Source organism: Malus sylvestris, chromosome 5 (genome assembly GCF_916048215.2).
Source record: "Malus sylvestris chromosome 5, drMalSylv7.2, whole genome shotgun sequence".
In the NCBI taxonomy this organism is placed as follows: domain Eukaryota; kingdom Viridiplantae; phylum Streptophyta; class Magnoliopsida; order Rosales; family Rosaceae; genus Malus; species Malus sylvestris.
This window is the reverse complement of record NC_062264.1, coordinates 16,066,644-16,138,732: the sequence shown is the minus strand read 5'-3', so window position 1 is coordinate 16,138,732 and position 72,089 is coordinate 16,066,644. Positions and strand designations below refer to the sequence as shown.

Genomic DNA, 72,089 nt, shown 5'->3' with positions numbered 1-72,089 from the left:
TCAATTGTTGAAGTTCTTTTTTAGTGCAAATAGCTCTAATCATGACTTAATTGTCGAACCACAGGGACTGAGAAACAACTTAGTAAAACCTTTGACTCTTACAAATAAGCATTAGTTAAAGACTCCTATGACTTAAAATGGGGGGTTTGAGTAATTTTGGAAAAGAAATAAAGACAGAAAGAAAAGGGAAAATTTTGAACTATCTAAAAACAAACCTAAGACATGGAATAGGTTAGAAACGTTTATAGGACAAAAATTTGACTTCAAATAAACAAATGCCTTCCCCTAAACATTCCTGAATCAGTGATATGATCTTTTAACTTATCCCTTTCAAATCCACAACTAAGATGTTCACATATCTAGCATGGCATATAACTAGATTGTATGAATCCTCTCTTACTTTGCATGTTAGATGCATGTCATATACATAAAACTTATATTTGTAGGTTCAACCTAGCATGGCATATACTTAGATTTCACACCTAGAAACTCATTAAGAACGAAGAGGATTATGAACATCACATGAACCCTAGAACATGGCATTTATCCTAGATTTTCATGGAATCAATTTACATGATTAGTTCTGAACCTAACCACATGTTGCTAATGAGTGAAAGAATATATGGTAGTCATCCTTATCATTCTCAATAGAAAGAAAACGTAAACAAGGTACCTAAGCTTGAAAATATGTGCTTGAAATGATTGAAATAGAAAACTAATTCTAGCTTGTCGTTGCCCGAGGCTGCTCATGATGGCTCTGAGCTCGAAAGACCGGTTGCCCCAGGTTGCTCATGATGGCTATAAGCTCGAAAGACAATATCTTGATGTTGCCATTGACGCCGATGAAGCTTGAAGACTTGGTCGAGCTCAGCAATTTGGACGCATGAGTGGAAGAAGGGGGATCGCGAATCGGTTGCTGCGGTGGAATGGTGTTTGGGATCGAGGAATTAGTTTTAGGCTGAAGAAGAAGAAGAATTAGGTTTTTCCAGTTTGGGATCGAGGAAGCCTTGTGAAGAGCCTTCTTCTTCAAAGAGAGGGGGCTAAGGTTTGTGCAGAGGTAAAGGTTTTGGGCGAGAGACTATCGGAGAAAGGTGCAAATGCTGACTGGGAAATAACCCATTTATATACACAGGCAATTAGGTCATTTGAAGGTGTAGAAAAAATCCTATTTTTGTCATATTAGTCCGAAAAATCCTATTTTAGTCCAAAGATTAAGAAAATGAGTCATCTTTGTCTATTTTCCAATTTACGTACAACACATATGTCATGGTGTAATATAATATATATTTTTTTGTTTTTACAAGGATGCAAAATATTTATGTTTGACGAACAACAAAATGCACCTAACATATATACTAATACATAAATAATAATTTAGCTACCAGAAGAGAAAGTATGAAGTAATGGCTTGAAATCAATGATGAAATGTCTGGTTGAGAAACGTACAAAGTAATGGCTTAGGTTAAGGATGGTTTTTTGAGAAACGGCTGATAAAATATGAGTGGCATGGGTGTATGATGTACTAGTAGGTCAACAATGTTTCAATGTGGCTACACAATTTAAATTTGGGCTTTTGTTGAACAATTAAATATACATACATTTTTATCTATGAATAATGAGTTGTAAGGGCCAATATTTCATGCACCCAAAAAAAACTATAATACGCAAAAGAGAGAAGTTGGAGAGAACCATGAGAGAGAGAGAGAGAAAGAGAAAAAGTTGGTTTTTTTTATTTTTTATTTTTCAAATTACAGATGCAATGATGGCATGTAGTTGAGGTTTCAGAAAAACAATAAAATTTTGTTAATTACACTACTGCCCATATTTTATTTTGTAATAGAAGACGAAATTGTCTTTTTACCATTTTTTGGTTGACAAATAGAATTTTTGTTAATATGTAGTTTAGATATTTAACAAATAACTTTTGATACAACAATATATCTACACTAAGGGGTAGGAGGGGCAATAAATTGGTTACAAACATGCCATTTAAGATATTCGAATGTTTTTTTATTTATTTATTTTTTTAAGCAAAGGTATGATATTCATTAAGTAAGTAAGAAGTCATACGGACTAAGGACACTGAGCATAATGGGCCTCGATAAAAACCTTGTCGGGGATTTCAACCAGGTCGAAGGAAAAGAGTGTCCTGGACAATAAGAGAACTATCCTCAAATGAACAATGGAAAAGAATTACAATCTCTCCTCTAGAAGTATATCTTGGATCAAATTTGGGGGTTCCTTGAACCACACTACCTCCTGGGCACTATTAATTCCTATTCGAGCAAGTCGATGGGCTGCCAAGTTCCTTTCCCGCTGAATGTGACTAATCATTGACTCCGACCACTCTAAGAGAAGATATTGTAGATCATTGATTATAAGACCAAAGGTAGAGCTATCATCCCCACTCCCTTGCATGGCAACCAACACCAACGCCAAGTCTTATTTGAACTGAACATTCCTCTCCACCGTACAAATAAAGCCCACTAATATTGCAGCTCTTCAAGGTGCAAAGAATTCAGCATGCACAGTAGAGTATGCCCTCTCAATGGGACCAATAGCAACAGTAAGGCACTCCCCCAAATGATTTTGAATCACCACCCCAAAACCTCCATGGTTACTTATTTGATTCTAAGCTCCATCAAAGTTGTACTTAACCCACCTCTCCACAGGTCTCCCTCACTTCTAATGCACTCGGCTTGCCTTCTTTGCCATTGGCTTATGCCACTTATGAAATTCTTGCATCCAACCCTCAGTACGAAGCACAATTTCAAGCGACGGTAACACCTTGCCATTCCATAGAATCTCATTCTTATGCTTCTACAAATACCAAATCAACATTAAACATAAATCAAACCCTGAAGTAGGAACCTTGAGTTGTAAATTGGCTAACCAATTCATGAAGCACTCGCCCTACCACCATTCACCCGTAAGCCCAAACCTCGAAACCACACCACTTTAGCCATATGATAATCCTGAATACATGTTCTGTTGATTCCACCTGACTTTCACATGCTACACATACCTCATCGATCATCACTTTTCGTTTACAGAGATTCAACCTCATGGGAAAAACGTCTAAACATGCACGCCACACATAAATCTTGACCTTCCGAGGAACATAAGCACTCCACAGTTTCTTCCAAAATTTCTCTCCAACAGTACTAGAAGAAGAAGATGAGCTAGCTGCCACTTCGCGATTAGCTACACTTATCCCCCGTGCAACATGATATGCACTTCAGACAGTAAATTTCCCATGCCGTTCATAATGCTAAACCCTACGGCCAGCATTATCTCGTAGACTTAGGGGAATTCCACAAATTGGATCCACTTCTTCCTGGGAAAATAGCTCATTCAGTAACTGAACGTTCCATTGTTTCCACTCCAACCAAAATAAACCCTCTACCGTGGCCTCCTTATCCCGATGGACCGGTGTCGAAGTCTAAATCCAGAGACAAGAGTCCCTCGGCACCCAATTATCCTTCAATATTCTGACCTTCCTCCCATTACCCATCTGCCAGCGAATCCTCTTTTAGAGTATCGGTCGTGAGGCTGCAATAATTCTCCAAACATATGAGCTATTAGAAGTCACCCGAGCATCAAGAAACTATGTCGCAGGAAAATAACAAGCCTTGACTACCCAATACACAAAAGTCTCAGGATCATGTAGAAAATGCCCATCTTGTTTAGCGAGTAGAGCCTGGTTAAATGCATAAAGGTCTCGAAAACCAAGACCCCTCTCATGTTTTGGCTTACACAAAGTCCTTCAGTTGAGCTAATGTATTTTCCTCTTACCCGGATTTCCATTCCACCAAAACTTAGCTATCATCATATTCAATTACTCACAAAACGTTTTAGGGAGCATAAAGCACTGCATGGAATACATAGGTAGTGCCTGAGCTACTGTCTTCACTAATAGTTCGCGACCCGCACTACTCAAAAGCCCCCCTCGCCAACTCAGCAACTTTTTTCCACACCCTATCTTTCACATACGCAAACGTTTCTTTCTTCGACTTTCGAACTAACACCGAGAGCCCAAATATTTATCATGAAAATCCACTCTCTGCGTACCGAAACAATCCGATAACAACTACTTATCATAAATACTGAGATTGGAACTGAAAGAAACACAACTCTTCTCAAAGTTAATCGCTTGTCCAGACGCCAATTCATACATACTTAACACCTACTTAATATTCTGACACTTACCAATTATGCCTCTGGTGAATAGAAAGCTATTATTAGCAAAAAATAAATGGTGAATGCTAGGTGCAACATGATAAACCTTGATCCACTGCAAATCTCCATCGAGCTCAGCCCTAATCAATAGTGCCGAGAGTCTTTTTGCACACATAACAAACAAATAGGGGGATAGAGGATTACCTTGCCTTATTCCTCTTTTCAGATGCACATAACCTACAGGATCACCATTCAACTTAAAAGAGTAAGATACTGTTGTAACACATAACATGACCATACTAATCCACCGATCAAAAAATCTCAACCGGTGCATCACAGCCTCGAGAAATTTCCACTCCACATGATCATACGCTTTACTAATATCCAATTTCACCGCCATTAAGCCTAATGACCCCGAAGCCCATTTGTGCATATAGTGAGCAACTTTAGCAGCTACCAAATAATTATCAGAAATCGACCTTCCCAGAACAAAAGTACTTTATGTAGGAGAAATAACATGTGGAAGAATAGTCTTCAACCTGTTCGTTAATACTTTCGCCACTATTTTGTACAACACATTGCACAAACTAATAGGGCGAAGTTGTGTCATCAATGTAGCATCCTTGACTTTGGGAATTAACGTAACATGGGTGTAGTTGATTTTCTAGAGAATTTGACCAGGAAGAAGCATAGACCGAACTCCATTACAAACATCTGCACCTACCACTTCCCAATGCTTTTGGTAGAAACCCGGAGACATACCGTCAGGTCCTAGAACTTTCGTAGGATGCATTTGTGGCACAAGATATTCATGAATAGGCTCTCCAGGGAGTTATTCATATCCTCAGTCACCTTCGGTATGATGTGGCACAAGATATCATCAAAATTCTCCACACCATTTGAACTAAAGAGCTTCATGAAGTAGGACACCACAATGTCCTCCATCCCCCTATGCTCTTCGTGCCAGTTCCCATTATCGTCCATCAACCCATATAAATAATTATGCTTTTGCCTCCTATTCGCCTTATGATGAAAATATTTGCTATTTCGATCACCAAGTTTAACCCAATTTTCTTTTGATCTTTGTCTCCAAAACTGTTGTTTATGTTCAAGCAGTCTATTTAATTTCCTAATAAGCTCATTTTTCTGCTTAATAGACTAATTAGTGAATGGTTGACCCAACAAACACGTAAGTTTATCCTCCACCTCCTTGATTTTGCGTGGACCTGACCTTGAATTATTACGAACCCAGTTGTTGAATTTCATCCGTGTTCTCTTAATTTTCTTAGTAACCTGGAACATTAGCGAGCCCTTCACATTGTGGTTCCACCCATCTCGTACCACTTCAGCATAACCTTCCTGCATATGACAATTTTCCTCATAACGAAACTGCTTTTTACCTCGAATTGGATTGCGTCTCGACTAATTAAAGTAGTATCGACACATAGTCTGATGACGTCTTATTTAAATGGTGCACTTTAGAACGAGGGAACAACTCCCTCCATCTGCCTCTCCTATCTCACATTGCCCACTTCCTGCTCATTGGCTTGGAGAATTTCATTAAAATCACTAATGCATAACCAAGGTTTAGACTCATTGCCTGCAAGAGTCTTCAACAACCTCCATGACTTATGTCTATCACAAATGGTTGGATAGCCATAAAAAGCAATAAGTTTCTAATATAATGTATCTCTTGGATCACCCACATCAAAATCAATATGGTTCTGAGAATAAGATCGTAAACATAACTTTATTTCATCCTTCCGAAGAACACCTAGGCCCCCCTGAACAACCTCTACTGTTAACAGTAAAACAATGATCAAAATTCAACTTGAAACGCAACTAATCCATGTAACGAGAATTATTCTTTGTCTCGTAAAAGAAGACTACAGTGGGATTTTGACTAGATATTTGACGTTGGAGTGCATGAACTGCCAAGGTTCCTAAGCCCTCAGCAGTTCCAACTGAAACAACTCATTGTTGACGGTAGGATTGACCTTTGTCAACCTCCGCCGATGAACTAGATACCACCGAGTTAGGTAGCAACCTTCTTCAACCTGCACATTGAGCTTCCATTTCCTTATCTTCTTGCACCACTCGTTTCCCAAGTGCAAGTAACATTGGGTCTTCATGTTCCTGAGCATTAATCTGCATAGTGGTCGACAAAAGGCTTTTACCTCTTCTTCTTTTCCTTATTTTCCTCTTCTTAACTATCTGATATTGTTCAATAATCGGCATAAGTTCAAACGAATCTGAGCCAAGTCCCAAATCCACACCTACTATTGCAACTTAATCCTTTCCTTATTGTTCAGTCAGCCTAACCTGCCCCACAAAGCCCACCTGTTGTCTCAATACAATTTCACTTCCATGTCTGGGCCCAACAGCAGGCCCACCCACTTATACAACTTGGTCCCCTCCTTGTTACCCATCCAGCTCCATCTGCCATACCATTCCCAACTGCTGACTCACTGCATACTCACCTCCATATCTGGGCCCAATATAACTGACCCCCACTGAAACAGCTTAATCCCATTCTTGTTGCCCAATAAACCCAAGCTACCCAACAAAGCCCATTTACTGACTTGCCGTTATCCCATCTCCATTCCTAGGCCCAATAAAATTCACCTCAAGCCTAGTGATGACATCTCCTAACCCCTATCAACTGCAATCAATGGAAACTGACTCTTCTCCCCTTTTACTGCAGGCGATACGTTCAAATCAAAATCAAACAAAGTCAACCCCACTTCTTCCCCACTTCTTCCCCACCTAACAGGAATTGTTAAGCTGGCTTGATTGTAACCGACTTCCCTTATTCCCTCCGGGTCAACCTTCGCATTCAAATCTGGGAAATTAAAACCATCATTAATGATTGCCTCATCCAGCATCGTCCTATGATTTTCGCTGAAAAGTTATCCCATCGCTGCCACCATCGGAATTACCTCCAATGTTCCCTGATGCTCTATTACCGCACTGTTCATACTATCCCTGTCCTCCATTTGCAGTGGAACTTCATGGACCATCCCTGCAATCCTTAGAATCCAAACCTTCTTTCTTGTGTCCTCCTATAATTATCTCCTAACACGTCATTCTGGAACCACCGTTCATATGGTTTCAAACGATCATCGTCATTTGTACCTTTGAACTGCGCACACTGCTCCTCTATAAGTCCAATGATCCCACAGATAAAGCAAGTAATTAGGAGCTTTTCATATCATAAATTGATTCCAACCTCCATACCTTGAATTGAAAGTAGTAGACTACGCCGAACAGCTTCGTAACATCTAACTCAACCCGAATGGGTAATATGCTTCCAAATATATCCCCCTTATGGCTCTGATCAGTCAGGGCATGCACCCCAATCTGGTTGCCAATGAATTGCCCCATATGACGAGTCATATACGCAAGTGGTAATTGTTTCACTTGAACCCAAAACTCCTGCACCCGCAATGGAATACTAACAGGATGTGCCAGACTATCCACTTTCGCCAATACTAGGAGAACACCATCATACAACCATGGCCATCCCTTCTGGACCGAAGATCTCTCGAGCACTTTCAAAGTCGAATGAGAATGGCCCCTCATCCATCTTTACTATTGTAACCCTAGCCTTAGGGCACCATAGACTCATCATATGTCGTTTAAACCTCTCCTTGTCAAACACCTTACGTGAGAGCACCATCCCAATAAAAAAAAACCCTATATGCTCGGAGAAAAGTGCTCTCCTTAGCATCGATCACAACTACCTTTTGCTCCTCCTCGGTGAGTGCTAATCTATTAGCAAACTTCGTCATCAGATCTTCCATCATACAGTGAACGACTTGCAAACCTAGTCGATACAAGCCACTGAACTTGTCCCCCAATTTTGGTGCTAATCTCAAGAACATCCACGCAAACCCGATTGTCTTCTAGCGACACAATCACCATAGGCCTTCATGCACCGAACCTCTTCAAAGCTAGACGGTCGGCGCCGTAATTCTAGACCCCCCGCTCTTCTAGAGAAACCTAACACTATGTTTGGATGAGGGAAATAAACTTGGAATTTGGTAAAAGTCAGAATTTATAAATTGACATGCACCAATTTCTTTGTTTTGATTCATAAACATAGAAATTTAGAATTTCCACATGGAAAAAAAACTTGGAATTTGGGAACTCTAATTCCCAAGTTTAAATTCCATGTAAATAGGTGTCATTTTCCAATTTCTATGATTGAGAGTTTAAAAATAAAAAATTCCGTATTCAATTCCATTGTTTTTTAGGTTAACCAAACAAGAAAATTCACAAATTCTAAAAATAAAATCCCGTCATTTCAATTTCCATCATTTTAAAATTCATTAGTAATTTTAAATTTCTTCATCCAAACACAGTGTAAGAGAAACCCTAGAGAAATGCTAGAGAGGAATAACTATGAAAAACAGATGATGAACAAGTGATGAACAATACCCCTAGACTGTAGTACTAAGTGACAATCTAACCACAAACTTTAAATTCTCTATATATTCTAGTCAATGAAATCAACACTTGATTATATCCATCAATGTGATCAATAGCTCTATGTATGAGCGGAGTTTGAGTTGATATTAAAATTATGGCTGAAGCTTCTAGCTAGATGCATAATATAACCTTGAAATTAATCAAAGCTACTAAAAATGTTATGGCTAAAGTTCGGAGATGATATGAAAGGAATTTTTTTTTTTGGACAACAATACGAAAGGATCTTTCATGGCTAAAGTATGCAATATTTTTTTTCTGCAAACTGTGTGGAGCAAAAAATAATCAAGAAAAATATGGAAGCGACACGTGGACACTGGGACTCCCACGTGCATGCAGCAGACAATAACGGCTTAATCGAGGTCAAAGGTGACCAAAATGGTATTCTTTCAAACCCTCTCATCACTCTTCATCAAATCCACACCCACAAGGTAGCTTCCAGTTATTCTTTTCAAATTGGGATTAATTACCAAAATTAATTGATTGATTTCCTAATTGATTGCAAGATATTATTTGGCATAATATCTTGCAATTAGAGCCAATTTCCACCATAAGTGGCCGGTTTCTATTTCTCCAAATAAGGCCAGCCACACCACTATATAAGCCCCTCATTTTTCCAAAAACCTAAGTCCAATTCTCTTCTAAAATTCTCTAAACACTTTCTCTCTCAAATTCTAACTTTGGCATCAGAGATTCTTCGACCAAAGCCCCCCATTCATCGTGGGCGCATGAGGTTCTTGGCCTTAATCTTATGTGTTAATTGCTTTGCAGGGGCATTTCATCCAAGAAGGAGAGGGCAGAAATTTGCATCCACAAATTGGTGCTTTCATTGAGAGTTTTGATTTACACGCTCGTAGAAGACTCTCGCATTCAAGGTTTCTAATTTTTTTGTTCATTCATCGTACGTTTTTATTTCTATAATTTTTTATACAAAAATTCTTTGAATAAACGTAAAAGAAAAGTACGATGACAAGATATTTTGGTAACCACAACAAACGAAAATTTCAACGTTCAAGAATTAAGACCACGGCAATCCACAAACCTCAATGCAACGACAAGTGGAGCAGTGGCACCCCCATGAGGCACTACTGTGGTAGCCACCATGGCAACCATCACGGCAGCCACCACTGTGGCAACCTTTGGCAAGCCCATAGCCTACAATGAGCAGTAAGCCAGGTGTCAAGAGCAGCCTAAGTTGTTGCCCCAGCAACGGGAGCCCAAGCTCAGTGCACAGCCAAGACATGCAGGCCCAAGTCGTACCAAAGGCAGCCCAGTACCTCGCGCCACATCAAACCACAAGGGCCCAAGCCCAATAAGCGCTGGCCCGAGCCACGACCCGACACGAACCCAGCGTGCACCCGAGCCAAGTCCAAGCCTCGCATTCACGTGCGCCGCATGCAATCCAGCCCACTCCCGTGGCCCAACCCATTCCCATGGTGTCCCAAGTAGCCCAAATAGGTCCAAGACTGGTTCAACCGTCTCGGCTCTAAATTTTTGGCTGACAATTGAATCGGGGGCATTTTCACCACATTTATCTGCCAATTGGACATTTACCAACTCAAATCTCGCGAGTCTACCCCACTTCCACTACTCAAAGAGATGCATTCCGTCCGAGCTCTTCCAACCCAAATGGTGAACAACACTTGTCTTGACAAGTCATAAAGTTGATGAGTGCCCTCTCACAGCAGACGACCTTGGTGAATTAACTCTTGTAGTACACCGACATGCAACATGACCTGGATGACGTATCCCAAAGTAGGACAAGAGCCCAAGAAGCACCTCTCTAGTAGTGTCTTGGTAAGCAGCCACTCGACCAGCAACGAGGCGAGTGTTCCGGTAGTGTACACTCCTAATTGGGCCCTCGAGATAACGTATACTCTCATCTTAGCGTGCAAATGAGTGCATTCTCGGTTAAGCCCACCAACGAGCATACACTCAAATTGGGACCATATTCCGATAATCGAAATGAGCAACCTTTTAGATGAAGTGTTCATTCATGACTAGGCCCGTAAGGAGCATCCTCCATCTCACATCGGATTAGGCATCACGACGAACGAAGAGAAGCAGTCACTTAAACCGGCTGAAGTTCAACCGTCAGCCTGCAAGAAATCTACTTGCCTGCTAAGGATGTGCAACAAGCACCGCAACGGGGGCATAGACGAGTTGAACACATAAAAGAGCAGCCTAGACTAGTAGGTCAAGACCAGGGGTTGCCGAGAGTTCCGTTACCTCAACAAAGGTAAATTCAGGAAGAAGTAGAAAGGCTCTTAACCGAGCAATTGTGTGGTTTCCAACACAACGAGGTCACCGATGGGACATGACCAACATGAGTAGGTCACCCTTCACAAATGAGATTGAGCAGGCAGAGCCTCCATGCAAGTTTAGCATGCCACATTTCACATTTTCAAATGAGATGGAGATCTGGAGAGACACTTAAAGAACTACCAAATCACGATGGTCCTTTATCGGAACAACAATGCCCTTATGTGCCAGATATTCACCACCACTTTGCAAGGTGAAGCGCAAGATTGGTTCCACACCCTACCGCCATGATCAATCCGAAGTTTTGATGAGCTTTCCCTGGTTTTCACCAAAGAATACTCAGCTTATCGCTGGATCAAAAAGAAGTCTGACCATTTGTCCAATGTGAAAAAGAATCCAAATGAGTCGCTCCGCCATTACGTAAAGAGGTTCAAAGCAAAGAAGGCGAAGATAGTCGGATGCGACGACTTGATAGCAGGTGCAGCCTTCCAAAAATGACTCTTGATAGACCAATCGCTGTTTGAAAAATTAATCATGAAAGAAGATCTAACTCTAGCAAACTTTTTCCCTCTGGCAGAGAAACATGCACTTTAAGATGAGGCTTGGCGAGCACACAAGGCACCCAAGCAACCTCGAAAAGGGTAAGTAGTAGCTCAAAAGAAGGAGGACGAAAAATAATACAATAACAAAAGCAGGCAGGAAACCAAGCGTTAGGATCGATCCCCGACTAAAGAAGGCCCGACGCCCAAGAACTACTCAAAGTTCTCAATTCCAATCCACCAAATCCTTCGCGACATAAAAAACAAACCATGGTTCAAGCTACCGAAACAATCGAATGGAGATACTTCCAAGATAAACAGCACAGAGTATTGCGCATTCCACCGAGGTCCCGGTCATATAACCGACGATCGATATACTTGGAAGAATTGCTTAGAAAAACTCGTGAAGGAAGGCAAGGTCGACATATACTTGGACAAGCTAACTGTGTAGCTTAGAAGGATCGTAGATGTTGATGAAAAGCTTCCTAACAAGACAGACAATTCAGATAAATGGCATCTTCGCCGAATTTGAGCACTTGGGGGCCACTAACAATTTTAAAAAGAGGAAGATTCAACAGGCTCTACTAGTCTCGCAAGTCTAGGCACTCAACACCTAACCTGGACCTATCGTTGGTTTCACAGAGCAAGATGTTGAAGGAGTCGATTTCCCACACGACGACGCATTAGTGGTATCTGTCCAATTAGCCCATGCCATAGTCGACAAAATAATGGTTGACAACGGAAGATGGACCTGGAAAGCACAATAGTACACTGAGCAGAGGTACTCACTGGATTCAACGAACATACTTCGACTGTCATCGATCGCATTGTACTTGACGTAAAAACATCGCCTGTTATCTCAAAGCAAATGTTTATGATAGGAAGCGACCCGTCTCCCTACAATGAGATTCTAGGGTGACCTTGGTTGATAAAGTTTGACGCTGTCACTTCCATCAAGTATAAAAAAAATCGATTCATATCCCGAAGGAAGAGTCGGAGAAATCAAATCTGACCAAGCCACATCTTGACGATGCACTGTGCAAGTTCTGAAAGAATAAAAAAAGAAAACCTTTACCCCCATAGAGGCTACCGAGGTCCAAATGGACGATGAAGCTACCAAATAGCAATTACAGCAAACAGATCAAGAATATGGTGTCATAACTAATGTGTCAGCAGATGAGATGGGATGGAAACCCGAAGATGGTGTCTTGATCCCCAACAGCCGGAGACGACTGCTAAAATTGGCTCACACTTAACCTCGAAAGATATGAAGGAAACTCACTACCTTCTTAGGAAAAATCGTGACATCTTCGCATGGTCACCTTTCGACATGCCAATTATCGTCCCCAAGATAGCTTGCCACAAGCTGCACATCGACTCTACTACCAAACTGGTAATAAAAAAAAAAGACATTCAAGCAAGTAAGGATCATCGAAACGGAACTTGACAAGCTATTGGAGGCTGGATTCATATAAGATGTAGCACACTCTGCATGGTTTGCCAATGTTGTGCTACCAAAAAAGAAAGAGAAGGGCAAATGAAGGGTTTGCAGAAACTACACCGACCTCAACAAAGCATGCCCAAAGGATCCTTATCCATTTCCCCAAATCGATCTATTAGTATACTTAACTTCTGGGAACCAGCTGATCAGTTTCTTGGACGCATGCTCCGGCTACAACCAAATAGCTATGTACAAACCCGACAAGGAGAAAATGGTGTTCGTGATCGAGCGAGGCACCTGTTGCTACAAGGTCATGCCTTTTGGCCTTAAGAACGTGGGAGCAACTTACCAAAGATTAGTAAATATGATGTTCAAGAAGCAAATTGGAGTAACCATGAAGGTCTACGTCGACGACATCATGGTAAAAGATATGAAGCGGTTAGACCACATCAGCAACTTGGCTAAAACCTTCAACATCCTTAGAAAGTACAAGATGAAACTCAATCCTGCCAAATGCATATTTGGAGTATCTTCAGGCAGATTCTTAGGGTACCTAGTAACCCAATAAGGAATCGAAGCACATCCCAAGCAAATCCGAGCAATCCTATGGATGAAATCTCCAACTACCTTGAAGGAGATCCAAAGCTTGACCGAACGAGTAGCCGCCCTCAACCACTTTCTCTTGCGGTCTACCGATCGATGCAAGCCTTTTTTCAAGGCTACTAAGAAGGCACAACGAGATAAATGGGATGATGAGTGTGAAAGAGCTTTCCAATACCTGAAGAGATATCTTACATCACCTTCCTTACTATCCAAGTCGAAAGCAACGGAGGACTTATACATTTACTTGGCAGTCTCATTACTAGCTGGGGTCCTAACTGCCGATATTCTACACTTCTAAAGCTCTTCTCGATGTGGAAACTAGATATCCGAAGATCGAGAAATTAATGTTGGCACTAGTTGTTGCGACTCGGAAGCTTAGACCATATTTTCAAGCTCATACAGTTGTCGTCATGACTCAATATCTTCTATGATCAATCCTACATAGTCCAGATACTTCTTAACGAGTAATGAAATGGGCGTTGGAACTTGGCCAATACAGCTTAGTTTTCCGACCCTGCAAGGCGATAAAGGTCTAAGCTTTGGTAGACTTTATAGTACATTTCATGCCTAGCCTAGGCGACGCAACAGAGTGACCCAACGACGCCCCGAAGGCAGTCAAGCACGCCCTAACCACGCCTCCTTCACCCGAAGGTGATTTCTAGAATTTGCATGTCAACGGCGAATCCAACTACAAAGGCTCGAGAGCAGGCATAGTCCTTGTTACCCCAGACAATTTGATGCTCAAGCAAGCAATCACTCTGAGTTTCAAAGCATCCAATAACGAAGTGGAGTATGAAACTATACTAGCATGCCTCCGATGGCAAAAGACTTGGTGATGAAAAAGCACCGAGGAGTACACGGCAAAGCATCCGAGGATGGCACAATACCTAGAGAAGGTATGAAAGCAACTAAAAGCATTTTAGACTTACACCCTCACTTAGGTTTCGCAGGCAGACAACGCCCACTCAAACGCGCTAGCTAGCCTAGGTTCTGCCCTTAACCACCAACTTAAACGTTCTATACCGATGGAGTATCTAGACAAGGCAAACATAAAAGCGAAGCCAGCAGCCGAAGTGTCACAGGTTAGTACGACTCCAAACTGGCGATATCCCACTATAGACTACCTGGTCAATGGCATATTCCCCATAGAAATGTTGGAGTCTAGAAAACTCCAAATAAAGGTTACACATTACTACATATAGGATGACATTCTCGTCCGAAGATCCTACATTGGACCACATCTCCGCATCTTAGTGCCTCTCGACGACCTAGAGGTTTTGAGCTCATCCACAAAGGTGTTTGTGGAAATCACTCCAGAGGCCAATCCATAACACAGAAGGCTCTTAACATAAGCTACTATTGGCCTACTATGCATTAAGATGCTAATGAGTTAGTACAAAAGTGCGACCGCTGCCAATGTTACAAACTGGTACCAGCACTGCTTGCCAACAAGTTACACCCGCTGATAGGATTAAAAGCACATCACAAACACAAATGTCATATTGATTTTCCTTACTAACATGAAAATTTTCAATTGTAGCACATTAAGATTTTTCAATTGTAGACTGACTTACACTTATCTAAAGTCAACGAAATTTTATATGCAAACACTAGACACACAGAGGTACACTTGCACACATGTTTGGGATTTTTGGAGTTGATTTGCTATTTAAATTAAATCGAACAAAAACATGATAGAAACAGATTTTAAGTAGTTCACTAATTAAGAAAAACGAGTTAGGGGAATTGCTATCCACCACCAAATAATCATGCAAACATGTTATGTTTCATTTAAATTCCTTCTATTTTCGGATGAAGATGCTCAAGTTGGCTCAATGTTAGAACTCAACCTATTACTCTTTCTTATGTAGTATGTTAAGCGAATGGCGTTTTCAACTTAACTTAGTCCCTAACATGCAATTTAGAATGGCGTGTTCATAGATTTAACAAGTAGAAATGATTAAGAACGAAAAGAGTTTGGGTCATCACAAGGCGTCGTAAGTACTATCGTTGTCTTACTTATCCTAGAAATTGGTTCACATGTTAATCACAATTAACAAGTACTACTCTGGAACATATGTGGGTCCTCATTTGACAAGGGCAGACACACACATATTCATAGCATAAGAATTCTAGATATGCTTACTAAGTATACATCCGTAGAAAACACATAAAGAATTCATCACTGACATAAGTAGTGAACCAATTTTCATCCATTCATAAAAGTAATTCAACGAAATATCATAACAAATTTGAAATCATATTCGGGGCTTCAAAATAGCCCATAACTACTAAAAAATTAGTTACACATAATTCTCAAATTAAACCAAAAGTAAAACATGGGTTTAAGAAGATAGAAACAAAAGAATCGAGTGAGGTCTCTTCTTCCTTCCTTCCTTCCTCAACGTTGCTGCCTTGCCTTTTTTCTTCTTTTCCGTTGCAACCTGCAGCCTTTTTTTTTTTTCTAAATTATTTATGTAAAACTCACCTTTATTCCCTCCCCCAACGTTGCTTTAAACCAATTCTTGCTGCATCATTTTCTTCTTCATAAATTCCCCCACTAATAGCAATTTAGTGATGACAATAAGTGAGAGAAAATGGTAAAACAATTGTAACTCTTTGGGTAGCCTTTATGCCAATTGCTCCCACTTAATCCACATCTTTAATTCCATTTTCTTTGATATTTGAATAGGTGTCAGCTGGCTTGTTCTTGGCTGCATCAGTTTTGGCTGCTAGATTTATTGGGTTTATTGTTTTCATTGCAGTTACAAATTGCTCAGTCTCTTGTGAACCCTTCAATGTTAAAACGGCCATGATTTCTACTAGAAAAATGATATTAACAATCCGCAAAATGCTCCAGAAAATATACATCTATAGCTTTCCAAGCATATAAGGCTCATTCTCTAATTCATTCTGAGCTATTCGGAACTTGCTTCCAAAATCAGTTGATCTGCACAGGCAATTTTGACAAGTTTGTTACTTACAATCCCATCTGTGCTATTTTTCTTCTCTTTGCTTAACAAATCCTACAATACACAAAAACAAAGTAAATAACTCAAAAAATAAGGAACTAACTAAGAAAAGACAAGTGAATTTGATGTAAAATATATATAAATATGAGCTTATCACCCGCAGACGAGTCATTGGCCATTCATGCAATAGACAATCGACATGGTAGCGCCAATGCCACCCGCTACTGGAGGCAAAGACATGATGATTGTGGAAACTGATTACTTCACCAAATGGGTAGAAGCAAAGCCCATGACAACCATGACTCAGACGGACATAAAGCACTTCATATGGAGGAACATCATTTACCGATTTGGCATCCCTCAATCCATCGTCACAGACACCACCTCAAGAGTCGAGAATTATCCAGTTGTTATGCAGTCTTTACTTTACAACTAAGTTTTTGCTTGTTTCAGTCATTTTTCAATGAGGAATTTAGAAGTAATTTACAACTGGGCTCGACTACATGTTTACAATAACTAATCACTTCTACACTTCAAAAGAAGACTGCGCCTTTCTTAGGGACTCATTGCAGGAATTGCGCCCCCCCAAGGGACCAACCATGCTCTCTAGTGTGAGAGGCTAAACCAATTCCCCGACACCCACATTGATCCACTCTCCAATGCGGGAGGATAAACTCTACACTAAGGTAGCCTACGGTTTCTAAAAGACTGCCTACAGCTTGCCCTTCAAGCAGTGAGCTGTGCTAAACTTATACAACTGCACATTTTTGTGAAAGTTTAAACAAGTTAGCGTACATATACGAAGCTTTATCCACTGCCGACATGCTACGCAGCCAATAAGCTTCACTTCTACCAAGCTCAGAATGATCATTTAGATGTACAATAAGTCCTAAAGTGTTGTGATACTTGCTACACAACCCATATAATTGGTTACATGAAAATCAACTAGTTTTCTTGAACCTTTGCTTATGAAATTCCATACAACCATGTACTTTTGATAAGAAAGGTTAGCGAATTTCATAACCCAAAAATCTTTAGTACATTGTGATGCAGGCCACACAACTCAAAGGATGGAAGAAAGCCAAAGCTAATAGCCAAGGGGTCATGCAGACTCGTCTGCTTTTGTAAGTAAGGCGTCCGGCTGCTGGCTCTATGGCTAATAACTTTGCAAAGTTCTACACCAAACATACGGCTGCATAAGCTATGTGGGCCTGTTTGCTTACAAAAAAGTAACACACATACCACTGGTTTAGAAGTCAAAGGTTGGGCATCAACAAAAGAAGCAAAGATGAAGAAAAGTACAGGGAGGAAGTTCACTAAATTTTCTAGCAAAATTGATAAACAACTAGCAAAGGCCAAAAGAGTTCAACCAAAGAAAAAAGCAACAAGGAAAACAAAGAAAATCCTAAAGATGACCTAGAAGACTACTTTTTAGCAGCTTAGACATCCCACAACTACTCGGTTTTCACACCTGTAGTAACCGTGACACTTTCAGCAGTGGCACCATCCGGCACTTCACCCCCGGCTGCTCTCAGTCGACATCTCTTGAGCAGGTGGGGAAGATCTTTTTTCCCACCTTTATTTGCAACAGGCTCTACAACGACAATCAGACAAGGTAGTGCCTCCACCTTAATCCGCTTTATCTTCTCTCTCGTGGGCAGCCCACCTTTCTTTCGGCGAAGAGGACTTAACAACCAATGCCACTCGCTATACTTATAAGGGATACCTAGTGTGACATGCACCTTCTTCATGTCAGGAGAAGTCTTGGGAGTTAAGCTAAATTCTGAATCTATATAAGCAGAGAAGGACAATTAATAAGTTAGTGAGCAGTTTAGTGAAAGCACAAAGCTACCAAGAGACTAAGCAGTTTACTTATTGGAGATGAAAACTATCAGAACACGCAGCTCAGGGGAAGAATCAGACTCTCATTCTCCACTTATCTCCAAAGTCTCCTTAGCCTGGTCATGATCTCCCTTACTCGAGTGGTCAAAGAGCCTATGGCGAGATTACAATTGCCCGACACCTTTAATGTGGCCTATATCAAAGAAGTACTATAATTCGTTAACGGTCAAATCCAAGTAAAAATATTGGCTTAGATTGTGAAATCTCACCATCACATGAATCGTATTGGAAGAAACGGTGCATGGGAAAAGTAAATCCCACCATCAACTCGGCGCACAACGCCCCACAGTCCAAGGATCACCACGGCCTAAAACCGCAGGACCCAGCAGCAGCGTCAGGCCGCACAGCCTGGACTGCACCACCCCATTCAACCCAATAGGCGTCTCAGCCCAAATCAGAAGCAAGGGGACAGGCGCCCCAGCGCGCCCCGTAGCCTATTCTAGCAGGCCAAGCCCAGTAGCCCACAAGCCTAGCAACTCTCGGCCTCTTTCTCTATCATCTCAGAGTAACTCCACCGTGTGAAGTAAACCCATGGACCAGCAATCAAAAAGGGCCAAATCGCCCCATTAACCAAGTCCAGCCCATGCTGGTAATTGAGCCCGAGGGGGCCCAAGGGATAAGCCCAGCACGAGTAGTTGGCCCGAGAACCCGATGGCCAGGTGACACAAGGCTGACATCAATGAGACGTTAGCCACGCTTTTGCCATCTTTATGTCAGGCGCGTGCACTTCAAGCGCGTGTGGTAGCACGTCTCCAACACATTTTCAAACATGGGGACCATGGCGCTGTTTCTAAAAGTTACCGTTGGGGGAGGCGACATGGCTTCTTCACGTCCGTTGGATTTCAACAGTTACATATTATGGACCGTTGGATTTCCAATGGTAAAAAAAAATATTCAAACCCTCATTAATTTCAGTCGTTGGATTTGAGATCAACAGTCCACGTTATTCGTCTTTATAAATTAAAAAAAAATAGTAAAAAAATCTGAAATTTTATCAATGTGCCACGTGGCACAATGTAAGGGGTTGGAATTCAAATTTTTTTTAATCCAATGGCAGGGATTAATTATGTGAATAAAAATTTTGAAAAAATGTAAAAAATTAATAAAAGTCCGAAAAAAAATTTGAAAAAAAAATGATTTTACTTTTTTATAAATACCTTCTCATTATCTTCTACCTTATTCCAATCTTTCGACCATATTCCAATATTTCGACCAAATACTTTCAACCATATTTTCTCAAACTTTCAACCATAATTTCATATTTTCTCAAAGTTTCAACCACAATTTCATATTTTCTCAACTACTTTCAACCACATTCCTATCTTTCTCTCAAAGTCTCAATCCATTTTTTTCCAGCAAAATGACTAATGATGTAGGTACGAATTGGATGCTTATTAAAGATGTTACGTTGTGTACTAGCTTGGTTGAAGTTACTCATGATCCGATTACGGGTAATTAGATGCAGTTGCGAGAAATATGGAGTCTTATTCATACCAATTATCTTGAGAAAATTGGTGGGAAACCAAAGAATCGATGTCCAATCGTTGGAGAATACTTTGCCAATCGTTTAGTATGTGGAGAGACGCCTTGGCACAAGCTAGTAGTAATCTTCGAAGTGGGGAAAATTTAGCGGATCATGTAACAATATATTATTTATTTGTTTGTACTATACCTAAATTTACATTAGCTACTTTGATTATAATTATTTCTTCTCCCGCATTGTGTAGACACTTCAAGCTCAAGCTTGGTATAATGCCAAATCCAAAAACAAAAAGCAATCATTCACCCAGTGGCAATGTTGGAATGTTGTCAAAGATTGTCCTAAATTCAGAGTTGTGCATGTCGGTCCAGAAGTTGTCATGAACAACACCCATCTATACTCTACGCCCGATCACGCCTCGCATGTTCATGAAGATGATGCAGAAGAAGTGCCGAAAATTCCACCCCTGAACAAGCGTCGGGGTCGACCCGTTATCCAATTAGGCCTCAAGGTAAGAAGGCTTCAAAGAGAAAAGGGAATGCTTCCAAGAATGACTATGCAAAGTATATGGAAGAACTTGCTCGCCAAGGTGAATTGAGTTTGGCACGGGAAATGGCTAAATTTGAGGCTGATAAGGCTATAGAGGAAGCAAAAGCTGCAGCTGTTGAGAGAGAATTTCAAGCTAATGAGAGAGAAAGAGAGCTACTTAGGCAAGAAAGGGAAGATATTAGAGAAGAAATAAGGGCTCAACGAGATCGTGACATTATGAACACGCCTTCAGAAGGGAAGTCTCCGAATTATAAATACTTTTGGAATTTAGAGAAAGTGGATATGGTGCGAAGGGGGCGTGCGAGAGAAGCGAGAGCAAGAGGAAATGGTCCTAGCACCACAAGAGGAGATGATCCTAGCACCACAAATTGGTTAGGTGATGATTTTCCATTCACGAGCCCATAATTTTCCAATCACTTTGTTTGTAATCGGAGCCCATAATTTTACAATCACTTTCGGTTGTAATTTCTTATTTATTGAATAGAGTACTTTATTTAAACTAAGAGTATATTTATTTAATTTGGTAATTTATTTAAACTAAGACAATCTTTATTCAAAGGACATAAACACACCAAATAAAATTACATAAAAATACCAAATAATAAAAAACACACTAAATGAACTTAAAAAACACACCAAATAAAATTAAATAAACACACCAAATAAAAAAAACACACTAAATGAACTTCAGTATCTTGAGCTTGTTTCAATTCCCATTGCTGCTCTATCAAGTTAATTTGCCGAGCATTGTGCATATATGGCTCCTGAAGTGCAATATATTGTTGAATGAGCCTTTGATTGTAACATTCATCCCTTTTTAATGGCTCATGTTACACGGGTTCTTCGATGGCGTCATGAGCACAATATATTTGTGTTCTGGAATTTTTCGTGTCTAGCTCATATTCATCAACAACATCATAATCATACTCATCTTCCACAATCATGTTGTGAAGAATGATGCATGTCATCATGATGGATCGAAGCGACTATAAATCAAAAATTCTGGCAGCACCTTTAACAATTACCTAGCGAGCTTGGAGGATACCAAAACAACACTTCACATCCTTCTTGCACCTCTCTTGACAGCTTACAAAGTGTTTTTCCTTTGCACTTCGTGAACGTGGCACTGTTTTTGACAAATGATGACCACCTTGGGTAAATTCCGTCTGTTAGGTAGTATGGCCCATGGTACTTATGTTTGTTGACCCAGTACGTGACTTTTGGTGCTTTTCCTTGTAGGACTTCATTGAAACTAGGGATTGGGCAAGGACATTAAGGTCATTTTGAGCTCTCGGAACCTTGAAAAAGGCGTGCCAAATCCATGTATCAAAAGATGCCACCACCTCCAAAATGATACTTTTTGCTCCTTTTCTGTCCCCATAAGTGCCTTGCCATGCACTTGGACAGTTTTTTCAGGTCCAGTGCATACAGTCGATGCTTCCAATCATCCCAAGAAAACCTCACATCTCGCCCTTCTTCAAAAGCCTTTGCAAGTCCATCTCAGTAAGTCTTCGAAGGTACTTTGCGGTGCAGATAGATTCGATTGCTCTGCAAAACCTCATAAGGGACTCAAGAATGGTTGATTTCCCTATCCTCGCTATCTCATCCACTTGGTCTGCAAATGCTCCATATGCAAGCATTCGCAAGGCAACAATAATATTTGTCTCAGGAAAGAGACCCATAACACCAAATTCATCATTTTTTTTGCACAAAGTAAGAATCATGGTTGCAAACAGCAATCATGATTTTGTTGAACAAATGTCGTTCCACTCTAAAATGACGTCTAAAGTATGTATCAGGGAATGCACTGTTACAGACAAAATAATCATCCAAGGGATCCATACCATGTTGTTGCCTGCTTCTTTCAAAGTTTGAGGAACGGCTGTTGAGTGCAAATAGTTATATTTATATGCCCTCTTTTACTTAGGTTTTTTACTTAAAATCTTTATGCATCACAAGGTATTTTGTTGTTTATATTGTATTTCAAGATGAAAGTAAGGACTTGAAGAAATCATCTTATTTTGAATATTGTAACAAGTGGCCCAAGATCCATTAGAAAAGGCCCTTGCATAATAGCCAACTTACGAGCTTTGCCCCGAAGTGCTCATAATGAATCAGAAAATGGGCCATATATGGTTGGAAAGCCCTAGAAATCTTCTTTCTGATGATCTTTACATCTTATGATTTGGAGGTTTCGACAAGAAGTTATGATAGAATAAAGATGATCTGTTCAGTTACAAATTCTAATAACAGCTAGTTTTCAGTTACTCCAATACTAAAAGTTGGTTGTTATGAGCTATAAATGAGAATGAATTCAAGAATGTAAATGTTTCAGATGTTAGATAAGTCCTAAGCCTTTTAATAGGAAAAAAAAATAGAAAAACACAGAATCTGGAGAGAGCAAGAGTCTTCAGCCCTGAGCAGTTTCTAGGTTCTAACTTTCCTAACTTTTTATGTATTTAATTTAGTTTATGGATACTTAGGGCTGCTTTGAAGCCCTAGACATGATTGAATTAATGTTACGATGCAGCTTTAGTTTAACAATTTCATTTGCAAGCTAGAATCTGTTTTCTGTTTCAATTATTTCAAGCTAATATTTTCAAGCTTAGCTACCTTGTTTATGTTTGCTTTTTGTTGAGAATGATAAGGATGACTGCCATATCTTCTTTCATTCATTAGCAACATGTGGTTAGGTTCAGAACCAATCATGTAAATTGATTCCATGAAGTTCTAGGATAAATGCCATGTTCTAGTGTTCATGTGATGTTCATAATCCTCTTCGTTCTTAATGAGTTTCTAGGTGCTAAATCTGAGTATATGCCATGCTAGGTTGCACTTACAAATATAAGTTTTATGTATATGCCATGCATCTAACATGCAAAGTAAGAAAGGATTCATACAATCTAGTTATATGCCATGCTAGATATGTGAACATCTTAGTTATGCATTTGAAAGGAATAAGTTAAAAGATCATATCCCTGGTTCAGGAATGTTTAGGGGAAGGCCTTTGTTTATTTGAAGTCAGGTTTATGTCCTAAAAACATTTCTAACCTATTTCATGTATTAGGTTTATTTTTAGATAGTTCTAATTTTTCACTTTTCTTTTTGTCTTTATTTCTTTTTCAAAATTACTCAGACCCCCCATTTTAAATCATAGGAGTCTTTAACTAATACTAATTTGTAAGAGTCAAAGGTTTTACTAAGTTGTTTCTCAGTCCCTGTGGTTCGACACCCTTACTTGTGCCGCTATACTATCCTTATATTTGCATTTGAAAGGAATTTCAACAAAATGGCGCCGTTGCCGGGGACTGCGCTTAAACAACTTTGTAATTCCTTTTAGTTATGCTTATTAACTTAATTTATTTTGTTTTCAGTTGTATGTCTTTCAATCCATTCAAGCAGCCTATTGACTTAGAACAGCTACAAAAGGTGGTTCGATCAAATTTTGGTAAGAGGCATACACTCAAACCTGTGAGGATTCTCAAAACACAATCTTTGCCAACCTTTCCTTGCCACTCAGAATCACATACACCTAAGTCAGCCTCATCCTCACCCAAGGCTGAATTAGAAGAAGACGACATGGCCATGGCAAACAACAACAACAACAACAACAACAACAATGATGACGAGGCTAATCATTCTTTGAAGGAGTATGTGATTCCCAAGATCAATGAGGAGTCTTCATGCATTCATTATCTCGACACCACCGTGGAGAACTTCGAACTCAAATTAGGTATGATCCATCTTTTACCTAAATTTAATGGTTTGGCAGGTGAGGATCCCCATTTGCATATCAAGGAGTTTGTAGAGGTGTGCAATACCATTAAGATCCAGGGCATGACCCCTCAAGAGATACGTCTTAGGCTCTTTCCCTTTTCACTAAAGGAGAAAGGTAAGGCATGGCTTCATACTCTTCCATCTGGATCCATTCAAACTTGGGATGTGCTAGCTTCCAAATTTCTGCAACAATTTTTCTAGCTCAACGCACTAACAAGCTTAGGAATGAAATCATGTCAATTGTGCAAAATGATGGAGAGTTGTTCCATGAGTATTAGGACCGTTTCAAAACTCTGTTGCATTCTTGCCCTCATCACAACTTGGAACAATGGTTGCTCATGCAATATTTCTATGAAGGATTGCTTGATTATGATCAAATGATGGTGGATGTTACTGCTGATGGTTTGATGAACAAGACAGCTGATCAAGCCAAGACCATGTTTTGAGGATATTGCTTCAAATACGAAGCAATTTAGTTTCAGAAATCGATAAAGATCATATCACTGATTCAGGAATGTTTAGGGGAAGGCCTTTGTTCATTTGAAGTCAGATTTATGTCCTAAAAACATTTCTGACCTATTTCATGTATTAGGTTTATTTTTAGATAGTTCTAATTTTTCACTTTTCTTTCTGTCTTTATTTCTTTTTCAAAATTACTCAAACCCCCCCCCCCATTTTAAGTCATAGGAGTCTTTAACTAATGCTAATTTGTAAGAGTCAAAGGTTTTGCTAAGTTGCTTCTCAGTCCCTATGGTTCAACACCCTTACTTGTGCCACTATACTATCCTTATATTTGCACTCGAAAGGAACTTTAACAACAGTTGGGCTTGCAAATCTGAGCCACAGCTAGGATAACTTGACGGGAATGTGAGGCTTTTGCCATTCTTGCTTCGTCATCTCTCCTTCTACACTCCTCATCCTCTTCCATCTCATTTTGGGCCACTTGGAGATTGAACATTCCTTCTGATTGGTTAAACAATTCTTCCTCTTGCTGATCGATTTCCCACATCATCCTTAAAGAAGATGACATTGTAAAAAGGAAGCAGAAACTATGAATAATGATACAGATTTTGATTTTGGTGAAGAAGGAAGCAGAAACTATGAATAATGATAGAGATCTTGAGAAAATTGGTGTGAGATTTCTGAGGATGGATGGTGGATTATATGGAGGATTTAGAAAGCATTAGGTTGTAGATAATGTCATGTGGCATGCCATCATTCGTTAAAAATCTAATCGAAATCTATCCTCAAAGATTGTAAACAGATTGTGACACGTGGCACGACGTGATTGGTTAAAAATCTTATTGGAAATCTATCATCAACGATTTTGAAATGGTAACAATACATGGCACGACAGCATTAGATAAAAATCTTATCGAAATCAATCACCAATAATTGTCTTTTCGGATAGTGACACGTGACGCAACGAGAACGATTAAAAATCTTATCCGAAATTACAAATAAAATTATTTGTACTATTTTATAAATAAATAAAATACTAATATTTTATTGCCTATTGCCAGGGCTATTCAATGTAGGGGTGGAGATGCAAAAGGCAGTTACTGTTCACTGAGTGGATTAAATAGTGAATAGCCCTAGGGGCATTTGCAATGGTGGAGTTGCTCTCATGCACAAGCTCGAGCCTAGCCAAATAAAAAAACATAGAAAAGAGGGACGATCCAGCCCAGCACCCATCAGCTTGACCCGAGCCGAGTCGCACCTAGCCCAGCTAGCCACCACCATACCAAGCAGTCCCACGGCAACAACCATGTCGTGGCACCCCAACCAATTTTTCACACCTTCTCGACCCTCATTGAGCCAAATTTCAAGCCCCAAAGCTCCTAAGAATTACGAAGACGAGGAATAATTAATGTTTTCTTACCTTGGTGCGGCGTGAAGACGAAGAAAGCAATGGAAAACGATCATTTGCACAGGCAAGTGTAAAAGATTGCTAGGGGAAGGGGAACAAATATCCTCTAACTTTCTCTCTCTTGTAGGGTAGAATAAATTGCTCTTTGAAGTTGATTTAATAATCTACTTAAGGTAGACTTAAATAGCCTTTAGAAGTAATTTATTTCCCTTTCCTAGAAGGATCTAATTTCCAATTAAAGAGGGAATCTACACCAAAACAAGAAACAATCCTCTGTTTCCTAAAGCAAGAAGATCTCTACACATGCTGCCCTTTCCTGCAAGCAGCCCAACAGGTGTGAGGGCATTTGTGGAACCAAAAATAATCAAGAAAAATATGGAAGCGACACGTGGACTTTTGGGTTAAAAAGACAAAATTACCCTTGAGTCACACTGGGACTCGCACGTGCATGCAACGGACAATAACGGCTCAATTGAGGTCAAAGGTGATCAAAATGGTATTCTTTTAAACCCTCTCATCACTTCTCATCAAATCCACTCCCACAAGGTAACTCCCAATTATTCTTTTCAAATTGGGATTAATTGATTAATTTCCTAATTGATTGCAAGATATTATTTGGCATAATATCTTGCAATTAGAGCCAATTTCCACCATAAGTGGCCGGTCCCTATTTCTCCAAATAGGGCTGGTCACACCCTTATACATAGCCCCTTATTTCTCCAAAAACCTAAGTACAATTCTCTTATAAAATTCTTTAAACACCTTATTTCTCAAATTCTAACTTTGGCATTAGAGATTCTTCGACCAAAGCCCCCCCTTCATCGTGGGTGTGTGAGGCTCTTGCCCTTGATTTTAGGTGCTAATTATTTTGCAGGTGCATTTTCGTTCAGAAGGAGAAGGCGGAAATTTGCATCCACAGACTGTACTATGATTTTCTTGCTCAGAGGATTTTTACATTTACCAAAAAAAGGATGATGACCACCCGAGTTACCTAACATCACTAATCACCAACGGAAACTGCTCTCAGCTATACACCTTCCCGCCCAACTGCCTTGCCCTATCATAGCACACATTAAAGGAATATGTTAATACTACATCATAATTGTTGGAATCCCACATCCGCCAGAGGGAAAGTAGAGAAGCACTTTAAATAGAATTACACCACTCTAACTAACATCGAAGCCTTTTGTAATAAAACCCCACACCTGACGGATTGGGCAGGTGGTAAAGTGGGGATAGTATTGGTGTTGTTGAAGTGGGCAATCAGTATGTCGACCTGAAAAAAATTCAACATGGTATCAGAGCCAAGGGACAGGCTCATACTGCCACGTGGTTGGGTGGGTCTTCTTTGGCCCCACGTGATAGGTGAGTCCTGGCATGGCTCCACGTAGGCCAAAGTTGCCATGTGATTGGGTGTCCCCGTTTGGCCCCGCATGTTGGGTGAGGCCCAACTTGGCTCCACGTGGTTACCGATGTGTGGATCCTTATGTGTAACCCACAAAATGTGGTCTCATGTGCTGAGGCGTGTTGGAATCCCACATCGGCTAGAGGGAAAGGAGAGGAGCACTTTAAATAGAATTACCCCACTCTAACTAACACCAAGGCCTTTTGTGATAAAATCTCACACCTGACCGATCAGGCAGATGGTAAAGTAGGGACAATATCAGTGTTGTTGGAGTAGGCCCTCGACTCGTCGACCTGAAAAATTCAACAATAATTAAAGGTTGTGGGTAAAATTAGGTTTTAATACGTCAAATGGTATATTTGACAAGTATATGCCGTCATTGAAGCCAAAATATGCATGACTTGTATAACAAGAAACGCAAATCGTCAAAATGATCATCGACCAGATCGTTAATAGAATCTAAAAGGGGTCTCGTAGAATCCACCAAGTCCACCCACCAACATATTTCAATTGTCTCCACAACCATAAAAAAGAAAAATGCCTACCATCTCCACACTTGTCTTAATTGTTCTCTTCTCTTTCGTGACGCCAAGCATGAATGATGAAGTAGCGTATGATTTATTCCCCCTTATGAGAATATACAAAAATGGTACAATTGAGCGTTTCATGGGTAAACAAAAGGTTCATCCATCGCTCGATCCCAAAACTAGAGTGCAATCGAAAAACGTGATCTCACATAAGGAAAACATATATGCGAGGCTTTTACCTCCCCAATTCCACCACCAATTCAAAGCACAAGCTCCCTCTTCTTGTCTACTTTCATAGAGGCGACTTCTGTGTTGAAAACGTATTTTCTCCGCTTTACCACAACTACATCAATTCCTTAGATGTCATGGTCAATGTGGTTGATGTCTCTGTTGAATATAGGCTTGCCTTGGAGCACCATTTGCCTATTGCTTATGAAGATTCACGAACTGCTCTCAAATGGGTTGCTTTACATTTTGATGGAAAACACTCCAAATAGTGGTTGAAGAGATATGCAAATCCAAGGAGTGTGTTTTTCTTCGGCAACAACGCAAGGATTAACATAGCACACTACATGGCTTTAAAAGTGGGAACAAAGTGCTTGCCCAGGCTCAAGCTCAATGGGAAGTCTTGGTGCATCCATTTTTCTAGTGGACAAAACTTATTCGGGCAGAGTTAAAATTGCCACCAACTTTAAGACTATATATGGCCTGTTTGTGGCGGTTTGTGTACCCATTGAGTAATGGAATCGATGATCTGCTTTTCAACCCGATTAATGATCCGAAACTGAGGAACTTGGGGTGTCAGAAGGTGTTGGTTTTTGTTGATGAGAAAGACACGTTGTATGATAGGGGAAGGTATTATAGTATGGCACTGAGAAAGAGTGGATGGAAAAGGGCTGTAAAGGTGTTGGAATCCCACATCGACCAGAGGGAAAGGAGATAAGCACTTTAAATAGAATTACCCCACTCTAACTAACATCTAAATCTTTTGTGATAAGACCACACTCCTGACAGATTGGGTGGTAAAGTGGGGATAGTATCAGTGTTGTTGGAGTGGGCCTTCGGCCTATCGACCTGAAAAGTTCTACATGGTATCAGAGCCAGGGGATGGGCTCGTACTACCACATGATTGGATGGGTCCCCTTTAGCCCCTTTGGCCCCGCGCGATGGGTGAGTCCCATCATGGCTCCATGTAGGCCAAAGTTGCCACATGATTGGATGGGTCCTCGTTTGGCCCCGCGTGTTGGGTAAGCCCCGACTTGGCACTTGGCTCCACGTGGTTGCCGATGTGTGGATATCCACGTGTAACCCACAAAATGGGGTCTCACATGCGGGGGCATGTTGGAATCCCACATCGGCCAGAGGGAAATGAGAGAAGCACTTTAAATAGAATTACCCCTATCCTACCACATGATTGGGTGGGTCCCCTTTGGCCCAGCATGATGGGTGAGTCCTGTCATGGCTCCATGTAGGCCAAACTGGCCACATGATTGGGTGGGTGGTCCCACGTGTAGGGTTCGCCTCGACTTGGCTCCACGTGGTTGCCGATATGTGGATCTCCACGTATGACCCACAAAAAGGGTCTCACATGTGGGGGCGTATTGGAATCCCACATCGGCCAGAGGGAAAGGAGAGAAGCACTTTAAATAGAATTACCCCACTCTAACTAACACCGAAGCTTTTTGTGATAAAACCCCACACCTAACGGATTGGGCAGGTGGTAAAGTGAGGACAATATCGCTGTTGTTGGAGTGAGCCCTCGGCCCGTTGACATGAAAAATTCTACAAAAGGTATGGAAAACAAAGGAGGAGAACCATGTATTCCATTTGTTCCAACCCACTAATGAAAAAGCTGTGGCCATGATGAAAATGATCGTTTTGTTCTTCAATTAGGATTTCTTGCCATGGCCTCTAAAGTGAAAAAAAAAAAACTTTAGCTGCTACGGTATATACGATCATGTATGCTGATAAGGTAGGGAAAAACTTTCGTTGTCTTTCTCTTGGTTTTGTGCAAGTACCCTTACTATGTAAATAGTGGTGTACTACAGAGCGTCTAACATTCTGTAAGTTAGTTAGGGGGTCCCAAGCGTCACTTCGTATATATGTAAATACAGAGTTTTAACTTTGTGTAAGGAAATAAGCATGCAACATAATTTGTGTTGTTTTCATATTTTTCTGCAATGATGAGTCTGATTGATCAACTGCTTTTGAGTAGATACATTACTTAGTTTGCTATGTTTATATGAAAAACGAAAAAGAAAAATTCGACAACAGAAACATTCCTTGACAACTATAAAATTGAATAGTATCCGGGTAAAGCATTGTTTATTGATTGATAATAAAAAACAAATACAAGAGTCCTTTAAATAAAACAACTAAACAAACCCTAGATTAAACGAGCAAGTAATTCAAAACTTTATGGACAAGAGGTTAACCCTTGGCCCGCAAGACAACTAATTATAATAATAATAAACTAAATTCCAACATATATATGTTATAAGCTTCTACTAAAACAATTTTGTAAGTGCATACTGATTCCGCTCCAGGTATATATGGACCAAAATTTTAGTTTTGGAACTAATTTCAACACACTATTTTTCTTGTTCTTATGTCTGACTGTTAAGTCAAATACATAAAAAATCAATGGACAAAATAAAGAGAGTATTCACATGAAAAAAAAGGGTGTAAAAACCATTTCCCTTTAGTTTTATGTTGCGCCTCACTGTACATATGCGACTTTTATGACAATTTTTGTAAGAAGTGGGTTAATGTTACTATTAGAAGACGAATATCATAGGAGAAAATCGATATACCATAGTCAACCCTTCTAATCTTGGAGACCAAGAAGTACCCGTATGGAGGCTAGAACTCGTCCATGGAGGATCCAAGGAGTTTTATAGCATGGACGGCTTGTAACAACAAGCGTAAAGCATCCTCAAAGGTATTAACCCATATTTACCATTTCGAGCCAAAAGAAGTGTCATCCTATATATATATGACTCATTCCAACGCAGACCGAACTGAAGCAGTACACACCTTTACTTTAAACGCTCTGCATAACCACACATTTAATTGTGATTAAGTACAATATAACACGTAGCAGATTGAGTGCGATGGTAATGCCACACCATAGGTGATGAATAACCTAACTAATTGATTTCTCCACTCAAACATGCATGTTTAACTCTCTGCATAATTGTGTTTAGCGTTCTCTTAAAAATAGGCAAGTAAATGGACTTCTCTTCATTGAATCCAAGCATGCGTAACGATATAGCCTATGATTTCTCTCCTCTCATCAAAATCTACAAAGATGGTCGAATTGAGCGGCTCACCGGCACAACCAAGCTTCCTCCATCCCTTGATCACCAAACTGGAGTCGAATCCAAAGACGCTGTGATCTCACAAGAACCAGCATTGTCCGGAAGGCTTTACCTCCCCACCAAATCCACCACCAACTCACCCGATAAAAAACTCCCTCTTCTTGTTTACATCCACGGAGGCGGTTTCGTGGTTGAAACTGCATTTTCTCCAATTTATCACACCCACCTTAACGTACTAGTTGCTCAGGCCAATGCTGTCGCTGTCTCGGTTGACTACAGGCTAGCCCCAGAGCACTCTCTGCCAGCTGCTTACAATGATGCATGGGCTGCTATCAAATGGGTTGCTTCCCATTCTGAGGGGAAGGGCTCCGAAGAGTGGCTAAATCGCCACGCAGATTTTCAGCGCGTGTTTTTTGCAGGTGACAGCGCTGGAGCTAACATAGCTCACCACATGGGATTGAGAGTAGGGTCCGAGGGGTTGAGTGGTGTTAAGCTGAATGGCATTGTGTTGGTGCATCCATATTTTTGGGGAACAGAGCCGATTGGGGCAGAATCGGCTCTGCCCCCTATTGCAAGAGAGTATATGGCTGGTTTGTGGCGTGTGGCGTACCCCTTGACAAGTGGATCCGATGACCCGTTTTTGAATCCTGGTAAGGATCCAAAATTGGGGGAATTAGGCTGTGAGAAAGTGCTGGTTTGTGTTGGAGAGAAAGATGTCTTGAAAGAAAGGGGATGCAATTATAGTGAGGTACTAAAAAAGAGTGGATGGAAAGGGGCTGTGGAGGTCATCGAAGCAAAGGGGGAGAACCATGTGTTCCATTTGTTCAATCCCACTTGTGACAATGCTGTGGCAATGTTCAAAAAAATTGTTTCTTTCATTAATTAATCAGGTTTAGGTTTTATTTGGGAAACATTGTCCTGCCTTTCTAATAAGCGTCATTAAGCCATCAAAATGATGTGTTTAAGGAAAAGCGTCATCGATGTGTTTATTTGACTGTCGTGGATGACCAGTTTTGTTGTAGTGTTGCTATTTCACCTTCTTTTATTCATCTATTTACGCTTTGTACTATGTTTTGCTGTCTTATTTGTCTATGTTAAATAAAACAAACTGCTTGGAGGAGTCTGTGTTGAGAGGAATTGATTTCTTTGTTTGATGAGTGGGAGTGGGTTTGGGCCTATGGGGGGTGCAGGTGAGAGACAACGCCTGGGAAAGAGGGGGTTTTGGCGGCGATTACAAGAGGCGTTGCCGCGGGCGAGTTGCAGTGGTTCACTGGGGTTGTGTGAGTCGGGAGGCATGGTGGACCTCGGTTGTTTGGCTTTTTGTTTTATTTCTTTAGATGATCTCTAATTCATGAGATAAAGTATAAATATAAGGAAAATTAATAAAAAGAACTTTAATTTTTTATATTTTAATAAAAAACAATCTATTAACTTTTATTTAATGATTAGGACAAAACATAGAATCAAATCAGCCCAATAAAATTGGTCCAATTTTTTTTTTTATCAAGCTTCCAATTTTACCCCTAGCGTCATGTTGTGGTTGTTTATTTGGTTCGTTTAATTCACATGGAGAGAGTAAAAAGTGATGAAATTGAAGGTTCCATTATAAAACCAATTGATAATATGGAGAGTAGCCCAAGACCATATAAGCACATAGCAAACCTTGTCCCTCACCGATGTGCGACTACTCTCAACACGCCCCCGCAAGTGTGGCGGATTTTCAAACCTACACGTGGACAATAATTGGGTAACGTGGAGCGCGTGTGGCCTTCGTTTAATTCACATGGAGAGAGTAAAAAGTGATGAAATTGAAGGTTCCATCATAAAACCAATTGATAATATGGAGAGTAGCCCAAGACCATATAAGCACATAGCAAACCTTATCCCTCACCGATGTGCGACTACTCTCAACACGCCCCCGCAAGTGTGGCGGATTTTCAAACCTACACGTGGACAACAATTAGGTGACGTGGAGCGCGTGTGGCCTTCGTTTAATTCACATGGAGAGAGTAAAAAGTGATGAAATTGAAGGTTCCATTATAAAACCAATTGATAATATGGAGAGTAGCCCAAGACCATATAAGCACATAGCAAACCTTGTCCCTCACCGATGTGCGACTACTCTCAACACGCCCCCGCAAGTGTGGCGGATTTTCAAACCTACACGTGGACAACAATTGGGTGACGTGGAGCGCGTGTGGCCGTTTGGCTTCACATGAGGACAACCCGTTATGATACCATGATGAAATTGAGGTTTCACCATAAAACCAATTAGCAATATGGGGAGTAGCCCAAGACCATATAAGCACATAGCAAACCTTGTCCCTCACCGATGTGGGACAACTCTCAACAAAAAGGTCTATAACCTCAGATTAATTTATGTAATTTTCTCGTTTCATCAGCCATCATCCGATCTTCTTCTCCGTCAAACTCTGAAATTGGCAATGAAAATCTTGATGGATGTGATAAACAGGTGCAGATCTCGGTTCCGAAAGAAGCGACAATGTCATACGGCCCAGACGACATGCTTGCCAAATCTAGCTTCCGTCAAAGAAATCTAGCGAGTTGGATCATCGCTGTCGTACCTGAGGTGCAAGTAGTGCAAGCATCACAAAGTACATCCTTCATCATCTGTTTTTGTCCGTCCCCTTGGATCATCGCCGGTGTACTTCACGGTCCCATGCCGTTTGAATATCATTTATATAGCACCGTGACAGAGCCAATATCAACTGTCGGCCCGACGGAAGTCGATTCTGAGAGGACATTAGTGTTGGAGAAGGTTTGCGCTATCAAATTTTGATTTGGAAATATTGATTTTTTTTTTCTCCTAATTTTCTGGTTGTGAAAATTTTTGTTTCTGAAGTTTTTGGTTTTTAAATTAATTTACAAAATTAGGGTTTCATGTGTGATATGATGAGGAATTTCTTGCTATGTGTTTCTGATTTAATCGTGACCGACAACCCTTAATCATCTCTGATCGCTCTTCCAATTTTATCAATTTCAAAATTTCGTCTAAAATATTTTGAATTTTAATTATGTTCAAATTTTGTTGTTGATTACGTGCCTGCAATGGGCAATATACAATATTCCAATTCAGAACATGGCTGGATAACTTTTGAGAGAAATTATGAGAGCAATTAGTTTGCAATTGTTGTTTAATTTTTGTTTATGGGTTTAATCTTTATTTTTTTTAAATTTAATTTTGCAAATTAAAATTTTTGTTGCTGGGTTTTACGAGAGCAATGTGTGCATGCGCAGATGTCTATAATTGGAGATGTATGCATCTTTCATTGCATATAAAAGTATCAATGGTTGTAATAATGTGTGCTTCTATGTTAAGGGATGATATGAAAATTTGAAATCGTAGGATATCTAATTGACAATTTGACATATCAGGAATAGCTTCGGAACGAGAAATGACTGTGCACAACATGTCAAGAACAGTTTCGGAACGAGAAACGGCTGTGCACAACAAATCAGGAACAGCTTCGGAACAAGAAATTTTCTCTTCAGAGAGACCTATTTCTGAAACGGTGCCTCGTGATTATGGCTTCTTGAGATGTATGTGACCGTAGCGACGCATCTTTCTTAACAGATGCATATAACATATATACAGAATCTATAGTGCATGATGGGTATTTGAAAATCTACATTAGCTTTCTATTGTTTGAAAGGACAAAATGTTGGATAACCACTTATGGCTCACTGATATTGGCCTCTAATTTAATAGATTATACAAGGTTTGTATCGGCCCGGATTGGTGTAATTTGTCGTTGGACTATCAAATCCCAGATGAATTGGTATGAATGTTGATTACAATAGTCTGAATGTTTATGACAATGAATATGCATGTTGTACTTTTCAACTAATTTGGATGATAAGGAATTATGGTCTCAAATATATATCCAGGACCATGGTTTCTTAACCATTGTGGCTTTTGAAAAATTGTTTCTTATTGGAAGTTGGAGAAATCCCTTGATCTCAGTGGATTGGTTTTATAACTACTGCATAACTGTCATGGAAAAATGGTATATTCAAGTGGATTGATCTAGTTTGAGAATTGAGAGCAGTGAAGGCATATTCTAGTGGTTTCTGAAGGGTAAGGCCTTCAAATACATGTATTTGCTTTGTTACATGTGCAATTAGTACTATTCCTTCCATGGAAAAATGGTAAAGTATTTGATATTAAAGATTCCATATTTATCATCTGCAAACTTTGTGAAAGGAGAAAGGCAAAGTTCTGATAAGCATGAGTTGCTTACTAGTACAAGGCCTCATAAATGAGGATGGACTAAGAGAACGTATCTTCATAGTTTTCTAATTTGTAAGTATAAGAATGATATTGATATTGATAGTATTGAAAGCACAAAATGAGGGAATTGTGGGGCATGGCATAGTCTTCTTTTGGGGTTGATAGATACACTTAAGAAACAAGAAAAAAGTAATTTGTTTTCAGAATATAGTTTAGTACCCGTGTTCAGTTTTAGAAGTATTGCCTAATTTTTTGTTTGGTTTCACAAATAGTGTCTACTTATTGATCCAGTTTCATAAATAGTGTTTACTTATTGGTCAAATTTCATAAATAATGGCTAGTTCTTGGTTCAATTTCATAAATAATGCTTAGTTCTTGGTTCAGTTTCATAAATAGTGTTTCTTTTTTTGTCTAGTTTCACAAATAGTTTCAACCTATTGGTTTAGTTTTAGAAATAGTGTCTTATTCTTGATTGGGTTTCATAAATAATGTCTACTTATTGGTCCAGTTTCATAAATAGTATCTTCTTATTGGTTCAGTTTCATAAATAGTGCCTAGATCTTGTTCCACTTCCATAAATAGTGGCCTAGTTCTTGATTCAGTTTCATAAATAGTGCCTAGTTATTGGTCCACTTTCATAAATAATGGTCTTGTCCTTGGTCCAGTTTCATAAATAGTGCTCAATTTTTTGTCCAGTTTCATAAACAGTGTATAGCAATTAATGCAGTTTCATAAACAATGTCTTTTTCTTGGTCTAGTTTCATAAATAATGTTTCTTTCTTGGTCTAGTTTCCTAAATAGTTTCCACCTATTGGTTTAGTTTTAGAAATTGTGTCTCATTCTTGATTTGGTTTCATAAATATTGTCTAATTATGGGTTCAGTTTCATAAATAGTGTCTTATTATTTTACGGAGGATTATAATGACATACTCTGATAAAAAAAAATATACGATCAATAATGGTACCGTTTGACCATTTGACAACATAAGCATATAGACATCCTATTAGTATACATATATCTCGAATTTTACTAAATTTGTCATTTTAAGTATGACTAAAATAATAAAGACTTGTAACTCAGTTGGTTAAAAGGTAAAAATGTATAAGTAAAATTATACGACGTCGGAGAGAAATCTCGTAACTAGATTTCAAATTCAAGTTGAAAGTTTGTGGCTTAATGTTAGATGAACTGGTATCTGTGTAGACATCGAAATTTCGGTAAATAAATGTTGACCGATAAATCAAAGTGTCAACGCTCATGTATTACATAAATTTTACACGTAGCGTGTGACTCAACGAAAATTGAAATGAGTTGGAAAAGTCATCAAATAGGACACGTGTCAACACCTGGCAGAAACGACTTATTTCATCTGGAATATTATATTCAAAATTAGGCCTTGGAAAATTCTATAAATACAAGCCCAATTTCATTCATTTGGGAACTTGAACCAAAATCATTAGGCAAAACTCTTGAAGCTCTGAAGCTCTGAAACTCCGAAGCTCTCAAGCATCCAGGTTCCCGAAGAATCAAGAAAGTGTTCTTCGTTCATCGTTCATTCCAAGATCAAGCCCCGACGGCCCTTGGATCAACAATCATCCACCAATTCAAGATCAAGCCCCGACGGCCCTTGAAGAAAGTGTTCTTCGTTCTTCATTCATCGTTCTTCCAAGATCAAGCCCCAACGGCCCTTGGATCAACCATCCACCAATTCAAGATCAAGCCTCGACGGCCCTTGAAGAAAGCACCATCGTTCATCATCCGTTCATCCAAGATCAAGCCCCAACGGCCCTTTGGATCAACAACGTCGACAAATCCACACATCCAACCGTTCTTCAAGATCAAGCCCAAAAGCCCTTGAAGATCCGTTCATCACTGTTCTTCAAGATCAAGCCCAAAAGCCCTTGGAGATCCGTTCGTCACTGTTCTTCAAAGATCAAGCCCAAAAGCCCCTTTGAAGATCCGCTTAAATCCACCTTCAAAGATCAAGCCCACGGCCCCTTGAAGAAACTTCCAACAGTTCATCCAAGATCAAGCCTCAACGGCCATTGGATCAACGAAACATCCACCAATCAACACCTTACGGAGATCGAATCAGAGGATCAAATTTGAGTGAGATTGTAACCCAAAACTATCAAATACAAATATTTGTTTGTGCATGTTGTTCTTGTCTCTTTCGTTTCAGGAATTTTCCGTGTTCACAATCTGACTTATGGATTCTGAATTCAGCTAAGACTTGAAAAAATGGGGTTGTATTTCACCAAATTGATCAGTTGGCTTAATCAATGTTAGATGAACTAGTATCTGACTTATGGATTATGAATTCAGCTACGACTTGAAAAAATGGGGTTGTATTTCACCAAATTGATCAGTTGGCTTAATCAATGTTAGATGAACTGGTATCTGACTTATTTTATTTTTTTATTATATTTAACTTTTGTCTTATTAATTAAAATTTAAGTCATTTCACTAAAGTTTAAGCCATTTTATTAAATAAAGTTATTAGATGGTACTATATTGTTTATGAAACTGAATAGTACCATACTGTTTATGAAACTACTTATGACATTGAACAGTACTATACTGTTTATTAAATAAAGCCATTTCACTAAAGTTTAAGCCATTTCACTAAATTAAATTTTTTATTATATTTAACTGTTTATGAAACTGAACAGTACTGTACTATTTATGAAACTTAACCACACTGCATTGTTTATGAAATTGAATGGTAATATACTATTTATAAAACTGAACGGTACTATACTATTTATGAAACTGAACAATACTATACTATTTATTGGTCTAGATTCATAAATAGTGCCTAGATCTTCATTTACTTTCATAAATAGTGTATAATAGTTAATACAGTTTCATAAATAGTGTCTCATTCTTGGTCCAGTTTCATAAATAGTGTTTAGTTCTTGGTCCACTTTCATATACAGTGCATAGTTCTTGGTCATGTTTCATAAATAGTGTCTAGTTCTTGGTCCTATTTCATAAATAGGGTGTAATAGTCAGTGCAGCTTCATAAATAATGTCTCATTCTTGGTCCAGTTTCATAAATAATGTCTCATTCTTTATCCAGTTTTCATAAATAGTGTCTCTTTTTTGGTCGAGTTTCGTAAATAGTGTCTCTTTCTTGGTCCATTTTTTTTTTCAGTTTTAGAAATAGTGCATTTTCCAGTTTCGATGCATCCCATGGCATAAGCAACAACCACCTTCATGATGGTGATGATGGTGGTGATGCCCATGTCCATGACGTTCTTCATGTGATACCCATCCGTTCCTCCCTTCTTTTCTACTTTCTCTTCATGAGATATGCGAATCAAACCCAACCCTTGCTACAAAGCTGCAGACTTTTTTAATTACTAGAAGGGTTTCCACTACATTATTGGGATGAAGAATCCATCATACGATCACAGCTTGAGAAAAGATTTGATAAAAAAAATTTAGAGTTGTACATATATCAGACATGATTGCAATACAACCTACTGTCATTTTTGCGTATATATAATTAGCATGGGGTTCACAAAAAGAAAGGAAAGTTATTGCCCCTCCTTTGTGTCTAATCCTTAGTTCTGATCATTTATGCTTCTCTTTTAACCCGATGAGATATTTGAGATGCTCATGTCGTAAATTGTTTTAGTATAGTCCCAATTTTGAACTAATTTAAATTCTTAAAAGATCAGTTTAACCTGTGGAAGCTGTAGCTATATATGATTGTTCGCAAAGTGAAACGCAATACAATCTAATGCCTTGTTTTTGCATATATATAATCAACTATAGTATCAGCTGCTATGGCAAAAAAGCAGCGGCGGAGTGGAAGCACAAAGCAAGCATGTTCTCTCGCATAAGCTTTCCTGAGAAAGAGGTGAGCAAGAAGTGGAAGGCCTTCTTCTTCCTCCACTACTTCTGCTGCCATTGCTACTTCGGCGGTGGGGATAATTGTCGACGCATCACTATCACAAGGAGTCGTCATCGTCTTTGGCGAATGGGTTCTACAACGAGTACAAGTCGTCTTTGACAACCAAGGCTGCGAGCAATGGAACTGAAAGCAGAGAGACTGATCAGTGCTGCTTCCATGGAGTATAAGTCGAGCGACGACGATCGACACTTAAAGAGAAAGCCGTCACAAATTGAAAATTGAAAATTAAATTAGTTTGGTTTTATTTGACTTTTTAGGTTCGATGGCAATTTTGTAAATAATATAAAGTTGTGTTAATAGATTTTGGTTAATTTCTGTTAGGGCCAAAGTTAGAAGAAAGATTTGATGTTGCATGTTGGGCTATGCTTCAGCCCGTGGGACTTTTTTTTTAAGGCCTTTTGTATGTTACTTTTGTCCTTTTTATTAAATCTCAAACCCTTTTCATTAAATAAAAGTTGTGTATGGTTTTTGGTTAAGAAAAAGTTGTCCCAAACCCTTTTCATTAAAACTCCCTAGATATAATTGTGTTTATTTGTGTTGAGTGATCATCTTGCCTTACATATAAGCACAACGATTTAGAGATTGCATATGCATATGAGCTAGACCTAGACTTGTATGGTGTGTATGTTTATCGTTTCCAAAGAGCTTAACGGATTGTTGGATGTTAAATTAGACCTTGACCATAGGCTAGTTGCATACAAAAATACTTGACTCTTAGCATGACCATTGGGAGAAATCATATTTAAGGGCAACAATTGCAAATTGAGTTGGAATTGTAGGTAAACTTCAAGAATTAAATTTGGAATTGTATTAACGGAGCATTGATTTGAGAAACGTATGATGGAGTGTGGATTCCGAAACCTTAGGCTCACCATCCATAGATTACAATCCTAATTCATTACAATCATTCATTCATTTTCATGTTTTATTTCTTTCATTTACTATCTTGTTTCATCGGTTTTCTTGTTTGCTTATCAATCAACAAAATTGTGATTTTTAGTTTAATGCTTTAGTGTTTAATTGAGTCATATTACGAAAATAAAACAAAAGCAGTCATTTGTTGTACTTTTGAGTTGATAGTTATTATTTTTGCTTAAATTAATCTCGTCTCTATGGGATCGACCCTTACTTGTCATTATACTATCTTATTTGAGTCGTATACTTGTGAGGTTTAAATTAGTGTTTAGATTTTTTATTTGTTAGCGGTCTAATTATTCACACCATTACCTCATAAATGCAGTCATGAACTCACCAACTCCTAACGAAGCTGTATCAAACAGAATAGCGATGCCACCATCACCTAGTTTCGGGCAACAGGCGAAGTTCAAGCGACTCCATTGGATAACCATGCTTGTTTCGCAAGACACGAGATCTGATATGGACATGGACATAATCAGATCCTTAATTATAAGTCTTGGAGTTCCTACAATCTAGGAATAGGCGTGCGCCGCAAGTAATCACAACTCCTAAAAGGGTGCAATATCTACTTTTACATATCCTCTAGGATTCTCCCGGCTTAGAACAAATATTATATCCTAAAAAGGTCCCTCTCCCAACGGTATAAATACACACATCTAAGATTCATCTCTAGTAGCGCAATATTTATACTTGAATTCTCTTGCCCACTGCTTGAGTCTAAAATAATTCACTAACTTGATCCTTAGAGAGCCTTTGGCCATCACACCCCACCTTCATCCCAGGCTTGCTTATGATTGTTTATTGTTTTGCAGGTTGCTCGAGTTTGTGCACTGGTTCCAACAACACTGTCAAGCAAAAGCAAGAGCATGTAGAACGATCCGACCACTTCCATGGGCAGGAAAATCGCCCTAGATATACTACCACCTGGCAATAGAGCTTGTTCATAGATGGGTCATCGAACCAGAATGGTTGCGGAACGAGTCTTCCTACTTAAAACGCTTTATAGTTCAAATTCCTAGCTTAAACAACGAGGCACAATATGGGGCCTTTTTAGCAGGTTTACATCTCACTCTGGATTGATGGTGAATAAAATAAATGAAAAGTTCCAGTTCCGAGATGAGAGCATAAGGGCATATGTTAAAGTATCAAAAGCATTGGTCAAACAGTTCTTGGGATGTACCATCTCTCATATCCCAAGGACAGAGAACATAGAGCAGATAGCCTTGCAAGACTAGCATCAATATTTGAGGAAAAGATCAAGAGGTCGATACCGACTGAACACCTAGACAAGTCAAGTATTTTGTGACCTCGATGATGGAGATTGAAAAGTCAAATGATTGGATGACTCCTATTGATGCACAAAATCAATGAAGACTTTGGAATAACGTAAAGTGTCAAGTTTGCGACCTTCACTTGGTTGCTTTGGTCACTAATGAGGATAATATGTAAAGATAGAAATAGGGAAGCAAACACAAAATGTACGTGGTTCACCCTAATTTTGGCTACGTCCATGGAGTAGATGAGTTCTCATTAATAGTGAAGGGTTTACACAAATACATAGGTTCAAGCATAATCATCATTAGTGGGTACTAATGACTAGTTTAAGTACCTTAATGACATTCGGGATTAATTGTAGGAGAATGGTCACCTTTTATAGTTAAGAAGAGTCTCCAGCTTCTGTCTGTGGTCGATGTGGGACTCTATGAGCTTTATTTTAATGTTGACATGTGTCGTGCTGTTATTGGCCTCCTGGTTGGAGGGAAACTCTTGTGCTTCAGCAAGGGTGCCTCAGCATGAACCCCTCAGTGAGTTCTTGAAGGTATGACGTTGACCGGTGCTTGGTAGTTTCAAGATTGTTCAAGTATGGTACAAGTAGTGCTCCCCTAAGTTCCCGAGTGATGAAAGTTTCTCGGTTGGGGACTTGCAAAATCCAAGTCACTGAGTAATCACGAAATTTCTAAGTACCAGAATGTAGTAGCATATAGTGAGAGTCCCCTAAGTTTCCGGGCGAGGAGAGTTGCCGAATGAGGTGTCTTGCTAATAGCCAAGTTGTCAAAATAACAAAACTTCACCATTTTCTTTTCTAAGTGGCGGCCCAAAACTTCTTCTCGTATGGTTTTTTTTAATATTTTTTTTTTTATGAAGGCTGTTAGGCCCAAAGAAGAGGAGGCACACTCTTACTTTCCTTGTTGGCAGCCTTTCTCTCCTTTTTATTAGTTTTTTTTTTTGTATGTTTATTGTAGATTTTTTGTTTGAATACATAGCTTGAATAGTTGAAGTTATTTCTAGGACACCATAAATTGATTTTACTTCACACTATCTTGATCAAGAGTGTGTGAAGCTTTCTACATGCAGTAGTGTTGAAGCCTTTTTGGTTAAGGCTTTGTAGGTGAAGCTTTTTAATTGAAGTTTTGTAGGTGAAACTTTTTAGTTGAAGCTTTGTAGGTGAAACTTTTATGTTGAAGCTTTGTAGGTGAAGCTTTTTGGGCACATAGCTTGAATAGTTGAAGTTATTTCTAGGACACCATAAATTGAAGCTTTGTAGGTAAAGCTTGTATGTTGAAGCTTTGTAGGTGAAGCTTTTAAGTTGAAGCTTTGTAGGTGAAGCTTTTTGGTTGAAGCTTTGTAAGTGAAGCTTTTAGGTTGAAGCTTTGTAGGTGAAGCTTTGTAAGTAAAGCTTTTGGGTTGAAGCTTTGTAGGTGAAGCTTGTATGTTGAAGCTTTGTAGGTGAAGCTTTTATGTTGAAGTTTTGTAGGTGAAGCTTTTAAGTTGTAGCTTTGTAGGTGAAGCTTTGTAGGTCAAGCTTTTGGGTTGAAACTTTGTAGTTGAAGCTTTTAGGTTGAAGCTTTGTAGGTGAAGCTTGTATGTTGAAGTTTTGTAGGTGAAGCTTGTATGTTGAAACTTTGTAGGTGAAGCTTTTAGGTTGAAGCTTTGTAGGTGAAGTTTTTTGGTTGAAACTTTTAGGTTAAAGCTTTTTTGAACCACAAAAATAGATTTTGCTTCCACAATAAAAGTGTGGAAGGCTTTTTGAATTTTTTGTTGAAGCTTTTTTGAACCACATAAATAGATTTTGCTTCCACACTCTTGAGCAAGAGTGTGGTGTGGAAGGCTTTTTGAATTTTTTGTTGAAGCTTTCGGTTGAAGCTTTTTTTAACCAGAAATAGATTTTGCTTCCACACTCTTGAGCAAGAGTGTGGAAGGCTTTCTGAATTTTTTGTAGTTAGGCAAAGTGTGAAGCTTCCTCCTTTCAAGGTGTGGGAGGCTTCCTTCCTCAAAGTGTGTGAAGGCTGTTTCCCTTTAAGGGGGTGGGAAGCTCCTCCCCTTGGGTGTGGGAAGCTCTCTCCCTTCAAAGGTATGGAAAGCTCACCCCCTTGGGTGTGGGAAGTTCTCTTCCTTCAAGGGTGTGGGAAGCTCATACCCTTGGGTATGGGAAGCTCTCTCCCTTGGGGGTGGGAAGCTCTTTCCCTTCAAAGGTATGGAAAGCTCACCCTTTTGGGTGTGGGAAGCTCTCTCCCTTCAAGGGTGCAGGAAGCTCTCTACCTTGGGTGTGGGAAGCTTTCTCCTTTGGGTGTGGAAGGCAATCTACATGTTGTAGTTATCTCTTATGTGTTGAAGCTTTGTTGGCCTTCTTCACATGTCATAATTAATAATTAATTAATAATTAACAATTAATTAATTAATTTCATTTTTTTTAATAGAGATTTTTTTTTTTTTTTGAACCAGGGACAAGAAAATGTGGGAGAGACCTCATATAGAGATTTTGCTTCCACACTCTTGAGCAAGAGTGTGGAAGGCAATCTACATGTTGTAGTAGTTGAAAGTTCGGAGGAACCATATAAATAGATTTTGCTTCTCCACTCTTGAGTAAGAGTGTGGAAGGCATTCTACATGTTATAATTGTTGGAGGTTTGTTAAACCATATAATACGATTTTGCTTCCACACTCTTGAGCAAAAGTGTGGAAGGCGTTGTTGAGTTTATATATGCATTTTTCGAGTTGTAAGGCTTAAAATTTTTTTATTGCTTATAAATGCTAAGAATCCACAAGTGCATGACGTACTATTCTTTCCTAGTTGGTGAAAAGAAGGTAAGTTCTTTCATCATCCATTTGGTGAGAAGAGTGATGAGTTGACGAGTCAAAAATGTTTATTAAAGTACTAGTTGTATCTTCCACCACCTTGTTGGTGATACGAAGGTGAGTTCCTTCATCACCTAGTTGGTAAGAAGAGTGGTGAATTGCTGAGGCAAAAATGTTTATTAAAGTACTAGTTGTATCTTTCATCTCCTAGTTGGTGATACGAAGGTGAGTTCCTTCATCACCTAGTTGGTGAGAAGAGTGGCAATATGTCAAATCTCAACATTGTTTATTAGAGTACTAGTTGTGCTCTTCATCACCTGGTTGGTGATACGAAGGGAGTTCCTTCATAACCTGGTTGATAACAAAAGTGGCAAATTGCCGAAACTTAAAATTGTTTCTTAGAGTAATGGTTGTACTCTTCATCACCTAGTTGGTGATACAAAGATAAGTGCCTTCATCACTTGGTTGGTGGAAAGAATGGCAAGTTGTCAAAGGATATTAGAGTATGGGTTGTACTCTTCATCACTTGGTTGGTGATATGAATGTGAGTTCCTTTATCACCTGGTTGGTGAGAATGAGGGCAAGTTGCTGAGGCATATGTAGCAAGTGTCGAATGGCAAAATGCATGTTGACACCCCTTCAAAGCTCAGTTGGCTTATATATGAATGTGTTGAAATGTATGATGTTTATGTTGATTGACATGAGTGATGCTTATAAATGTTTTGCTATGCATGAAGGAATCCATTGTTTGGATATGTGAACCATGTTGGTTGTAACACTTAGTTTTACTTACTTTATGCCAAATACGTATGTTGAAGCTCTGAGTTAGAGTATAAAGGTAGGTCAGCGTAGACCAAGTGTTCCAATGCTAGGAATGTAAAAGACTTAGACGAAGTTGTCTTAATTCCCTATTCATTAAATATTTGCCGAATGGCTTGTGTTACAAAGGATCTCAAACAGTTGAAAGTTAAAACGCTTGTAATGCGTATGCCTTCTTGTAAAAGCATTTCCTTCAGCACCCAGTCCCCCATTTTGAAAGAGTTAAGCTTGACCTCATGGTCATAATATTTGAAGGTACGTTCACCCCTAGTTGTCTTGATACAAACCTTTATCCGTCTTGTTGTAATGAGCTTGTTGAGAGTAAAAATCATTTCTCTTGCCAATAGACAAATATATTTGGTGACTTAGCGGGTAACTAAGTGAGGTAAGAGAGGATGCAATAGGTGTCTGGATGGCCAAAGCCTTTTCACTTGGTAGAACTTGACTTCTACTCCTTACTTGTTGGTACGGGGTAATCATATAAAGGTTCCCTTGGTATGTCCTTGCCTCATCAAAGGCATGATTGTAAGCTTGTAGCATCACTTCAGAGTAACTCTTCTAAGTGTTAACATTGATCATGTACTTGAAAAAACATTCACTCATGCCTACTGTGAAGGCTATGAATGTTGTTTTATCATCTGCATTAGCGCAACAAGAGTACTCGTGACTGAAGCGACCATCATATTCACTAAATGACTCTTCCGACTTTTGACGAATGGTGTATAACTCATCAGCAGAGTGTAAGTAATCAGCTTGGAAGATGTGTTGAGCCACAAAGAGTTTTCTTAGCTCAGCGAAGGAATCCATAGTATTAGGTTGAAGACAACAATACGAATTGAGAGCTCCACCAAAGAGAGTTGAGGGGAATATAAGACATCGTTCCTCATCATTATGTCTTTGGTATTCCATGGTAGATTCAAAGACGTGGATATGCTCAATTGGATCTTCAATACCAATACAATTGTAAGCAAAGTTTATGTTTAGTTTTTCCTTGTAGAAGGGTGCAAAGGATCCTCCTTGTTAGAGGGTCTAGCCTTGGTTGATTCCAGTCAGGTATCTCGGCCTGACATTCGGCCTTTAACTTGTTTACTTCCTCAAGGAGCTATAGAACAAGGGGGTTCTGGGTGGAGTCATGTAATACTTGAGCCTTCTTTCGTAAGTTTCCATCACCTCTTGGAAGTAGGGAAGTTTTATCAAGGGCATGTGGTTTTTCCTTAGATTCACCGTACTAGCTTCTAGGGCATGTCTGCTGGAAAACCTCTGAGTCCCATATACCCTCATATTCCTCTAGGACTTGTCACTTCTTCCCTGGATTGGTAGCTAGCTTGGGCCGTGGTAGAGGATTGAGTCATTCAGAAACCCTTAGGTCATTGATCTTTGAGCTTATATGGATGGGGTTATCTCGACGTTGCCTCAGGAAGCCTCAACAGTCGCGATAAATAGCTTTCTATCCTTCTGCTCCCTTTGCAAGGAGGTGGCTCCCTCTACCTGTCTTGCTTCAGGTCGAAGTAGCAGGGTTGAGAGAAGTCTCGCGTTGATCAAAATATTGATAAGTAGCTTAATCCTTATTAGGAATATCCATGTTGAAGACCGATGACCCTCCGTATTGGGGAGTAACCAGGTAATGGTTGACGTCCACAAGGGCAATGGGCTCGTGTGACTGAGTATGCCTAGCCTCGTGGAGCATCTCGAAGAGCTTCTCATACTGCTCCTAGAAGATCTCGTTCTTCATTACTATCTTGTTCTGAGCCTCCAGCTCTTCAACTGTAGCTTGAGGAGTAAACTTTTTTTGCTCCTTACTTTACTGTCTCACACTAGGCACGAAGAGAGTGTCGTTCTGTGTGTTGTCGATTCCTTTGCTCCCCATGTTGGAGAGAGATGCTTGGTCAAAGGAGGGTGTATGAATGATTGAAACCAGCTTGACAAAGCTGAAGAGAGTATGAATAAGTGTATTTTCCCATAGACGGCGCCAAATGTTGATGCACAAAATTGATAGGAGCATATTTATGTGACTTAGTTAGCTTGTTCTTTTGCATTTGTGTTGTTATTTCTTAGTTAATTATGTATTTTAAGCTATTTTCGTGTGTTTGTAGGTCATAATAACAAAGTTGGCAAGAAAATGCATTTTGGAGCATTTTAGAGGATTTTTGAGCCAAGATTGGATAGTGCAAGCATGGAGACATGAGGATGGACGTTTTTGAAGATTTGAAGGCTAGAAATCAGCATGTGTGTATGCAAGTGTGTTGACCTACAACTCCAAACATCCATCCACTACACCCATTACATCCACTCATTACCAAACACTCATCCACTACATCCATTACATCCACTCATTACCAAACATCCACCCACTACGCCCATTATATCCACTCATTACCAAACACTCACCCACTACACCCATTACATCCACTTATTACCAAACATCCACCCACTACACCCATTACATCCACTTATTACCAAACACTACTCACTACCAAACACTCATCCACTACACCCATTACATCCACTCATTACCAAACATTCACCCACTACACCCATTACATCCACTCATTACAATTCCATACAGTCCCCTCCCTAGCCTATAAATACATCCACCCTTCACCATAATTTGGGGGCCATCATCCAAAGACATTACATTTCACATCTCACAACTTCATTCACAAACACAATTTCCTTGCCGTGACCTCCATCCATTCATCTAGCCATACTACATCTCACCAATCCATACACTTTCATCTCTTAGCCATGCAAATCCATTCCATCCATATATCCATACACATCCTAGACACTTGTGCTACAACAAGGTGGTGAAAACAAAGGTCCTTGACGTTTCAAGCTTGGAACTTAGGAGCGTTTTAGGTGTACTCCGTTCTTGCTTTCAATGTCTACGTTGTTATTTTCTAATTTTGTTGCAATTATGAGTGGCTAAACCCCTATTTAGTTAGGGGGAAGTTTGAAGCCATAAACATGCTTGAGATTTGAATTGATTTCTTCCAATTGTGATTTGATAAGTTGTGATTGCAATTCAATTATCTATTTTATTCATAACTGATTCTTGTATGTTTATTAAGGATGCATACTTAGTTTTCATGCATGAATTAGATGCTAGAATATAAATGAGTTTCACCTAATCGTTACAAGTTTATATTCATGAGTAGTGAAGGTTGTCTATCACAATCGCGTTAATTGAATTCTTGGCAATTGTATCATGCATTCATAGTTATAATTGTCTCGTCAACACTTATGATTTTCATTGAATGTAATGATCTTTGATTGTATCTCTATTATGCATTCATATAGGGGACTTTTAGAGAATGATTTGGGCTGTCGCATGCATTCATCCAATTCAATGAGTAAAGGAAAATCTGAGGGTTAATTTGTGCATCACGATTAATCTGGGGTGTTGAGTATCATAGTTATTGAAAAGCAATTGGAAATTGATTCATGTACAAGTGTGTCATGTGTGAAGAACGGACCTCTAACTAACCCATCCATCATTTTATTTCTCAAATTCATTTTATAATCTGCCTAGTTTTATAACTTGCTTGTTTATTTCAAATTCATCCAAATCAAAAACCCCATTTTACTTTCTTGTTCCAAAGTGTTTAAAATCTGTTTTATTTGTGTTTTAGAGTGTTTTGATTTAAGTCAAAACACTAAATTCGTCCAAAGTTGTGTTAGAGTCAAATCTGCCCAGTTTGTGTTTTTAGGCAATTTTGAGTGTTTTTAAGTTGTTTTGAGTCTTTAGAATCTGTTTTGAGTCCCTTGAGTCTATTCAAACGTTTTTAACTTTGTTTTTATGTTTTTGAGTAAGTTTAGAGGTTTTAGCAAGCCCTCCTAATCCCCGGTTTAGAACGATCCCTACTTGCATTTATACTACAATTTGACAACAAGAGGGTTTAATTTGAGTGCTTAACTTTCATCGCATCAATAATATGTAAAGAGATAGAGATGGGGAAACAAACACAAGATGTACGTGGTTCACCTTAAGTTTGGCTACGTCTATGGAGTAAAGGAGTTCTCATTAATAATGAATGGTTTGCACAAATACATAGGTTCAAGCATAACCATCATTAGTGGGTACTAATGACTAGTTTAAGTACAATAATGACATTCGGGATTAATTGTAGGAGAATGGTCACCTTTTATAGTTGAGGAGAGTCTCCAGCTTCTGTCCGCGGTCGATATGGGACTTTATGAACTTTATTTTGACGTTGACATGTGTCGTGCTATGATTGGCCTCCTGGTTGGAAGGAAACTCTTGTGCTTCGGCATAGGTGCCTCAGCATGAACCCCTTAGTGGGTTCTTAAAGGTATGATGTTGACTGATGATGTTGACCGGTGCTCAATGATTAGATGGCTTAAAAGAAATGAGTACCGACCTCTGCGGACGACCGTTTACCGGTCTGGATTAATTATCAGCAAAGAAGCTGAGAGCCTATTTAGAAAGTACTTTCTGACTACGTGAAGTAAGTTGGCAAACTAACAACCTTATAACATGAAAACCTAGAAAGTACACCTAGCGCTCGGGCGGGGGTTTCCTCTACCCTTCAAGGCCGAGCGAGGTGTTCTAGATGGATTGGCTGATCAAACCATGCAATTAGACCTGAGTAAACATCACTTCATCTCTACGTGTTGACTGAAGAACGAAGGAGTAGCTAGCAAGTTGTGTCTGCGCGTTTGGTTCATTTAATGCTAGAGTAGTGAAGTACTTGAGAGCCCGTGACTTTTGGGGCTTACAAGCAATCAGACACACAAGAGAAAAAGAAAACATAATACACTATTACAGAGCACTCCTTCTAATCCATTTCAAATATATATACACTAAAGTGGACGTATCCTAGTTTTTTAGGGTGAACCACTTAAACCTTACTGTCATATCTTTGAAGTCTTAATCCTGAGCCCATCAAGGGTTGACCATGCTAGCCCTTGTTGATGCTCCTATTTTAAGTGTTAAAAAAATGCATTCAGTTCTAGAAGAACATGACCTATAATCTCTATATACTCATGTCGAGATTGAACGTAACCGATAATTATCCCTTAAGGTTAGAATTATTTTCATTATAAGTTGCTTCTTAGAATTATGTTTGAGCTCCTTACTTGGAAACTTGAAGTTAATTTATCAATATAATGTGTTGATATGACACGAAAATTTTACATTTGACTCGTTTTTTAGATCATAATATTTATGTTACACTATACAAGTAAGATATCATATGGACATCCATTAAGCGAGCATGAAGATTCTGCATTATTATTAATGTTTTTACCAAACTTCCATGAAAGAGAATACTTAAGAAATTGTTGATCAAACAAATAGTATTAGATCTGTGAGATCAATTTTCCCATCGTTATTGGAAGAAAAGTTGTTCTTGAAGAACGACGTGAATAATTATGAATGTACCATTGTCTCGTCAAGAGATTTTTGTATTCCAAAATAAGGATGGAAGATAATGCAATCCAGAAGATCACAATTCAAATGGTGAGATACTTTTACCAGAAAAATTAAAGTGACATTTTCATTATTACATGATGTCTCAATTAGACAATTTAAAGTGCTAGCAAATGAGTTATATAAGGTACACCTGAGTACGTAGTGACATAGCTATAAGATACAAAATTAGCTCCCTATGTTATATTGGAAGGTCTATACAGTTGAAATAATGAAAGGTTATTGAATATCCACATTCTCTATATAATTAATCTCATAGGATATAAAAGTCTTGTAAGAGTCGAAATTCAATTGCGAAATGACGAAATCCCAAAATATATGAAAGTGACATGAAAATATATAAAAGTGTCACCTCTTGATTGAGCTTTAAGGCACATTTCCATTATAACTAATGTCGGAGATTGTCATGGCAGCCATGAATGGTCCTGGTGCTCCAAAAATTCTAGCCCCACAAATTAATTTCCCAGCCAGATCTGCTTCAGATGATTCAGAGCTTCCCTGGCCAAGGATGAACAAATCTGAAGTTCAAAACTATACAACAATATTTATGGATATAGACACCAATAGGGACGGAAGCATCACTCGTGATGAGGCACATAAGAATTTCTCAAATGGAGGATACCAAGAGCTATGTATTTCTCGAGATTTCTTGAAGTATTTTTCTATAAAACTTATAATTATCAGGATTTATTTACTAATTTTCTGTTCTCAATGCCCCATTAGATGTAACCTTAGCCAGGGCACTAACCTCATTATATATTTGATGAGATATTAGATATCCTTGCATTTACGTTCTGGACAACATCAAGGGATGCAAGGTTCCCAGATGATGTTAACTGTCACAGCTTCGAAACCACGAATGCAGGTAAGCGCCCCCATGCTGATCACGTATCTCAACCGCTCGAGTTACCAAAATTTAAATTTAGAGTGCTAGGACAGAAAAGAGAATTAGATATTATTCATTCAACCATGTTTGCTATCACAAATAATACTGAATTTAACCTTGAGGACTTTAAGTGTACAAATTTAGTTGAGATGGATCAATTTATTGACTGTAAAAAAAAAGTAGTGTCCAACTGAAATGTTACTAACTTATTATGTAGGCTACTTCTGCAGACTGGACATTTCTAATTATTGCCCTATGCTTAGTAATCTTCTCACTTACTAGTGACCAGACTTCCTCCCCAAGTAAGCCCAATTTTGAACTACATGGCATGTTGTTGGCCATGGTGGTAGTACTCATTTCTAGTTTGGAGATTATTCCAATGGTAAAAAGGAAGTAGTTGAAGTGAGGAGGAGGGGAATGTTGTGGTGGTTTTATCATCCATGTCCCCGATGGAGGCCTTTTGGTACCCTTGTTGACATTTATGGATTAGGTGGTGGCATCGCTCAGTGCATTTGCTCCACAGTTCAATACATTTGTTTCATTCGCCATGGGGAAAATCCTCTATAGGGGCGAAGGAATTCTTCCTCAACATACTTCGTGGCTGAAGAGACGGAGCCATAATTCTGAAATATGAACTGAAGTTTTAATTTTGGGTTCTGTAAAAAGGTGAATTTTTTGTGTCACTGCTGCCCCCCTTTGACTTTTATAAAACCATCATATTTTCTCTGTACTAATTTTATCAACCAATTTACTCACTTCAGGGCGAAGGGTTTACTGAAATAATTGGATTTCTTCTTGTTTCCAGAATTTATCAAAGCCTCCAACAATGCTGCCAGGAACATTATATCTGTTTTGAGATTGTTTGTTATTGCTTCTAGTTAGCAGGTTTTCACAAAAATACTATCTATTTTTTTTTTCCAAGATCTTTGCACATAGTCTTTATAGATTTGGAAAAAGTGTATGATAAGATCCTAAGAGACATTCTTCGGAGGATTTTAGAGAATAAATGAGTACAAGTAGCATATATCCAAGCTATAAATGATGTGTATGATGGAGTAAGGACTGCTGTAAGAATTCATGAAGGACAAACCGAAAGCTTCCCCATAACTGTAGGGTTACATCAAAGCTCATCTTTAAGTCTTTACTTTTTTGCATTGGTAATGGATGAGTTAAGGGGACATATTCTCGATGATAATCTTTGGTGTATGATTTTCGCAGACGATGTAACGTTGATAGATGAAACTCAGGAAGGAGCAAATGCGAAGCTTAACCTTTGGAGAGAAGTGTTGGAATATAAAGATCTTCGTCTAAGTCGGCCAAAGACAGAGGATATGGAGTGCAAGCTCAGTGCGAACGGAGGCTCAAATGAGTTAGGGGTGACGATTAGAGGTTAGGAAGTACGAAAGAGCGATTGATTTCACTACCTAGAATCTATTTTGCAAAAGAACGGAGAGTTGGATGGAGACCTCAACCATAGAATACAAGCTAGATGGATGAAGTGGAAGAGTGCATCGACCGTGTTGTGTGATCGTCATATGTCACTAAAGCTCAAGAGAAAATTTTATAGAACAACAATAAGGCCAACAATGCTTTATGGCTCAGAATGTTGGCAGTGAAGCATCAACACGTACATAAAATGAGTGTAGCAGAGATGAGAATGCTTCGTTGGATGTGTGTGCACACAAGAAATGATAAGATTAGGAATGAGGATATTTGAGGTAAAATAGGAGTAGCTGAAATTGAAGGAAAGATGACAGAAAATCGATTACGGTGGTTTGGACATGTGAAACGAATGCCTATTGATGCTTTGATTAGAATATGCGATTACGAGACAAAGGTTTAGTACCAATGTTGACTTTTGAAGTTTCTGATTTTGTATGTATTATAGAAATCGTAATGAGAGCATACCTAGGTTACAAATATATAGGAGAGTTTGAGTGAGTTGCAAACTACACTCAACACTCAAGTTACCTATCCCAAATCTCCTTGAATCATGCTAAATAGCCGGCATATGGAACATAACTAAGCTCATTGGATTAAGGAGTTGACAACAAGATAAGACCCTTATACAAGTTGATAAGAGCAAGAAGATAATAAAAGGCTATTAACTAGGTAAAACACTAATAGGGTTGACACAAACCCTATTACCCAGATAATACCGAGAAACCCTAATCATGAGGAACCCTAAGTAACCAAAGGTCTTTCAATACTCCCCCTCAAGCAGGATCCAGAAGGTTGATGGATCCAAGCTTGCCGAGAAGCCTTTGAAACTAATGAGAGGCTAATGGTTTAGTGAATAAGTTTGCAAGTTGGTCGTAGCTCTTAACAAAATAAGTTTTGATGACTTGTGATTGTACTTGTGCACGAACATAGTGACAATAAACTTCAATATGCTTAGTTCTCTGGTCGAAGACGGGGTTAGCAGCAATATGCATTGTTGCCTGGTTGTCACAGAAAATAGACATAGACTGAAGAGTGAAGACACCTAAGTCAGATAGTAGACCTTTCAGCCATATTAGTTCACACGTAGTAGATGTCATGGCTCGATATTCAGCCTCAGCACTTGATCTTGCAACAACTGCTTGCTTTTTACTTTTCCATGTAACAAGGTTGCCTCCCACAAACGTGCAATACCCCATTGTAGACCTACAATCAATAGAGTTACCAGCCCAATCATCATCACAATAACCTGTGATTTGAGTGCTCTTCTTCATGATTATGCCATGACCCACTGAACCTTTTAGGTACTGAAGAATTCTTTTGACAAGATTAAAATGCTCCATCATGGGAGAGTGCATAAATTGGCTAGTAATGCTCACTGAATAGGCTATGTCAGGCCTTGTAATAGTCAAATATATCAACTTACCAACAAGTCGCTGATAATAGCTTATGTTTGGAAGTGGTTGCCCCTTCCAAGCTAAGTTTGAGCTTGATGTCAAGAGGTGTATGATAGGTTTAACATCACTCATGTTTGCTTCCTTGAGAAGGTCTAGAACATATTTCCGCTGGCTGAGAAAGAAACCCTTGTGAGAGGTTTCCATTTATATGCCAAGAAAATATCTTAGTATTCCAAGATCTTTGATTGCAAAATGTTGTTGTAGTGAATGCTTGAGCTCCTTTATTTCTTCAGGGTTATCTACTATAATGATCAAATCATCTACATATATAAGGACTACCAATTTCCCAGCAGTTCTTGTGCGCACAAACAGTGAGGAGTCTGCGTTGCTTCTTTTAAAACCAATAGTTGTAAACAATGAACTGAGCTTGGCATACCAAGCTCTCAGTGACTGTTTAAGACCATAAATCGATTTGTGCAGTTTACACACAACATCAAGTTCATGACGTTGAGGATGACCTGGGGGTAATCTCATGTAGACTTTTTCTTCAAGATCACCACGTAAAAAGGAGTTCTTTACATCCATTTGATACATAGGCAACTCTTTGTTAACAGCAACTGAAAGGAGTACTCTCACTGAGTTCATCTTTGCAACAAGAGCAAAGGTTTCCTTGTAGTCCACATCAAATGTTTGAGTAAAGCCACGAGCCACTAACCTTGTCTTGTGTCTTTCTATGGACCCATCTGAGTTGAATTTAACCTTGTATATCCACATGCAACCTAATGTCTTCTTTCCTTTGGGCAGTGTCACAATGCTCCAGGTTTTATGTTGATCAAGGGCATGCAGTTCATCTTGCATAGCTTGCTACCAAACTTGTGATTGATTTGCTTCTTTGAAAGACTGAGGCTTAACATGCTCAGATACATTACAAAGAAAAGCAATGTATTTAGATGACAGTTTTTTATAAGACACATAGTTGGACAGTGGATGCCTTGGCTTGTAAGTGACAAAGTCTTGCAGTCTTGCAGTCTTGCTGGAAGATGTCTTTCACGAATAGGATTTTGTCGAGGCGCAATATAATGAGACTCGTATGAAGATTCCTCAGGTGTAACGTTGTGGAGAGATTCATCTTTAACAGAAATGTTGGTGTCATCACTTGAAGTTGGTTGGTTAGTTGCAGTGGGGGACTTTGTGTGATGTGCAAGAACCATTGCATTAGATTGAGTGACTTCAGTGGCAAGTATAAAGTCATCCATCGTCTATACTATAAAGAGGGGTTTTGAAAACATGTTCTAGCATCCTATCGTCATCCATCAGATAGTCTACCAGGTTTTTATAGAAAATACGATATATCAAACTATAGCTCAATATAGGCTAACAATTAATTCCTTACAAAATAATGAGACGATAATCAACATTTCAATAAACATGCTTAACATAAAATCAGTTTATAAACTCGTAAGGCATGCATTTCATTTATGCAAATAAACTATAAAATTATGCAAATTTTAGAAGGGGTCCACTCACAGATACTCTGTAGCAGCAGAGTTGTGCGAAAAAGGATTAAGGAAATCCCCACTAGCAACTTCACCTAAGCACAAAAATGTACAATTTATCAAACTACCCAACTATAGAATTTCAAGAAATGGAAATGGGTCTTGGGTTTGGATCCGGATTAGGGTTTAGGTTTAGGTTAAATAGGGTTAGAACTTATTGGGTTTTTGGGTTTGGATAGGTTGAGGAACAAAAGGGGTGGTTTGGGCTTGAGCCCAAACCCACACAACACACATACACACATGCCAGCACCCACACATGCATGCACAACACACATGTGCACCTACACACGCACACACGCAACACACCACACACGTGCACAACACACGCACACACACACGGGCACAACACATACACACACACACACACACACACACACACACACACACATTGTACACGCATACTCACACACACGCACAATACATACACACACACACGGCACAACACACACCCACGAACACTGCACAACACACACCTACAAACACGGCACAACACACACCCATGAACACTGCACAACACACACCCACACACACGGCACAACACACACCCATGAACACTGCACAACACACACCCACGAACTTGCCGGAGTTCATTGTCGGAACCGGACATGCATGCACATATTCAAAACAGGGTTTAAACCCTTAGATTTTCGATATAAACACGCATCACAGACCAGATTATAACCCACACTAATCAAGATAGGGATTAAACCATACTTGAGATAAAGTTTGAGAGAGCTCAAGCTCTCTGCGTTAATGGCAGAGCACATAGAGGTGCTTTGATGACACATGCAGGGCAGCAGGTGGATTCACCATGTCCCAAAGGTTTGAGGTTCAGATTTTTGGGTTTTGGTTTGGTTGAAAATGGCGTGGGTGATGGTGGTTTCCTTCTTGGCGCCGGAGAGATAAAAGAGAGTGTTTAGAGAGAGAGAGAGAGAGAAAGAGAGAGCACGGGAAAGGGAAGAAAGAAAGGATTGAGAGGGAAGAGATAAAAGAGACTCGAGGGACAAAAAAAATCAGGGGTGGGCCCCTTGGGCTCACCAATTAAAAACTAAAAATCATTTTTAAATAAAATGGGAGTGGGGTGTAACAGTTGACAACAAGACCCTTATACAAGTTGATAAGAGCAAGAAGAAAATAAACGGCTATTAACTAGGTAAAACACTAATAGGGTTAACACAAACCCTATTACCCAGATAATACCGAGAAACCCTAATCATGAGGAACCCTAAGTAACCAGAGGTCTTTCAATTACCGAAGGGGTAGAGGAAAACCTAGGAAGAGACTCTAAGAAAAGGCTTGGAGTACTTGGATCTAATGGAAGACGTGACACAGAACCGAGCGTAATGACATTTTAGGATTCATACAGTCGACTTCACTTAATGAGAAAAGGCTTTGTTGTTGTCGTTGTCTCCTCAATCTCTAACACTTAAATTTCCTCGTCGAGGAATCCAACATAAAGCTTCAATTTATAGATATTTGGTTGCACATAACATTGTTTTTTTTGATAAGATCCTATTAGTGCCAAAGAGTTGCTAATAATTCTTTTGGTTTTGTCATAAGATCCCTGTGTTTAGTGCTCCTTTGATTACTGGTATTAAACCCTTGAGTTGTGTGGATGCCTTGTAGTTGAAGCTCCTGTCACACTCTGTGTTTGAAGTACTCCCATGATTGACATGTGGCACTTGGACGTAATGGTGCAACAAGAAAAGTTATGACACACTAAAATCATCTTCAAAGAAGATGTCAAAAATACCACATAGACACATAACGGTAATAAATGATGTTCCATTTACTCCAACTGAGATGTCAAAGATGACATTAAAAAGAAGGCTAAGTTGACATGGACAAAGAGATGTCAAATTTGAAGTTGCCTTCAAATTTGATTTTTGCTATTTTCAAAGGCATTTCATCTGTCTTTCCTTAAATGCTAGTATATTTAAGTATTATTTTATTATTTTAAAACCAATAACAACCCAACTTTTATTATTTTTGTTTAATAAAAAACACAAATGAAGCAATAAATTTTGGCATATCGGGTGGAAGGAAAATATTGACAATATGTCAAATTGTCAAGTCAGCCATCAAATTTAAATTTGATATCTCCTTTGGAGATGCTCTAAGACCATCTTCAAAGAAGATGTCAAATCCTAAGTGGAAAGCCATGTAATCAAATTTAAAGACAAGAGCAAACTGTAACTGATATGTCAATCCTATGTGGATTGACATATGAGTTTTCATATGTCAAATTTGACATATAAGAAAAAGTGATGTCAAATAATTTTTAATTATTTTATTGTGTGAATCTTATTAATGCGCCAATTATAGATCTTGAAAATTTATTTTAATGATTTCTTTTTAAAATGAGTCCTACAAATATCATTTATAACAAAAAATAAAAATAAAACATATCAGTTGAAGAAAGAGAAAATCTGACATTGTCACGTCAGCTATCAAATTAACATTTGACATTTATCTTTTGACATCTCCATTAGAGACGCTCCACCAAAAATCAGTTCTAGTCATTCTACATCGTTGTGAGTTACAAGAACTCAAGTGGCCGAGTTAAGTCCAACAATTGATATCATCCCTTGTAGGACTAGAAACGTCATCCTCTTTGGTAACTGTTGTCCCGGTTGCCCTCGTAGGTTTGCGATTTAATATATTTCCCTTTAAAAAGTATGTATTTTTAAAATTGAAATGTTCTTTTTGAGAACAAAGTCAAACTATTTGCCCGCACAATTAAATAAACAAAAGTCACTTTTTTTCTCATAATTAAAAGTCACATAAAAGAGACATCACTCAAATGATGATGAACAGACTTGTATTCTAAGCAAAAACCAAACACAAAGCCGGCCAAATCCCAAAATAGAATAAGAGCAAGTAGCATAACGGGAAGCCCATTGACAAAACTTATGCGTTTTGTGTGGGCTTTAAAATTCTTAATAATAATTAAATTAAAAAAAAAACAAAACTTTTAATTAACTCCAATAATAATTAAAAGCATTTTCCGGTCGGAAACAGTACCAACTCTTTGGGAAATCGTCAAACATTAATATCGTTCTCTTTCCTTAATTAATGGGCGCGGAAGATCACTCAAACGACGCCGTTCCAGCACTAACAAGTCCAGAGAGAATTCGAAAGGGAACACACACACGCACACACACACACACGAAAAAGCAGAAGGAAGAGAGCGTGCAACGGGTCTCTCAGAGGAACAGAGGCATCCAATCATAGTGTTCTTCACGAGAAAAAGCTCCGAACCCCATCAAAATAAACATATTATACTCTCCCTCTCTCTCCTCCCCCTCCTCCTCTTTCTCTCTCTACCTTTTCCATTTTATCCAATTTTTTTGTTGGGTTTTTGAATTAATGGCTATTGTGAGGAATAAAGCTTGAGAAAACTAAAGCAGGAGGAGGAATGCTTGCCTTTTGAGTTCCCATTACAATGGCTGATGATCTCTGGTCCTTCAAGGTTTGCTATTTCATGCTCCTTTTGAAATTTCAGCTGTTTTTCTTTCTGCCTTTTTTCTTTTTCTGGACTTTTAATTTTTGGGGTATTGGATTCTGACCCTTTTGTAATTTGTTTGATTATTTTATGGGTTGCATGTGAATTTCCCGATCTGGGTGCTGAAATTTTTTACATTTTGTTTCCCGGATTTATCGGTTGCTTTTGGTTTGTGCATTCAAGCTGAAGCAAACCCAGAAATCCTTTTTTATTAGGAAAAGGGGTCTTAATCACACTATTATTTTACTTAATGAATTAATTAATAGCACAATAATGTCAATTTATGAACCCTGGGAATGTTTGTTGGATCATTCCATTCATACCCATGTCGTTTGTTCATCAGATTGAATGAAAAGTTTAAACCTTTGTTAGGTTTAATTACCCATGTCATATTTTTATCTGTTAGGATTAAATCTTAATCACACTATTGTTTTTTTAATTAATCACTGTGATTTAATAGCTTAATCATGCGATTTTGTGAGTCCTGGGAGTTTTTGGATCATTGCAATTAGACCCATTTCATTTTGTTCTTCCTGCTGAGTTGACTGTGCATAAACTTCTGCGTATCTCGATGGCGATCAGATTGACTTGTAAAGTTTGGACTTTGTTAGGACTCATTACCCTTTATTATTTTTTATTTACCTTCAATTTTGCATTGCCTAATTCATGGACTGCAGGATATATTTTTGATAAAGGCGCCGAAGAATTCCCCATTGGTGCTGCGGATGATTGTTGTGTTGTTTGCAATGGTCTGTGGTGTCTATATTTGCTCAATTTGTTTACAGCAGGTCAGCACCCGCACAAAATCTGGATTCTTAAATATTGAGGTGATTCAAAGGCCGTGTCCACAGCCTGATGTAGAGCCCGAAGAACTTCATTATATGCACTACCCAAAGCCCAAAACTTATAGCAGGTATGCTACTGGTTGTTGGAGTTTCAAGTTGGGTTCTATTTGGAATGCAATGATTTAGATTTACTTTTGTGCATAATAGGGCTGAGTGTGCGTGCAATCCTGTGCAATACTTCGCAATTTTGTCGATGCAGAGGTCTGGGAGTGGGTGGTTTGAGACGCTATTGAATAATCATACTAAAATAAGCTCAAATGGGGAGATTTTCTCTGTGAAAGTTAGGAGAAGTAATATTTCAGCAATCGTTGAGACTTTGGACAGACTTTATAATCTAGATTGGTTGAGTAGCGCCTCAAAGAATGAATGCACCACTGCAGTTGGCTTGAAGTGGATGCTTAATCAGGTCAGTGCTTTTTCATGCATTGTTTTTCGTTTTTTATTTCTAGTTTTTATTTCTGTTAATTGGCTATATGGTGGTTTTGTTGAGTGAGAGACAATGACATTTCAGTTCAGTACATTCTATTTATTTTCGACAGGAAATTTTCATTCCTCAATAAAGGCCTAGCTTGTTTGTGTTAGATAGCAAGTTATACTTAGCAAAAGTAACATTAAGGACTCACTTGCCCAATTGTTTACCTCTTTTGTAAGTTGTAACAATTGCAGATATTGGAGTAAAATGTATAGTTTCAAGTCCTGCCAAGAAGCTTGTGTTATTGTAATGATAAAAATGCATATTTGTGGAGAGTGGTACCGGGCATGTGTGATTGGATACGGTAGTATCTTCTAGGGTCATCGATGGTCGGCAAGTATGAATGGATGATTGTCCCAATGACGATCCTGCACTTGTTTTGTATCTCACTGGTGGCTAGTGGGACGGGTTGAGAGATGGCTGAAAATAGACAATGATTTTCTGGACAACTGTTAAGCTTGAATTTTATATGCTAATGTGTAGCACTTCAGGAGTTAAGTTGCTTCCATGAAATTTATACATTACAAAAAGATGGTATTAGTCTCACACTTTGTTTAGATTATGTATTGATGCATGAATGCTCAGTATTTGCATTACGACATATTTTAGAGACATAGGCAGTGCTATCATTAAGAACTGCTTGTCCTGAATGAAACTGAAGAGCCTATTAGGAAGCTAGCCTTCAAGTAAAGTAATTTAGGGTATCGAAGGGATGATACAATTTAATTAGCAAGAAGCATATAGATTTCATGAAAACTGATGGATCTAGATATTGTTCATCATATCATGTCACTGAGTGAAGAACGTCCTGTAAGTAATGAAGACCTTATATTTTATAGTATAGGACCATCTCACTGCAACTAATGAATGATTCTTAACAAAGGAGGATGAGTTGAGTAACATTTCAAACTTGATTGGTATGGTAGTTACATGGATACAAGTCTTGGTCAGAAAGAACTTCGGTGCAAACTAAGATTTGGGTTTATCCATCTAGTACTTTAATTTGGTCCATCGAAATGTCCACCCAATTTGTTTCTCATAACCAATTGGTCTGAAATTCTTTCTTTATGTTTATATTTGTATCAGATTCCTTGTTCTAGGGTGGAATATGACCAGTAGGCAATAGTTTGGTTAGCTCATGAGAAACAATTTAACTTGTTCTGCTCTGCATTTTCTTGTTTCATGCATGGACCAGCCAATTAAATATTGCAACATTTTATGCAGGGCTTGATGCAGCATCACGAAGAAATAGTAGAGTACTTCAATACACGGGGCGTTTCTGCTATCTTTCTCTTTCGAAGAAATCTGTTGCGGAGGATGATCTCTGTCCTTGCAAATTTGTATGACCGAGATAATAAGCTGCTTAATGGGACCCACAAGTCTCACGTGCATTCTCCTCACGAGGTCTGTGTCTCCCTCCCTCATATGCAAGGATTTTAAGGAAAAGTGAATTGCTTGTTTTTAACTCGATTTGAAAACTTATTACATGTCATGGCTGCAGGCAGAAATACTTGCAAAATACAAGCCTACAATCAATGCAACTTTGCTAATACCCAACCTGAAGCAAGTACAGGATACAACCACGAAAGCTTTGGAATATTTCAAGAGCACCCGTCATATTATTCTCTACTATGAGGATATCGTAAAAAACCGCACTGTAAGAGAAACATTATGAATGCTAAACTGATTTTTCATTTTGTTGTTTGCAATAAATTAATGCTTGTGCATCAGTATTTTTGTCTCCACCATCCTCTTTCCTTAAACCAGCGCCCCGAAAAAAGGGTAGAAAATAAAGAACACCAACCTCTGAAAGTTTCAATTTTGTGTGTTTGCAGAAGTTGCTTGATGTTCAAGATTTTCTTAAGGTTCCAAAAAGGGATTTAAAGAGTCGCCAGGTGAAGATACACAAAGGTAATTTGTCTAGTCAGATTGAGAATTGGGGCGACGTCCAAAAGACACTTACAGGAACACAGTATGAAAGCTTCCTCAGTGCGGATTATCGAAGAAGGTAAACAGTAGTGAGGCGATGTATAAACCCTGCTTTATTCTTTTCACATTTTTGTTTCTTCTTTCGTCTTCAGCCGCAGAAGCTAACGGGTTACCTCCCTGTTGGAATTTTGGCTGCAGCCTCTAATTTTGATTGTAGCTTCTTTGTCACTCAATTTTTGCTTCGTTTTTGCCACACTCGTTTAATATTCAATTGATTCTTTGTCCTCTCCTCTACGAGAAACATCGTTGTTGTATTCAAGCTAATCAATAGAGAAAGTTGCAGTTTCACCTTGCAACGTATGAAAATCTTCAGAAATTTACCAATGCAACTTGTTATTAGTCGTCAATTAACCTTTTACCTATCTTCACAATACTTTGGAGCAATTTGTAGTACAGGGATTAGGATCCTATCCGGATCCTCTTTGTGGGGATCCGGAGGATCAATCAATTGTGTCTGTTTATCGTACGTCGTGCGGTCATAAATTATTTTATATATTTTTATTTAAAATTAAACACTAACAAGACTTAACGAAAACTAGCCGCACTATGTACGACAAATAGACACGATCGATTGATCTTTTAGATCCCCATAAAGAGGATCCGGAGAGGATCCTCATCCGTAGTACAGATGGCCGGCCACCTGAGATGTCTTCTTGCTTCCATGAAGGACCCTCACATTTGGCCGGACACATTCTTTATAAACTCTGTTCCCCTGCAACTTTAAGGGATGCCATTGTATTACAATTCCAAATGGAGACGATGTTCAAGGTGCTCGGTCGAGAAGAATTTACATACAAAAATAGCAGTATTTTAAATTAATCACGTAATGGCATGTATGAAAGTTAAAACACATTTTAAACGCATACCATCGCTTGGCAGATTTAGAACACTGTTGACTTGATGTTTCAGTTGCATGTAAGTTTAGAACGCTGTAAATTTGGTGTCACTTGGCAGGTTAGAACATTGTCCATGTAAGTTTCTCGATTTGAAGTGTGATCTTATCCTGGAAGATTTGTTAGGTGGGGTTCTCAAAAAAAAAAAAAAAAAAGTGGAAAATGTGGTTTACCGACCTGTATTGTATTTGTTTCACAAATGTATTGTTTGTCTGGTGAGGTAGGACATGTTGGATGTTTTGACTGGAGGGTATAGGCTGGTCAAAAATTTACAATCCGGCACAAAAAAAAGGAACGCGTACGACCGCGTTTTCATCATTCTACGTCGGCTGCGCTATTGTTGGCCGTTAGATATAACTCGCGTCAATTGTAGGACCCAGATAGGTTTTTTTTTTTCCTGTTTTGGCCAGTGGACAAAAATTTAACCACCTCAATCTCCATTTTCCAAAATTTGACTTTTTATTTTTAACCCCCAAAAACTTGAGTCTCCAAATCTGTGACAATATATAAAAGGCAAAAGGACAACAGTTCCTTCTTTATAAGTGACAGACCATGAATATACCTTCTTTATATCAAAATAATTAATTTTAACTAATTTTTTTTTAAGAATAACTGGTGACAAGTCACTTTTATTTACTATATTTTTTTTAAGGAGAGCAACTGGTGACAAGTTATAGTCATTTCAGCCTCCTTTTGGCCACAAGTTTGGCTTCCACACTAGCAGCGGGTTTTGAACCCGAGACCTCCAGCTTTTAGTTTTAAGAAAGCCTCGTAATCTGTTGTTTACCACAGAACCACCAGCTCATAATTTAATTGCTTTTAACTATAAATAACTTCAAAAGTGTTTGTGTACACAATTTTCATGTATACATATTTGACAAAAATTAAAGAGAGTTCATTCAAAAAGGAAAGAATAGGAGCATCTCCAGACTCTAGGGCAAATGTCAACCTTTTGAGACAACGTTTGTTGGTCAACCTTTTGGTTTAATTAAGAGCATTTTCAAAAGAAATGTCAAAACTATCATATAGACATATAATAGTAAAAAATGACATTACACTTTCTCCAACAGAGCTTTCATTTTCTTATGTGGTGGCGTTGAGTCAATTGAAAGTAAAGCCTTTTGTTGTCAAATTTGACTATCAAATTTATTTAATAATTTTTTATGGATGTGATGCATTATATAATCAATGTCGTTATACTTCCAAGTATTTGATTAGTTATCTCAATAATTGGACTCCACAAAGAAATGAATAAAATTATAGAATGATACTATTATTTAACATATCAGGTGGATCAAAAAATTGTACAAATTACCACATAAGCCATCAAATAATCTCAAGGCAAAATCATTAGGCACAATACACTTGACCATTTGGTGCACTGGTCTTCAAGTCCGAGTCTATTAGGATTAGAGAATTTAATTGGTATTGAGCATTACTACTACAGAATTGGATCCGCTCCGGACCTTAGTGTCAAAGCCTAAGGATCAACTTATATGGGCAACACAAATTGAATCCAACAATCTCTATTAACTCATTTTGTTGGTCCACCACACACAAACCAATAACTTTAATTTCTTTTACATACTAATCAACAGCCTAGATGGATTGATCCTTAGACTCTGGACACTAAGGTCAAATAGCTTAATTTTGTTTTTAGTAAAACGACATATTTTGCAATAAAGGAATAAGGAAGTTCAAAGTTCGATTAAGCTATATAATGGACAACTTATTTTTGGTATTGAATTCATCATCCATAAAATTCAAATTTAAAACATTCCACCCAAAAATAAAAAGTAATATTATCAAACCGTATTACTGATCGGCGGCAAATATCTTAAATAGGTTTGGTCAATATATGAAGGCTAGAAAGTGCCAAAAAAGGGGACAAATTAAGTGAAAAATTGATAACGTGCAATCCAGCTCACCTAAGCACCAGTTAGCAGCATCCACTCCATGCTATCCATGTACATCGGACGTGAGTAACTCCCTCGGGCCTCAGACCCAAAGCAAATTACCGACTGAGGAGGGCCCCACACGTCACGGACGGCAAGCAAACGTGATTTAACGGGCGGACGTAGCAAACGAGGTCCCATCTCAAAAATGGAAAATATACATATTAAAATAAAATAATATAAAAAATCTAATCATAAGCAATAATCACACCACCGCCGCCCTTTAAAACCCCATTTCGTCACTTGAAACCCCCCCTCTCCGCTTCCGCGCAGACCTCGCCTGCCTTCCCTCCCTCCCTCTCTCTCTAGCTTCAAACCGCTCTCTCTGCTCTCTCTCCTCAAATCTCAAAGAACACAGAGAACCAAGAATTCTAGAGAGAGAGAGGTGCAGAGAGAAGAGAAGAGAAGAGAATCACAACCTCAGAAGAACTCCATCATGGCCCAGCAATCTAATGGAGGCACCGATCTGGGCACTCAGCAGCAGCAGCTGCAACAACAACAGCAACAACAGCAGCAGCAGCAGCAACATCAATGGATGCACCAGCAGCAGCAGCAGCAATGGATGGCCATGCAGTACCCGGCCGCGGCGATGGCGATGATGCAGCAGCAGATGATGGTGTACCCGCAGCATTACATGCCATATGCGGCGACTCCCCATCATCCTCACCACAATCCATACCAGCAGCAGCCTCAGGCTGTGGCGTATCAGCAGCATCAGCCGCCGAAGCAGCAGCATTCGCCGTCCCAGAAACAGGGGCCCACCGAGGAGGTCAGGACCATCTGGGTCGGCGACCTTCATCATTGGATGGACGAGACTTACCTTCACGGATGCTTTGCTCACACTGGACAGGTCAGCTTTTAGCTTCAGTGGACTTCATGTATGAACTCATGTGGGTTTTAGTTTAGCTAAAGTTTTGAAATTTTGATGAAAAGAATTGTGGGTTTTAGTTTATTTTACATAATTACAGCTCTATGATTGATTGGAGGTAGATGGTTTCTTTTATGATTGAATGTTATGTGATTGTCATAGCGTATATCCTAGCTTATCTTTGCGGTTTTTCGGTAGTTAGAAACGGAACAATGATTGAAAGAGTAAGGTTAATGCCAACTACTCACTACAAAATTCAGTCTTGGTATATCAAGATGACTATACCTAGATAGAAATGATGCAGGTTTCGGTTAGTTGAGTATGTTCAGTGGCGAGCTCCGTTTCTTTACTGGTTATGTTGGGTCAACTCTATTTATTGTAGATGGTGGCTGGTTCAGCTTATAGTATCTCACAACCCGACACCAGTGTATATGGTCTTTGAATACCGTTGAATATGTGAGATTCCTAGCAACAGTTTCTTGCTGCATGCAACAATGACCATAGCTTGACAAATTAAATGCGAAACCCTTCTTGAGTGACTACCATGTTTTCGGATAGAGGGACTGAGGGAGCAATAGCAGTTGATCCACTCCCCATGGCAATGTCCATTCTACTGCAAACCATTCATGTGGTGTTAATCTCTTATGCCACGTTTTGAATACTGTCTGTACTGTATATAGTTTACAGGTGCTCCGGCAGATTGGTCAATTGTCAATTATTGCAGAGCTAAAAATCCTTGTTTGAATACTATTCAGGACATCCGATCATCTGGTAGTTATAATTGATATGGACGAGTAATCTTCCGTTTCCAGCTTGTCATCCTTCCCTGCTTTGGGGTCAAGTGAATGATGGTGAATATTGGGCACTAAGGTGTTCTTTAGTTGTGTAGTTACCTTATGTTGCTTTTTTACAGCCTTTTGTTTACTAATGCCAAATGTTTGTTAGAGTGCAGTTGCAATGTCTTTCTCTGTTTTTTTGTCTTTCTAGTTAGGTCACATCTTTTTGGGTTGTTATCTGATGTCAAGTTCTAATAATTACCATCTGTCTTAAACATGATAAAAGCATCATTCGATTATGAGAACTGAAGCAATTGAGAAGCAATGTATCATGGGCCTGTTCTTCCCTATTTCTTTAATCAACTATGAGGATATAGAATAACAAATCTTAAGAAGTGAAACTTGAAACTAGGAACCAACAGCCCCCTTATGTGGAGATTTCCCCATGTTACCACAATTATTTGCCATTGTGACGGTCTTAAGTGCACTCCAATAACAATTAATAAGACACGCTAATATCTATAATTTTATTTGAAAAAAAATAAATTCTGTGTATTCATTTTCTTGGGTAAGAGCTTTACTTTACCACTAACTATGTGCTTTTGGTGTCACAAACGGTGCAGGTTTCCTCAGTAAAGGTTATACGCAATAAGCAAACTGGTCAGTCAGAGGGATACGGATTTGTTGAGTTCTATTCACGTGAAGTAGCTGAAGAAGTTTTGCAGAACTGTAACGGAGCTCCCATGCCGAATACAGAGCAGCCTTTTCGTTTGAACTGGGCAACCTTCAGTGCTGGTGATAGACGAGCAGACCCTAGTTCTGATCTATCTATCTTTGTAGGAGATTTGGCTACAGATGTGACTGACACTATGTTGCAGGAGACTTTTTCTAGTAGATATTCATCTGTTAAGGGAGCAAAAGTTGTTCTAGATGCAAATACTGGACGTTCAAAAGGTTATGGTTTTGTTAGGTTTGGTGATGAAAATGAGAGGTCAAGGGCCATTGCTGAAATGAATGGTGCGTATTGTTCAAGCAGGGCCATGCGCATAGGTGTTGCAACACCCAAAAAATCACCTGCATATCAGCAACAGTATTCTTCACAAGGTATGATATAATGCCCCCGTTTTTCTTCTTTGCTGCTTAATATTGATTGTCTTGTGGCTGTCTTTATGAATATATATATCCATCATAAATCCGCTCATTTTTGTCCAAGCGCATTTGATAATAAGTCTAGCTTATCATTTACATACTTGTACTTACTAATGCTCTCCAATTCCCTTTTTTTGTTGATTGTGTACTTTTCTCTATGATCATTTAATGTCAGTTGTATCTGCTTGTCTTCTGATGTAAGGTGAGTGTTAGATGGTTTTAAATAGAGTTGGGAGGGGTTCAGAAAAAGTTGTGATTGAGTTCTAGGCAGCATCATTGCATAGTCTCGTCTATTTTTGTTGCTCTATTTTGTTCTTTCTCCAGCATCTTTTATTAGAGAGCTTCTCCATTTCTACTAAAGCAATGGGTAGTACAAATCATCACTATTTCTTCAATTGTTGGAAGCGCCGCGGTCCATGTAACTTTCTGTTTTATTTTCCCTTTTCAATACTCAAGCCATGAGTGAATTTTATTAGTTTTTGTTTTTTGGATTATTTGTTTTCTTCGATTCCCATTTTATGGTCTATCTCTTAGGTTCTAGGTTTTGTTTTGAGAGTTTGATAAGGTCCTTTCCTGTATGGTAAATACTTTTTGTACATACCAAATCTATGATGTATTTGTTGTTGCTGAGATTAACATCTTCAAAAGAATGTTTCAATTACAATTACACATTCTGGGGAATTTCTTTTCCTGCCTCATTTGGGGAATTTTTATCATATTGTGTTCTTCTATTAATATTTTATCCTTGTTCAACATCATTCTTAACTGCTTCGATGAAACCAACAAGTAAGCCATTTAATTGCTGACAAGTAATGTGTGTATGTAGTGGTTTCATCTGTGAGTACTTTTTCATATCTTTGCAAATTGTCTTCACTAAGTTGGGTAATCTTTAGAAATTTAGATGATATCCCTCCTAAAATTTTTAATTCTAAAATTTAGTTGAGGTTAAATTCAAAGTGAGAAGTTAAGCTTATGCAATCTCACATGCATTGTTAGTTTATTTTTTATATTTTTTTTTAGAAAGAGTAGGTTTCCACTAAGCTAGTTGGATTTTTACTTGTGTTGTCATTTGAATTCTCATTTGGGTTCATACGTATGATGTCATTTGAGTTCTCAGTTCTCACTAGGTACAGATTTGGCCATGCATAATAAGTAAACGCTAAAAGGTTGACCAACAAAAAAGTTTGTTAGATAAATTGTTACCAACAAAAAAGTTTGATAGATAAATTGTTGTTGACAAATGGAGTCACATCATTTAGTGGGCAGAGGATTTTCTAAAACAAGCAACAAGAGAGCACATTTGAAAGACAAGGGATACCACTTTTTTAAAAGAATTTTCAAAACCATGTTTTAGAGTGGCAGTTTTCATTTCATATGGTAAGCATATCGTGACAAGAGTATTGAGAAGGTATAATATATTTATATTCACCATTCTAAAAATCCCCGCCTAGCACCGCCTAGGAGATAGACGGCTGGCCACCCCCCGATTAATCTCTAGGCCTTTCAAAATTAAGAAAGGGCCCTTAGACCTAATTAGGTGCCCGCCTACCCCATCTAGGCACCCGCCTAGGTCACTACTCTTACTTAGACAGAACATAGATAGCGTTCGTTTTGCATTTTATATTTTTCACTAAACTGTAAGTGACTTGTTGATACTTGGATGAACCTCCTTATATGCTTTTTTCCCATGTTTTCAATATGTTGTAATGCTTTATAATCTATATGTCATTCTACTTAGCAATTTTGTATCCCAATACAATTGTGTATTTTTAAGTATAAATAGGCATTTATTTATACGATATATAATAAATGTACTTAAATCCGCCTAGGCCCCTGCCTAACCCTCTAGGCGCTAGTCCCTAACCTGCCACCCGACTAGCGCCTAGGGTACTCTGTGCCAAACATAACTACTAGGCCCTAATGCCATTATGTTTTAACCTTCTATGGCACTCTGTGCCAAACAAATCCACTGTTACACTTGCCCCCATCTGAAAGGAAAGAAAAGATAACAAGCCTGGATCTGCTCCTAGAATCAATCATTACTACTAGCACTACAGTAGAAAATGCAAGTTTATTTTTTATTAAGCTGTGCATTTTGAATGGTATTTCATACTAAATGTATTACTTTTATCCTCTTGATTTAGCATTGGTATTGGCTGGTGGTGGACATGCATCAAATGTTGCCGTCGCCCAAGGGTCCCAGTTTGACAGTGAGCCCAATAACACAACTGTAAGTTTGTCTCTTCTTTCCCGTTAAAAGTATCATTAACCCTATATAACTCTTTAATCTATCACTTATTGTAGATATTTGTTGGAGGGCTTGATTCTGAGGTCAATGATGAAGACCTCCGGCAGCCTTTTTCTCATTTCGGTGAAGTTGTCTCTGTGAAAATACCAGTTGGAAAAGCTTGTGGTTTTGTTCAGTTTGCTAATAGGTACCCTTCTCATTTAAGATATATGGGTCCTAATATCTTGTTATTTGGAAATAAAGCTAAAGCTGCAATGTCAAATATCAATGTTACAATTATTTATTCAATAATAAACTGTATAAAAGAAATATGATCAAAATTGTTGAAGACTGAAGGAGGTAAATAGTAATGTTGTAATCTTATTATGTGGAGCCAAAAACCATGTAACGGACTCCCTAATATTGTTTCGATTTGCAGGAAGGATGCTGAGAACGCAATACAGATGCTGAATGGAACGGTTATTGGCAAGCAAACAGTTCGACTTTCTTGGGGTCGCAGTCAGGGGAACAAGCAGGTAATACTAGGTCAATTATTTCATTTAATTGTCTGCTGGCTATTAAGCTATATAACACTCAGAAATGTATTCCTGAATATCACCTGTATTTATCTTGGCATTTGTCTGGTTTGATCTTTATGTTGCTTTACAACATAGGAGGGCCACACATAATCCCCCGTCCTTCCCCCCTCCTATTCTTGCACTTCAAAAAGATCCCAATGTGAGCAACATTAGAATACGACAATAATGTTTATGCCCCATCCTTTGTTGTATATTCCACCATTTTAGAATGTAGAATCCCCGCACTTTCTCGACCCCACCCCTAAACCTAAAACCTTACATTTCTAAGAGTTGAATGAATTGTCCCCTAGGGTAGTTATCTACCAGTTTTGCACATAGAATCCTCAGAGCTTCCCGCATTGTATTATCTCATTATTGACTAAGTGTTTTCTCAGTGGAGGTCGGATTCAAGTAACCAGTGGAACGGAGCACATTATGGAGGACAGGGCTATGGTGGGTATGGACATGTTGTGCCGCAGGGTCAAGACCTGAGCATGCACACTGCAGCTGCAGTTAACGGGACTTCTTAACAGGGCTATGGCCGATGCCAACAGCGTGTAAACTGAACTTACAGAAAGTGGCGTTTTAGTTATAGTTATCGCTGCCTTTAATTAAAGTAGGGTTGATTTGGCAGCTCAATTTAGCTAAATCTGTAATGTGAGGAATTTTTGATACCGGATTGAATTGAAATCTTGATGTCTGTGTGGGATGAATACTTGGGTCTGCTTGACAATATTCGAATCGACCGGAATTCTTTCATCCAGGAAAATATATGTAAACTAAGAAAAGAAGATTGAG

The 72,089-nt window shown here is 38.9% G+C and overlaps 3 protein-coding genes, 1 long non-coding RNA gene and 2 pseudogenes across 4 annotated transcripts in view; 5 read left to right on the top strand and 1 right to left on the bottom strand.

Annotated features, from left to right (window-relative positions):
• Positions 1–24,407: 24,407 nt before the first annotated feature.
• On the bottom strand, positions 24,408–24,514 carry LOC126624872 (small nucleolar RNA R71; annotated as a pseudogene).
• A 3,490-nt stretch (positions 24,515–28,004) lies between these two features.
• LOC126622075 (probable carboxylesterase 12) lies at positions 28,005–29,887 on the top strand (annotated as a pseudogene).
• A 1,256-nt stretch (positions 29,888–31,143) lies between these two features.
• Positions 31,144–32,719, top strand: LOC126623701 (probable carboxylesterase 12). The gene has a single exon (XM_050292659.1). It carries the CDS (start codon positions 31,226–31,228, stop codon positions 32,198–32,200), a length of 975 nt encoding a protein of 324 aa, XP_050148616.1. The 5' UTR covers positions 31,144–31,225; the 3' UTR covers positions 32,201–32,719.
• Positions 32,720–33,581: 862 nt separating this feature from the next.
• On the top strand, positions 33,582–35,154 carry LOC126621471 (uncharacterized). The gene is made up of 2 exons (XR_007622987.1): positions 33,582–34,093; positions 34,711–35,154. It is a non-coding gene; the product is annotated as an uncharacterized LOC126621471 (long non-coding RNA).
• Positions 35,155–59,159: 24,005 nt separating this feature from the next.
• LOC126624784 (uncharacterized) lies at positions 59,160–63,161 on the top strand. The gene is made up of 6 exons (XM_050293893.1): positions 59,160–59,506; positions 60,217–60,452; positions 60,532–60,790; positions 62,081–62,260; positions 62,358–62,513; positions 62,692–63,161. The coding sequence occupies exons 1-6, from the start codon at positions 59,480–59,482 to the stop codon at positions 62,866–62,868; spliced, it is 1,035 nt and encodes a 344-aa protein (XP_050149850.1). The 5' UTR covers positions 59,160–59,479; the 3' UTR covers positions 62,869–63,161.
• Positions 63,162–65,902: 2,741 nt separating this feature from the next.
• The window catches only part of LOC126622503 (polyadenylate-binding protein RBP47-like), a 6,230-nt gene continuing 43 nt past the window's right edge, over positions 65,903–72,089 (top strand). The window contains exons 1-6 of the mRNA XM_050291306.1: positions 65,903–66,543; positions 67,961–68,441; positions 70,631–70,716; positions 70,791–70,921; positions 71,153–71,249; positions 71,687–72,089. The exon at positions 71,687–72,089 is cut by the window's right edge and continues 43 nt beyond it. Of these exons, the coding sequence (XP_050147263.1) occupies positions 66,130–66,543; positions 67,961–68,441; positions 70,631–70,716; positions 70,791–70,921; positions 71,153–71,249; positions 71,687–71,821 (1,344 nt within the window). The 5' untranslated portion in view covers positions 65,903–66,129 and the 3' untranslated portion in view covers positions 71,822–72,089. The remainder of the gene's footprint in view (positions 66,544–67,960; positions 68,442–70,630; positions 70,717–70,790; positions 70,922–71,152; positions 71,250–71,686) is intronic.

Excerpts from the sequence above, each read along its gene's own strand:
- LOC126623701 (XM_050292659.1), top strand. The coding sequence starts at position 31,226 with ATGGACTTCTCTTCATTGAATCCAAGCATGCGTAACGATATAGCCTAT.
- LOC126624784 (XM_050293893.1), top strand. The coding sequence starts at position 59,480 with ATGGCTGATGATCTCTGGTCCTTCAAG. Across the intron at positions 62,261-62,357 it reads ACGTGCATTCTCCTCACGAG|GCAGAAATACTTGCAAAATA; the intron begins GTCTGTGTCTCC and ends TCATGGCTGCAG. Across the intron at positions 62,514-62,691 it reads ATATCGTAAAAAACCGCACT|AAGTTGCTTGATGTTCAAGA; the intron begins GTAAGAGAAACA and ends GTGTGTTTGCAG.